The sequence below is a fragment of the Musca autumnalis genome, unplaced genomic scaffold, assembly GCF_047663935.1.
Source record: "Musca autumnalis isolate F117 unplaced genomic scaffold, ASM4766393v1 scaffold_2, whole genome shotgun sequence".
Lineage (NCBI taxonomy): Eukaryota > Metazoa > Arthropoda > Insecta > Diptera > Muscidae > Musca > Musca autumnalis.
Window position 1 is genome coordinate 118,964,907 of NW_027411755.1, and position 71,230 is coordinate 119,036,136.

General features: G+C 34.8%; 3 protein-coding genes across 4 annotated transcripts; 1 reads left to right on the forward strand and 2 right to left on the reverse strand.

Moving 5' to 3' along the window:
• The first annotated feature begins 2,418 nt into the window (after positions 1–2,418).
• On the forward strand, positions 2,419–8,421 carry Pex19 (peroxisomal biogenesis factor 19). The gene is made up of 4 exons (XM_073969096.1): positions 2,419–2,711; positions 2,923–3,031; positions 3,101–3,404; positions 7,659–8,421. Exons 1-4 carry the CDS (start codon positions 2,660–2,662, stop codon positions 8,061–8,063), a joined length of 870 nt encoding a protein of 289 aa, XP_073825197.1. The 5' UTR covers positions 2,419–2,659; the 3' UTR covers positions 8,064–8,421.
• Positions 8,422–14,376: 5,955 nt separating this feature from the next.
• LOC141393056 (probable ribosome production factor 1) lies at positions 14,377–15,803 on the reverse strand. The gene has a single exon (XM_073966003.1). It carries the CDS (start codon positions 15,673–15,675, stop codon positions 14,437–14,439), a length of 1,239 nt encoding a protein of 412 aa, XP_073822104.1. The 5' UTR covers positions 15,676–15,803; the 3' UTR covers positions 14,377–14,436.
• A 5,598-nt stretch (positions 15,804–21,401) lies between these two features.
• Positions 21,402–55,563, reverse strand: Megf8 (multiple EGF like domains 8). Of its 2 annotated transcripts, none has more exons than XM_073969091.1 (6): positions 54,882–55,563; positions 54,589–54,822; positions 53,908–54,090; positions 53,224–53,816; positions 46,911–53,155; positions 21,402–26,971 (listed from the first exon to the last, which is right to left on the reverse strand). In XM_073969091.1, exons 1-6 carry the CDS (start codon positions 55,272–55,274, stop codon positions 25,731–25,733), a joined length of 8,889 nt encoding a protein of 2,962 aa, XP_073825192.1. In that variant the 5' UTR covers positions 55,275–55,563; the 3' UTR covers positions 21,402–25,730. The 2 variants fall into 2 exon arrangements, with proteins under 2 accessions (XP_073825192.1, XP_073825193.1); XM_073969092.1 differs by lacking the exon at positions 21,402–26,971 and adding an exon at positions 45,848–46,842.
• Between the last annotated feature and the right edge of the window lie 15,667 nt (positions 55,564–71,230).

Here is a 71,230-nt window from a genome sequence, read left to right on the forward strand (position 1 = left end):
TACTATTGATATAAGAAAGATTTGAGCCAAATTTTGTTAGCCTACGTCAAGTGGTTCAACAGTTAAAGAGTTTATACCCACTTTTGGGTAAATACTCGAAATCGGGGTACCCGTATAAGGGGGCTACAAGAAAACGTGGACCTGCGTTGACAAATTTTTGCAAGGATATATTATACTCATTGAAGACTCCCTGCGCCAAATTACAGTCAATCAGTGCCTATAATTTCGTTAATTACCGAAATTATAAACTTTTTAATTTTACCGATATTTGTCTGTAACTCAAAAAATGATTTAGAGAATCGCACTACAGTAGGCCTATTCTGTAACTTTTATCGATTGAAAAGTTGTTAAAATAGCTTTTGTTTTTGTAACAACTACAAAACAAACAAATGAAATTGTTGTAAAATAAACATTGAGTAAAGTTGTTAAAAAGTTACTGAATTTAACAACATCACTCATTGTTTATTTTACAACAATTACATTTGTTTGTTTTGTAGTTGTTACAAAAACAAATTTTAACAACTTTTCAATCGATAAAAGTTACAAAATAGGCCTACTGTAGGCCTTGAAATTGTTGTAAAATAAACAATGAGTAAAGTTGTTAAAAAGTTACTGAATAGGGGGCCTGATCTCTTTTTATCGCTTGTGTTTGTCTATAAAGCTAAGTGCTGTTTTACATTTAAGCGATTTGTCTTTCGATTTTTTGTCTCCTCTTTGCTCATCTTCGTAAATTTCACACACAGGGTTGCATTTTTTTGTAACATGGTACCAAGTGTACATTTTGTTAAAAATACTTAATGTAAAAAGAAGCTATTTTATAAAAATATGTTATACAAATTTTAAAATGCTTATAACAAATAATCATTTTATGCTTTAAATGATTTTTTATGCACAAAATTCATTGCAAAACTAAATTTTGTTTCAATTTCTCTTCCTATGTTTTGCAACTCTGCCTAACAAGAATAACCACCACAAAGAGGAGACAAAAAATCGTAAGACAAATCGCTTAAATGTAAAACAGCACTAACACATGCTTTATAGACAAACACAAGCGATAAAATGAGACCAGTAGTGCGATTCTCTAACTCATTTTTTGAGTTACCGACAAATATCGGTAAAATTAAAATGCTTATAATTTCGGTAATTAACGATGTTTTTCAGTAAGTTAGCGACGAATAAAAAGTAGTCGTAGAATTCTACCGATAGCAAGAGTGTTGTCTACTTTTATTTTAATTTTTCTTTCATAATTTTGCGTTTTAATTTTACAGATTTGTGTCGGTAACTCAACAAATGAGTTAGAGAATCGCACTACAGAGACCATTTGGCGAAAATGTTGACATTTTACATTACAACAACTGTTGCTTTGTTGTAGCAATTCGCCGACCTATGTAATTGTACCATGAGTATTTCCTATAAAATGTAAGAAGTATTTGAATTATAAAATTTACCTCAACTGAATCTCAAAATAAACAAAAAAGTAATATTAATACATGGTAGGAAGAAAACTTTGGGATTTTACAATGTTATACTTCATACCTTGGCAACCCTGACCACGAACAACACCTTTTTGCATGGCCCTTGGTCTGTTCCTTTACTTTAAAAAATGGTAACAGTGGCAAAAAATGGTAAAAGCGTTTCTACACGGTATGTTTTTTACATATTTGTGCATGCCAACTGTCACTTTTTACAAATCTGAATTTTGTACACATGGTGTGAACCATACAGAAATTTCAATGCATCAAAGTGCTATGTGCATACAAATGTATATTTTTCGAATAGAACGCGCTCTATTCTCGTCTGTACAACCAAAGGTAAACAGCTGTTTTGTTTGTACGCGATATAAATAAAGAAAACAACAGAAAACGAATGAAAAATAAAATTTTGCCGTGCAGAAGGAATTACAAATGGGCGAAAAAAGTGAAAGTTGCTTTGCATGAATATGTAAAAAACATACCGTGTAGAAACCCCATAAAAGTGGTGAACTGGTCTCATATAAATTGTATGCTTGTTAAAGTAAAGGAACGCTTTGCAGGTTAAAAATGGTAAGAAATGGTAACCTCAGGCAGGTAAAGGAACAGAGCTCCTTACAAGTCCCCCTCCAAAATCAGATGATTTCGTTTTGAGCTGTCAAAATGCATATTTGTCATTTGAATTCGCTGTGATGTATTGAAATGTCAAACAGTACAGAAACAGGTAGACGTATCTCGAAAAAAGAAAACAAATAAACTCAATGTTGTACACGTAAAATGTCAACATTTGTTGTGTTTGTAGGAGTATTTAATTTACAATAACTTATTTTATCAGTTCAAGTTCGATAAGCTGGTATTTTCTGCTTCGTTAAACAAAAATAACTACGGAAACAACTTTTTCTCGGAAAATGTTTTGTATGTATCTACCTGAATTGCTTGAAAAGAAATTCGCCTCAAAAAATTGTTTCGCCTCTGTTTATGAATTTTGGCATTTCAAATCTTTGTTTTTCTTTGAATTCGCTTGCTGGGGAGGGCCATGCCTTTTTGACAATTACGTCGGAATCACGTTGGGTTCATTCATTGCTGGTGCAAGAATCATATCTTTGGAGCGGCGACTGGGAAAGACTTGTTAATTTTTTGTATTTGGAAAATAATTGTTTGAAAACACTTTCCCACAAAAATCACGTGCCATGGCCGATCAACAAAAACCAAATGACAACGAATTGAACGAGTTACTGGATAGTAAGTTTAAAACAACACAACAAGAATGTCGACATAGCCTGTCAGTCCAATAGTCCATTAATAATACTAATAATGATCACATCGCTTACAATACCTGCTGATGATTTTGTTGTGCAGGCTGAATAGAAATAGAATGCGACTGCGGAAAAGATTTCATTAGCAAACGACAGAATTATGAATAAAACTTATGTAATCTCTTTTTAATTTTAAGATGCCCTGCAAGATTTCGTTAAGGATGACAAACAAGCGTCCAATGGCGATGCCTCGAGCGCTGCTCCAGAAGGTGCCGAAGGCAATCCCGATTCAGAGGAGTTCTTTTTGTAAGTGATTTATTGTAATATATGTAGATAGATATGGTAATTGATGTTTGGAATTTGTTGTTATTACAGAGAACAGGCCAAATTATTGGCTGAACGTATGAACACATTATTTGGTGGACCCGATACTCCCACAGGTGATGTTGCACCATTACCCCAAGATCCCGAACAAATTATGGCAGGTTTTAAGAAAATGGCCGAAGCCGCTGCCAAAACGCTACAAGGTGAAAATACTGCCAGCGATGAAGAAGTGGCAAAATATTCCGACAGTATAGCACAAGCTTTGAAAGGATTACAAGAGGGAACCGATAATCTAGCTGCACCCGTCTCGGAAAATGATGTGGCCAATATGTTTGGGGGTTTGAGTCTGGAAGGTGTAAGTACATTATGTTTTTATTAAGTGTTGTTGAACTAGGATTTGCTTGATTTAACTATAGTAGGGTTTGGGGTCCAAGTGTTTGCTGCGAATTATTTACATATTATGCGATACGATGTATTAAATGTTTGGTTTAAAAAAAAAACCTAATTATATATACGATGCGATCTTTGTGATACTTAGGGGTCGATCATCGATAACAATTATCGTTGAGTGGCGTTGCCAGTTGTCAAAATTGATCTACGCATGGCAACTCTCAACTGAAGTTGCGAATCTCAGTTGACGAAGCGGCTGTTTTTCAGCAACCACAAATTTTCAGTTGCAGTGAACATTTTCGAAGAAACAAGAAGTAAAATAGAAGGAAAAATAAACATTTTATTAACAATTATTGATTCTTTGCATCATTAATTAATTTTGTGTATCAATATGGTGGTCCATCGCAATAAGTGAATTTATCGCCTTTGGGGCGGACAGCAGCATATCTTTTGCAAATGAATTTGGTGACAAATACAGTAGGTTCAGTTTAAGGACAAATGACGAGCATCCTCCATCTATAAGCCAACTACACCAGGGAATTTCGTTTTTGAATAAAAATGGTTTTTATTTTGCCTTTTTTCCTCCTCTGTCAACTTCGAAACGATCCAATTTTGGCACAATTTGTCCTCTATCAAGTGGACAACTTCCTTCAATACTTTCGACAATGTACCTATATTGAGCCTTGCAATTGTTGAAATCATTGCCATGGGACTTATGGAAACTTCCCTCCTCCAAGAATCGCAACGCTGCGCACACTTTTAAAAGTGCTGTTGATCTGTAACTTACTTTGAAGTCATCCTTTAACGTTTCCACAACGTAAACTACGGCATCCTTTGGCAATCGAAAATATTTAAGGCGTATTTTGAAATAATTTACTGATTATACAGATCTTTCCACATGATCATCAGCTTACAGTGCAGATGGCAATTCCAATGGATTCGACTTGTCCCTCAAATTTCTTCTAATAGATGCAATGTCCTGTACATTTTCTTCATCATCAAAAAATAATTCCACCGAACTTATCATTTTTTGGGACAGCAAATAAAACTTGACGATCCGAAGATTCAATGGGCAGGTTATATTCCAAACTTGGTTTGTTTTCCAAATTTGCTCGAAAACTCAGCCAAAATATTAAAATATTGTCCAGAATACACAAAAGAGTTATCCAAAGCGCAATTATTTTTAAAATGTTTTTTTTTTTTTTTGGAGAATAGAGGTCACAAGTTTGAAAAAACACGGATCGATAACATGTTTATCGACCACCCAGTTGAGTTGAAATTAATGGTACAACATTTCGTCTCAGTCGCGCAGACAACTGACAACGCAACTCAAGTTTAGTGGCAATACAAGATAGACCCATTAATGTATATGGGTGTACTACACAGGCCTTTCAAATTAATACAATATAACATTAAAAATAATCTCCTATATACAGGAGAAAAGCTTGGCCATGTGAACTACATTTTCCTCAGTTTTCAAATTCATTCTGTGTTGCCGGCCTTCAGGAGTTTTGCCACTTTCTGACAAAAAAAAAAAATAACTCGATTGCATGACCGACTATTTTTTTAAAATGAGGAATTCTTAACGATATATTACGTATGTATGTCTTCTGGGGGTTGAGCTATGGAGGCCTAAATTATTACGAATATAGACAAAAACATGGAATTAAAACAAAAGTATAGCGATTTTTTGGAGCAGCTTGAATGTTTGGACTGGATTCGGATCGATCTGAAATTTTTACCACAGGTAGGGCTTGTAGTGCTGATCACGCCAATATATATATCATAGGAAGTCCATTCTTCCCGAGATGTAGGCTCCGAAAGTTCGAAAAATCCCTTGGTTTTGATATAAGTTTAGTTAAAATCGAATTTTTTTCTTCATATATAGCCGGTCTTTGGCTGGGGATTTAAGACTTTCTTCTATGGACAGGAACAAATCTCGGCTAACGCGAAGAAAATGTTCGTTTAAATAGAAATGTTTTTGTGATCGATCCGAATCCAGTCCAAACTATCAACTTATGTCATTTTTTTGATACACATTGTTGTAGAATTTCAGCTGCATATGTACTACTTTCATTATCTAAAATAATTTTAATAGATTATCTATAATCCAAATCATTTTAATTAAGATAAGATTTCAAAGTTTCCCAATGATAAGCGTAAAATTGTCAAAGAACCTTTAGACGTTAAAGGGCAAGATAATGAAAAGCTTGCATTACGCATTGCGATTTATTAAGGAAACCTATTCTACAATTTTTTTAAAGGCATGCATTTCCTTTTTGCTTTACAAAGTTGAAGTTGAATTGAGAAATGTTAAAAATATATATTTTACTAGCGGACCCGGCGAACTTCGTCTCGCTATTAAGGAATAAAATTTCATACAAAAACTTAATTTTCGATTTTTGCAATTTTCCGACTTTTCCAGAGAGATTTTCCAAAATTTTCTTCCGTAAAGACCTTCTCCTCGAAAATACGAATAACTGACAACAAATTTTACAGAAATCGGCCTAGCCGTTCTCATTTTATGAATTACTATACATTTTTTACACCATTTTTATATATATAGATTACTTAGGGTCTTATTAAAATCGATCTTAATGGGATCGATAATAATAACATATTTAAAATTTCCTAAAATTGTTTGTGATGACCCCCTACATGATAATAAACAAATCAATCATATACATATGTTCATAATTTGATTGATAAGTAAGATTATCTTTGTTTCGAAAAAAGGTATTAGAACATTTTTTTCGAATCGTGTCATCAGTACGAGCCCAATATAGGTGACAACAACCGCTTTCTATAGTTATCAACTGTGTAAAAACAATATGTATTTGCCGCACCGCAAAACGGTATTTTGCTTTGTAAATAGTCAATAAGTTTTTGTTGTAGCATCGGTTATTTCGAATTGTTAACACAAATGTCGTGAAAGCGAGTTTTTTTCATGGTCCCAAGTGCTTGCGGCCAAGGACTTGTGGACCTTGTTCATAATTCTATAGCTTTCATGATTTGATTTTCAGATCTTGGGGATGTATCTTAATGTAACATCTTTCCATAGTGTCAAGCACAAGCCCTAAAAATATCCTTCAGTATGACGATCAAGACAGGTTGTGCTTATTTATAATAAATGTGTAAAAAAACAATTCTTACGTTTTATCGACTAAATTTACCAAAAACTGCCAAAATTTACTGAACAGGGTGGTCCCAAAACATTGACGTATGTTAATAATTTTTGGTACGAATAGCTTCCAAGAGGTCGAAATACCAAATTTCAGCCGTATCGGTCATAAAGTGTTGCTAAAATCCACAAAATATCTAAAATCGGACGGTACTTTTATATGGGGGCTATGACAAAAAATGAACCTATTTTCAAAAAAGGTGATACATACTTGTTTTCTACACTCTGAAACCCTTAAAATGAATTTTAAGGAAATTCGGTTGATAGATGTGGGTATTACCGATCTATTTCAATTGGATACTGCATACAGTCAAAACAGGTATTTATAAAAAAAAACTCCCATCTTAAAACAGAAAAATCCACTTTATTTTAACTGTGGCAAATTTGAGCAAGATTTGACTTCTGAATTTATTAGTACAGACCACCTGCTAGCTTCCAAATTCGATTTGGATATGGACATATTTGGACATTTTTTAAGTTTAAAAATATTTAAGAAATAGTTGTAAAAAATTATTTTCAATATACATATATAAACATTGATTTTACTACGCTAATTTTACAAATTTCTTCGTTCTTTTTTAAATATTATGAAAGTAGTCACTAACAACTTCCCGATTCATAATATCTTTAGTCTCACTTCTGTATATTTATGCAACGACACAACACAACAAAAATTATAAATTTTACAGCACAGTCTGTTTTATATTTATACAAAAAAGTGTAAACTATGGTACTGGAAACTAACGGTATTTACAAAAACTAATTACTTTCGGTTGATTTGAAGTGGTTTTTATTATTCTTCACAAAAACAAGTTAAAATGTTGAAACTTCAAAAAATTAGTTTTGACCAAAAAATGCCTGCTTTGAAACCATAGTGGGTTGAAAAGTACGGATCTTACATAAAAACCTTGGAATACTTATTAACCCATCAGCAACTAACATCTCCATTGGCATTTCAATTTCTTTAGTTATTTTCAACATACCTATTTAAAATTGTATATATTTTAACTATAGTTTCTCCGTTTTTCTTTCTTTTAGGCTGCATCCGATGATGGTAACATGTTTCTGCCTTTTATGGAGGGCATGATGCAATCTCTATTGTCTGCCGAAATTCTATTGCCCAGCATCAAAGAACTTTTGGAGAAATATCCCAAATATTTGGAAGAAAATGCCAGCAAATTGTCGGCCGAAGACAAGGAACGCTACGAGAAACAATTGGAATTGTACAAAGTTATTGAAGGACATTTAGAAAGTGAAAATCCCAATGACTCTGCCAAAGAAAAGCGTGAGAAATTCCGTGTAGTTTTAGACGATATGCGCAAATTGCAGGAATATGGTCAACCACCAGAAGAAATTTTAGCAGAGACTGCTGGTGACTTGCCAGTCCTTGATCCCGCAGCTGCTGGAGCTGCTGCTGGCAATCCCCAATGTCCTATGATGTAGCTAAGTTGCCAACTTGACTCTTATTTATTTCGAAATCAAAATTTGTATTTTATTTAAAATGTGCTTTATTTAAAATATTTGTAGTATTAGTTAACAATTCTTATTATATTTTAGCAGGGTCCTTGGTTTGTTTGTGTTATTTTTTTCTTACTTTTGGCCTTGGATTGAGAAATACTTTTTTAAATTATAATCAATTGTATAATTTATTTCTATGTAGCATAAATAATGCATTACAATGCATTTAAGTCTGTGTATTACAACAACAAAAAAGCGCATGCAATTAATGACTGTTGTGGAAAGGAAAATAATGTTACACATGGATAAATTAATTACAAATAAACTATGTATACTATAAAAATGTATTTTAATTTATAGTATATATAGATGACGTTTTGAGGAGCAAATTTAATACTCTCCCCAGCTAACGGAAAAGGAGAAAGTCTTAATTCCCGGCCGAAGACCCTACTACTTCAAGAAAGCATACAATGTTGAAGAAATTTTTGTTCGAATAGTCGACTTCTGCACCTGTGCATAGGAGAAATCTTGAATCCCCGACCGAAGGCCGGATACTTAAAGAAAACTTACAATTTATAAGAATTTTTTTAGAGAAAGCCTTAAATCTCAGGCCACTTATTTTTTGTAATTAAATTATTATTAGAAAACTAAATTACCTTTTCAAATTATTAACGGCAGTAGAAACACTCTCTATGAGCATTAAAACACTCTATATGAGCATAAGTTGAGTTTAGGTCCGGATCTTAATGATATATATACCACAGATAGTTCTTGTGGCCCTGAGTATAATGATATACATTTTGTCTTGCACAAGTCCATACTTCCCGAGATATGGGCCTCTTAAATTCCGAAAATTCTATTGTTTCAAGGCCGACTACTTAGAATAATTTACATTTTTTTTCTTTTATTTATTTATTTGCTTTGCAATTGAAGCCAATTTTGAGGCCAATTTATATTGTTACGAATGTAACTGATAGGTTTAAGTTAGTTTAGTTTAATTTCCGTTAATTTAAAAATTTGAATTGTAACGTAAAGTTTTATTACGCAGTTACTTTATTTAAGCAACAACAACTACCATGTAGAACTCTCTTCATCATTCTAGTTCTTTACCTTTCATTAATGTGCTTTTATTTCGTTTTGCCATAATCATGTAATTATTGTTTAGTTTGTTACTTCTTTATTTCCTGCATTTATTTGTTGTTGTAATTACGTCATTACTGTGTTTGTCCGCTGTATTGATCTTTCCCCATGTATGTAAGTCTAGTTGTTTGCTTATGGGTACTTTACACGATATGTTTTTTACATATGAGTTGTCACTTCTCCCATACAAAATGTATATGCAAAGTGACAACTCATATGTAAAAAACATATCGTGTAAAGTACCCATTAGTGCGAATGTGCGTCTGTGTGTTCGTTGTAATGATTCGAGGTGCTGCCAGACGTTTTCTAGAGGACTCTCGAACAGGGAGACTTTGGGGTATAAATACAAGGGAACTGGGAATGACGAGTTAGTCGTGTTTTAAGCGTTGAACTGAACAGATCGGTTAAAGAAGTGCTGCGTGCTAACTAGATACAAGCTGTGTGCTTAGTAATTAAAGTCGGTTCCGAATAAGTGTAATAAAGTAAATAAATCATTGTAGAAACGTAATCTAAAACGAACCCTGTTTTATTTGGTACAAATCGTACTTGGGAATAAAACAACGTCTACACGGAGATTAGTTAAATCTAATTCCGTAACAATATAATTACAAAGAATCCACCTAAATATCATAGCTACTCTAAAAACAATTTCATATATATAATTCATCTTAAATCTAGAAATTGGAGATCTAATTATTTTGGTTACAGTTATATTCTTTAATGTTTTATAAAATTCTTCATTACGCGTCATAGCTACTCCAAATTTAAAGCAACAGATTAATAATAAATATATCGTATAAGTTATTATTTAAAAGAAAATTTTGTTCCCATTTCCGAGATTTGCACCTGTCCATTGGAGAAATTGTTAAATCCCCAGCAGGCCGGCTATTTAGAAAAAATATAATTTAAAAGAAAATGTTGTTGCCGTTCTCGAGAATGTCATTGGTATTTGCGGAACTTTGAACGCCCATATATCCGGAAGTATGGACTTGTGTTAGACAAAATGTATATCATTATACTCAGGGCCACCAGGGCTATATGTAGTATATATCATCAAAATCCGGGACCGGGCCCTAAACTCGTCTTGTTCCAATATTTGCAATAAAAACCAATTTTGTTAAACATCACTTCCAAATTTCAAATCGATCACAAAAAGCCTATTTAGTCCACATTGTGCAATGTAAACGTAGCCTTAAGTTAGTCTACGAATAATGCCATGTTCATACCAGCATTTGAATAACGTCGTTCGTTCTCATAATTACGTACACGAATTAACCCGTTCAAACGACATGGTACATCATTCATAGCAACATGATTCATATTTTCATAGTTTTTGTTTACTGATTTTAAAGAAAGTTTCAGCCAAAAGACGAGTAAAGGTAATTGATATGAACTGAAAAAATATTTGTCCTTCTTTCAGATATCTATTTAATATTAAATTATATTTGTTTCATTCATGTTTTCTATTTTTTCTCACAATTTTGGTGTTTTCAGTATATTTTCAAATTTTTCTATTTTAAAAGTTAACGAGAGAGAGAGACCTGCCAAAATAACTTTTTGGTATACAGACTTTCCGACAGGCATTTGATTTTTGTTTCTAAATTTGTACGCGAATTTGAAACGATGGACAAGAAATGTAAATGCAATGAAAGAGAAGACAAAATTTGCTATGAGTTGAATGTATACTAGTCGTTAAACCGTTTACTTTTCATTCATATTCTGCAGTTTTTCTAAAAATGTTTGGGTTTTTAATAAATTTTTAAATTTTGTATTTTTCCTGTCATACTTAATTTATTTCGATAAATTCTCTCATTTGTTAGAGATGGGACATATTTTATCGTCGTTCTGAGAATAATTTAAATTGAACAATGTACACAAATCGTTGTTCGTTCTCAATATTTTGTATGGGAAATGAAGTAATTACATCGTAATTTGGGGTCGAACAACGAATGGAGAGCGAAACACCGTCAGTCTGAACAAGGCATAAGAACACAACTCCGATATCAATGGTCTGTTCCAGTACTGCAAAAATCTACTAATTATTACTATTTTTTCGATAATATAAAGGAAAAATTAGCTTCGTTCCAGTACTTTTTTAATGATAAAAGTGTCAAAAGAGCAATCTGTTGAAAATGAGTCCAACACACACATTTTTCCAAAATGTACGGGAACGGAAAAATGGCAGAAACGTCAAAAAAAAACTGAAACAAATGTCAAAGTCGGCGTGTCAGCCAATCGGAAGCCGGCGAACATCTTGCAAATTTTTGCTCGCTCAAATTTAAGTTTGGTTACTTTTCCAGCAAGAACTTTCTCAGAGAGTAAGGAGTTTTTATTCTCTTCGCTAGAAAATTATAAAAAGTAAACAGGCACCTTCCCAGCAAAAACCAGCAAGCAATCAGCTGCCAAAACAGAACAATTTGTCGGCCAATGAAGGAACCAATGGAAGCAAAAATGTGTATTTTACTAAAAATAAAAAAAGAAAATGGCCCAAGAATGGATTTTTCCACTTTGTTCTACAAAAAAAATAATACAATTGGACTTACTATTTCCGCAAAAAATTGTTTTTTTATTTTCACAAACATAAATCAACGAAAAATTAAAAACAGATGATTGATTGCTTTCAGGAAGAAGAAGAGTTGCAAATATTTGCTAGAAGAAATTTGTCCAGCAAGAATTTGCAAACTCTCAGTGAAAGAACTGTCAAAATGTCTCTCTCGAATTGCTCTTTTGCTGGTTTTTTGTGTTAACAGACGACTTCCAGCAAGAATTGTTACACATTTTAGGGTAACCAGACAGACTTTTTGTCGTGTAAAAAGTTTCTAAAGAGAGAGCCATTCAACGCCATTTTTGTTCAAAGAGAAGTGAACATTTTGCAACTTTTTTGGTGTACGGGAACGCATTTTGGGCAAAAATGTGTAAAAACTTTTTGGTTCCGGAACGAAGCTATTGTTATCGTAGTAAGAAGTAGTAGCTTCTTGCAGGTTTTGGAACACAGCAAAAGTGTTGAACTGGTTCAGTTGCTCATTCAGTGAATCGTCAGCTGTTTTTCATGTTTTTGTTGCGATTGACTCATTTTATTTTGAGCTCATTTTTGGCTGCCATTTGTTTTTGTCCCTTATTTCTTTTGTGGAACGTTTTTATATTTGTTTGATTCACGCAACAAAAATTGAATTTTAACTGCCAATTTTTAATCCGTATTACAAACTAAATTAAGACAAAGTTTATGGACAACTCAGGCGACTCCAACGATAGTTATTTATTCGAATTCGATTGGGCTCAAATTATGTATGCCCTACAGCCTCATCGCCTGCTCTTTATAGATAGAGCGGAATGTTGGCGCGATTTCTATAGAAGCAGGCAAGAAAACATGGAAAAATTTGGTGAATATACTCCGGAACATCTGTGCAGGCGATTCATGAAACGAGTCTTGAAAAATATCAACAATTATGATCTCAATGAGAACGAATCTCGGGTGCTAGAACTCTTAACTTTGCATCCACATTTTACAAGATCGGAAAATGGTTTTCGGAAAGAAAGAAATAGTGAAAAGATTAATTTTTCGGGATATGGTGATTCTGAAGAAACATTAATGGAAGAAGCCAAAAACAATCTAAACGATCACATACTTGTGGCGAATGATGAGACTTTAATATCGCAAACGAAATTCAATTTATCTGATGAAAATGCATCCTTGCTTTCAGTGGTTCTTTCCAATAATGGGGAGTTACCAATGAACAGACGATTGGAGGAGTCACAAATACTTGAAAGATTGCGTGCGACACGTAATTTATTTCAACTTACCGGGAGGTACAAATATGAAAATTCCAACATTAACATCGATGACTTGATACAAAAATTTAAGGTTTTAAATGATTTGAAATTCGTAGTGGAAAAACTCATAACTTCCGCTTGTGAGAATGCTGCTCAGCCATAAACAACTACATATGTATGTATGTACATATTTAAACTTTTATTAAAAATGTATTCAAAACTGATTTACCGTTTAATGGAATGAATGTCCGGAACTGAAAATTGGGAATCTAATTTCAAACTTAGGTATTAGTGTAATTACATGAAAAATATCCTATTGTTCTAATTTTATAATTATTAATTTTATTGTATTGTTTTTGTAATTTTTTATAATTTGTTAATACATATGAATATATATTTTTTAATATGACCCTTTTGACACTTTGTGAATGTCTAGTTTGGTTGGGCTTCTTTCATGTATAAAGTACCATTCAGCTTTGCCGACATAGATATAGGTACCCAACCTGTGTGAATTGAAACTGTAAATTATTGACAGATCATATGCGGGCTACATGACGGATTTTCAAAATTTTGTGGCATTTTTTGGACGTATGAGCTTGTCGACAAAAATTTCGATTCAATGTAAAAAGTTTTGCGGAGAAGGTACCCATGGAATGGATATAGTCCATTCTGAAGTGAGATTCTTGTATTGGGAGTCAGTCCTTTGGATAGATATCGCACCAGTCTTGTCAGTTGGCCACCGTATCATTTAGAGACCCAACCGAATGACAATGGGATTGTTTGATATGGTCAAAACTAGGTACATATTTGGAGCCAAAATACCGGACCTCGCCCACTTTTTTTAAATATGTTATATCTTTTGTCTGCTCTTCTACTTTTAAAAATGGTTACAGTGGCAAAAAATGGTAAAAGTGGTAAACTGCTGCTATCATATAAATTGTATGCTTTTTAAAGTAAGGGAACACTTTGCGGGTAATAAATGGAAAAACTGGAAACCTCAGGCACACAAAGGAACAAGACTCTTGAAAACTGATGCCCACGCCCACGCATTTCAATACATTATTTGCAAAACTATTGAACCTAATTTCATACATTTTCAGATACATACATATTCAAAATGTCATAAATATGAAGTCAAAATTATCCACCAGCGGTTGCCGTGCTGTTCCGGTACATATTAGATTTGGTTTGTGACATCGTGTGTCAAATCAAAAACATTCTCCTTTATATCTCTACAATTTCTTTGTAAATTTCTGAATTCACAGAATATGAGCATTATTCCTTGAAAAAAATATCATAAATTGTCAAAAAAACAAGTATTATTTTTTCAGTTTTTTTTTTTTCAAAATGTTACTAATTCATAAAACAATGTAGTATTTGCATTACATTTTCTATAGAAATAAAATCTTAAATACTAAACCAAGGAATAGGGAAACGCACAGCCATCTTACAAGTGGAAACGACGTCTCGATGCTTCCAAGGCATGTCGTTTATTGGTAATAATCCAAGCATAATCACCGGTCTTACTGTCGAAGGTTCCCTCCTGTAGAGAGCGCAATTTCAGAGTAAAACGTGGACCCAATTCACGCAGCTTTACACGTCTACCATCCTTCGTGAACTCGTAACGATGGTGGCGGAAAAATATATAATCTCGTTGATTGTGGAACGTAACCGAACGACGTCCTCTGAATTCGGGATCGTGATGGAAGAGAGCACCCAACATACGACCCACAGTTAAACCAAGGCGTGTAGTGAAATTGTTTAGGATAACCTCTGGACGATGTTTTGTTATTTCTTTGTGATCACGTTTCATATCTGAGGTAAGTTTAACATTTGATACTTTGAAATGAGCTGTTGGTCCATTGGGTAAATGTATTACTAGCAGGCCATTTGGTTGGCGGCGATCTTCGTTAATGATGACAACGTCTGTATATTCCTCTCGAACGGCTGATTTACAAATGTTTTTAACTGAAGACTTATTACGAATCTTCACCAAAGCATTGGGGAAAATTCTTCCCAACTCCAAGCCAAATTTCCGAGTTTTCGTAACTGGATTATCGGCAAATGTTATTAAGACTTTCGGTTCGTAGGACCGCTCAAAATAGGAACTAAAATCGTCCAACTGCAACTCTTTGCGCAATTCCTCGTTGTCAGAGTCTTCAAGATTTGTCACAGTTGTTTGATCCTTTTCTCTTAAGCTTTCTATGGTATGGCCGGGATTGGCCGGCACGCCGGCTTTACGTCTTGCTCTGCGTTCCTGCATTTTTTTCTTGTGTTTTTCTTTCTTCATTTTACGGAACAGAGCCATTCTTTGTTCTTTATTTCGCATTAAGCTTAGAGGATTAAGAACAGGCATTCTAACTTGAGGTTCATTGTCATCATCATCGTCCTCCTCAACATCGCCTTCGTCATTGTCCTCATCGTTGGAATTTTCAATACTTTCTTCGTTCGACTTTTGTTTTTTCAACTTTTTGGTGGTGGTGGGTTTATCTTCATCCAATTCTTCGCCATCACTATCATCGGAGCTTTCCGTCATAGCTTGAGGAGCATCGTCGTTTCCATCCATCTCTTGGTCATCATCATCTGAATCTGTTTCGACTTCTTCATGCTGCTTACTATTGACTTCATCCATACTTGAATCGCTGTCGCTATCGGGTTGTACAACTTTTTTCTGTTTATTCTTCATGTTTTTACAATCTTTTTATTTAAATATCTCCGAAAATAGTGTTTTTCCAGAAAATAGTTTTGTATTTTTGTTTAGATTTTGGATGTCAATTGCTATGTTGCACGTTTCACGTGTGACAGATGGATTTATAGATCGGGAAATGGGTAGGGATTTATAGATTGACGTTTAATTCGATAATATCAACAATCGGTACACTTTTTACTACGATAACAAATTTTCCTTTATGTTATCGAAAAAGATAGTAAAAAATAAGTTGTGTTCCTTTACTTACCTCAGGATACCATTTTTAACCTGCAAAGCGTTCCTTAACCCCAAAAGGTAGTAAATCTGGCAGCAATTTTTAAGAGAGAGAGAGAACAAAAATGGCTGAACTGATTTTTATACATTTGTTTGACGATTATTTGGCAATGAAGAAAAAAAAACAAAAGTAAACAGGCGAGCGCTGACAACGAAATTAAAAACGGTGAAATAAAAGAAGGAAATTGATTTTTTTTCTTTTTGACATTGTAACCAGTAGTCCGGTTCTGGAGCTCGTAATAGCCCGTTTCCACGGTACGTCGTTCGTTCTCTATTCGTTGTTCGACCCTCAAATACGAATAAATTACTTGATTCCCCATACAAAATTCTGAGAACGAACGACGATTTTTCTACGTTGTTCAAGTAGAAATACTCTCCGAACAACGATAAAATATGTCCCATCTCTAACAAATGAGAGAATTTATCGAAATAAATTAATTATGACAGACAAAATATAAAATTTAAAAATGTTGGGCTTTTTAAGAAAATCTGCAAAAAATTAATGAAAAGTAAACGGTTCAGCGATTAGTATACATTCAAAGCATAGCAAATTTTCTATTCTCCTTCATTGCAGTTACATTTTTTGTCCATTGTTTCAAATTCGCGTACAAATATGGAAACAAAAGTCAAATACCTGCCTGAAAATCTGTATACACAAATTTTGTTCTGACATGTCTCTCTCCCATTCATTTTGAAAATGGAAACATATAAAAAAATACAGAAAATACAAAAATTTTCAAAATTAATGGAAAATATGAAAGAAAAGTGTGCAATCAAATGTAAAATATACATTCGCAGGAAAGGTTAGTGTTTTTCCTGCTCTTTTAATATATGTTACACGTGTTATGTGGTCAGATTCTCATAAAAACGAGGAAGCAAAAAGTTAGGAAAAATAAATTATGTTTCTCTTAATTACGAATGGTGTCGTGGAAACGGGTTAATTCGTATACGTCGTTCGACAGGCGAACAACGTAATTGAAACGCTCGTGTGAACATGACATTAACGAGAGCATTACCGACAATTATCGATATCGAATTTTAATTTGTCGAAAATAAAGTAGCCACTAATGCCTTATTCATATTGACGGTAATTCGCTTTCTATTCGTTGTTCGAGCCCAAATTATGTATTAATTACTTCATTTTCCATACAAAATTCTGAGAGCGAAGAACGATTTTTGTACATTGTTCAATTTAATTTACTCTTCTAACGACGATAAAATATGTCCCATCCCTAACAAATGAGAGTATTTATCGAAAAAAATTAATTATGACAGGCAAAATACAAAATTTAAAAATGTATTAAAAATACGAGCTTTTTTAGAAAAACTGCAAAACATGAATGAAAAGTAAACGGTTCAACGATTAGTATACATTTAAAGCATAGACAATTTTCTATTCTCTTTTATTGCAGTTACATTTTTTGTTCATTGTTTCAAATGCGCGAACAAATCTACAAACAAAAATTAAATACCTGCCTGAAAGTATGTATACCAAAAAGATAGTTTGGCAGGTCTCTCTCGTTAATTTTAAAAATAAAAAAATTGAAAAATGTCTTGAAAATACGAAAACTTTGAGAAAAAACAGCAAACATGAATGAAAAGAATATAATTGAATATTAAATAGATATCTGATGGAAGGACAATTAATTTTCCAGTTCACATCAACTAATATTATGTGTCGTTTGGCTTGAACTTCCTTTAAAATCAACAAAAAAAGTATAAAAATATTAACTATTTTGGTATGAAGCAAGTACCATGTCGTATGAACGGGTTAATTCGAGTACGTAATTATGAGAGCGAACAATGAGATTCAAATTCTGGTATGAACATGGCATAACTCCTGCAGGTTCTGGAACAGACACATTACTACCTGCCCTGTTCCAAAACATGCAAGAATCTACACATTTTTACTACGATAACAATTTTCCCCTTATTTTATCAAAAAAAAAAAAAAAAAAAACAATTGAATTACAACAAAATATGGACTCAAGCTGAAATAAACACAAAGATGAAAAAAAAATATTAAAAATTATTAGATTCATGGAGTGCTGGAACAGGCCAATAAGGGCTCTGTTCCTTTACGTGCAAGAATCTGCTAGCTTTACCACTTTTTACTCGAAAAGCGTTCCTTTACTTCAGACAACATACAATTCATATGGGAGCAGTTTACAACTTTTACCACTTTTGCCGGTTTTACCGTTTTCAAAAGTAATGGAACAGACAAAAGGTTATCGAATAAATATTAAAAATTAAAAATTGCAGTTCTGAAACAGACCAAATTTTTCTAAAAAATAATTTATAATTGCCTGTATGTTTGTTCCAAGATTGTAGAACATATTTTGATTATAATCCATAATTCCTGAGATTTGGGCCTCTGAAGTTCCCTAGAATGTTTGATATTGAAAATGGGCTATATCTGTTCACTTTTTATATAGGCCCCACTGAACGGAACTCTCGATTTTCTGTATTTTTTATGGTTTTAGCAACATTATCCCACACAAATGGCTGGAATTTCATATTTAGTATACATTTACATTGAACGGTACCTTTTGATTTTTGGCATTTTGACGATTTTAGCCACATTAGGCTTATTAACCCAACGAATTTGGGAATCTGCAACATGGATTACGAAACCTCCCCTCAGAAATTTCTCGCTACGGGTCCACATTTTGGTTTTATTGTTAAATAAAATAAATAAAAAATACATTTGATTTTGTCAGCTGGTAAACTGGAACAGAGCTATTTTTGCTGAATCTTAACACAGGTTTTAATTATTTTTTTAATTTTTTGTTTTAAAGATTTTTATATTTATTTCTATCAATTTCCATTTTACATATTGTTGATTATTTTACTACTCTATTTACTTAAATTGTTTTTACTTTCTCTTGTTATCCTGCAATGAACATTTATTAAACCGTAATTAATGTTTAATAGAGAAATTAAAAGAATATCATGGCATTAATAAAACAAAACACAACCATTTGTAAATTTTTAACAATTTATTTTAACAAAAGAATATAAAAACAAAAATTAAAAAATACGAACTTAATATATTTAGATATATACACTAAAAATATACATAATGTTATTGTAAAAAATAAGGACGAAACACCAAATACCTTAAAGAGATTTTCTTGTAAATGAGATTCTTAAGGAAAAGAAATACAGTTTAATATCAATTTACTTATCAGAATTGTTGCTCCCTTAAATAAAATAGATACTGTGAAGAGCAACAACATTATTGAAATGCATCAATCAAATAATTATAAAGAAATGGGGAGGGAGCTGGAAGGGATTATAGATATGTTTAATTTTTTTTGTTTACAACTAAATAGAGATATACATATTTGTGTGTGTGTGATTTTATAAAAAAAAATAATTAACAAAATTTGTGTAAATGCATGTTTTGTAAATCATTTGTTTCAAATTTGCATTTTAATTGCACATTATCACTCAGAATAGAAATTAAAAGTACATAGAAAGAAACTTTTCTCACTATAAGAAAGTTAAATTAAATACAACTTGGCTTCCTAAAATGTGCTAAAAATGTTGACATGTTTTCAATGTAATCCATCATTAGTTAGTCCGATATAAATAACATTGGGGTCAGGCTTGTACTTCAGAATCTTACCCCTACGGAATCTTCTAGTACAGTCCACACAGGAAGCTCAAGGCAAAAGATATCAATAGTTCTGCAAATTTAAGGTGCTTGCACCTTCCAACGAGACCTCAAAGAGGCTTCATTACATATAGAGTTTCTTCTCTGTGGGTCGAGTCATTCATTTCATACCTTTATAACTACTTTGAGATTGTTTTTTCCTGACATTTCATTTTGATAGCAACTGCATGTGCCTAATAACCGCAACACTTTTTTTACTACTGATACATCTTCTGCTCATTTACCTAGGGAATAAATTCAATGAAAAAAAACTCACGGGAAATTTGCGTTCAAAATAACACTCAATATGATAGAAAAAAATTTAAATATATATTTTCCGCCAATACATTTTATCCAGGTATACGAAGTATTCAACGTTTAAAACTTGTTGGCGGTGAGACTTGTTAGAAAGTTGTCCTGAAAATGGATCGTTAGTAAAAGTAAGAAACGCATAATAATATCCTTGCATTTCACTACATGGATGGGTGTTACCATTTAAATCATCCTTTTATCATAATGTTTAAACATTAAGTATCATGATTTTTTAAGCGTAAATTAACTTTGTACAGGCTTCAAAATTCTTTTAAATATGGTGGATGGGTGGGAACCAGTTCGATGCGATTTCGCGGGAATTGAAGTAGCTGAAAAATTGGCAAACCTATGTCTCCTAATCCAAAAATTTAAAAATCACAGAGATTTTCAAGCCTTCTGCAGTCAGTATTAGTTCGAATATAAATGTTCACTTGCGGGAGATTTCTCACTTTCGCTATAAAGTTATTTTTGTAAATTAAAATGTGGAATCATAACTCATGCATAATATTTAAAATTTTAATTTCGAAAATCAAAAATACTTTCCGTTATAATAAGTGGGAAATCTGCCACAAGTAAACATTTTAATTGGGCACTATAACGAGTTGCAACTAAAAGAACCAAGACTTGGTTGAACATGTTCAATGGGAGATAAGGACTATACTAAAAATTATTGGTAATAAATGCAGACTACCGTGTTTTATAAAATTCAATACTATTTTAAATACAAACAAATTCAAAACATTGTTATTTAAAGGTAATATATACAAAAAATCAATTTTGTTTTTTTTTTTAATCACACAACTGATAAAGTAAGTTACAAATTATACAAAATAAAAAAACAAACATTAACTACAAAAAGGTAAACAACTCTAAATGGGCGTTGAATTATTACAAATAAAATCTAAAGGACGGCAAAAAAATTCGAGGAAAGAATTTCAGAATATTCATATATTCGAACATATAAATATTGTACAGTCGAACTTCTCTATAACGTAGCTGTTGAGTATGCATCATTACTACGTTTTAAAGAAAAATTCTTTATAAATAGACCACCTGTGTGACAACTAATTTTTATATGAAGAATTATACGTTCTAGAGATGTTCATTACAGAGAAGTTCGACTGTATATTGTCATGAAAATTTGAGCCATTTGCCCTTTGTAGTTAATAAAGTTTTTCTTTAATAGATAGGTAGATACATAGATATTCTAATGTGTATCCACATACATAAATACACATGCACAAACACCAAACTATTTGCTAAGTTGTTATTGAATATGATTTTTGAGCATGTTGGGTGATTTGTTCATGCGACTCAGTACATATTTTAATTAAAAACCGTAAGGTTTTCATATATATTGTATATACATTGTACAAAAGTTTTGAGTTTTTTTTCTGGATTTTTTTGTTGTTTTTTTATAAAACATTAATTGTTCGATCATGGCTTTTTATATTCTCTCTTTCTAGGTTAAGATATTTTTATTGATTTTATGGTATTAATATTGGATTTTTTGGGGACTTTTAATAGATTATTGTTTGAGTTTCGGTTTTTAATTGTTTAAAAGTTGTATTCTGCAATTATTGATTGATTGATTTTAGTTATGATTTTTGTTTTTCATTGAATTGACGTTATATTTTTTGTAGATAAATATTCTTTCTATTGGGGTTTAGAGATTCCGATACATGGAATAATTCTATATTTATGATTTATAATTGAGTGTGGGATTTATATTCAAGTTTTGAAAATTATAATTGCGGGTGACTTTAATGCAGTGAAGTACTACCGTGCTACTTATGTTAATGTCCTTTAAAATTTTAATGGAAACAACAATTAACGGTTTAATTATGCACCTCAATCATTAGTAATAATGGGAGACAGTACATTGATTAAATCGCGTATGGCCATGGATATATGCAGGGGCGCGGCCCAAGATTCAGTTGAAAGTTTAGTGTAGATCTTACATAAGCCTGTTACGTAGGCACTTGTTCTTGTGTCTGTGACATGTCCCTCGAACACCCTAGAAAATATCACGACCCATCAATGTTTAACGATTCTGTCAATGGACAATGCAAGACTTCGGTCGATAGCAACAAAGAAACAAATAAAAAAACATCTTCCGGTCAACCTATCTAATTTTACGGGACTGCTTGGCTATAAAACCGAAGAGAAAGAATATGAATACTAGCCCTGTCGAAAATACCAATTCAGGGATGGATGAATAGTTTGGTACACAATGAGCTCATGTATTAAATTAGGGATATTGACATTTATTTATTCAATGTTTATTTTTAAATGATTTTGGGGAAAAAGAACAAAAGTAAAATAAGAAAATGAAAAGGAGAGAAAAATCCCAAACATAACGTTTGGAAATGTTATTTCTCCACAGTTCCATGCGATGCCATGATTTCACTGGATCTTTGGCATTGGTTTAAATAGAGTCGTGACAGATCCCATCTTTTTTCTTCAGAATTTAAACGAATTTCATGAATGCTAAGTGGAATTCGTGAAACATCGAATCTTTTCTTCTAATTCGAGAATTTGATTTGCATTCATTTTCGTCTAATGCGAAAATTTGATATATATGTATAATTTGAAACATTTCATAAATTTTCTCGTTTAGAGTTAAGCTTGATGATCGAAATGTTTTTGCAAGTGAAAAAGGAAAGCCAAAGACTCGAACCCACACAGTCACCAAATTATGTGACCTGGTTATGCTGTTAGTTGAGCAGCTCTTCAGACATATCGACTATGGAATGACTTCTCTGTCCTAGAACTTTTGGTTTTTTAAATGCAAATGTGTTTTTTTGTAATTCAAGAATCTCATTTGTAATTTGATTTATTCCATTTGAAATTCGAATTATTCAAAAGCCAGTTATAAAACCATTACAAAAAATTGTTTTCTCATTTTTCTTGTTTCGAATTTAAAATGGAAAAAATTTTGTATTACAAATGAAATAATTTGAATTCCAAATAGAAAATTTTAAATTACAAGTAGAAAAATTCAAATTACAAATAAAATAATTCGAATTCATTTGTAAAGAATTAAAAATGAAATTCTCGAATGAAAATTGGAATAAATCTCAAATTTTATTGTTGTAAAATTAAAATATTTAGGCCGACTGTTTACTGACGATATTAGTCGCCTTTATAGTGAAAGTTTAAATTTCAGGCTAGCACACAGTGTGGGTTTAACCACAGGTTATCTTGTCTTGTCAGAGGTTGTCAGAGGAGAATCAAAGCCTCCTGCAAAGTGGACATCCCCACCTTTAAACCGTGACGACTTCTATGAGATTACCTGGTATAAATTATTCCATCTTTCATTAAAGTTGGAACCGAACCACATTAAGTCGTTACATAGTTCAACAGAATTCGAGGTTATCATCAATTTAACGTCATTGATCTATCGAAATATTGGAAATTTCAAATTTTTGTTACAATTTTTGCTAAAAAAGACATTCGTTAATAGGACCTTAAATGTGATTTGCAGCCGACACCACCTCAACACCCAATGTTTCAAAACTTTATATAAATCTGGAATATAAAGTAGAACTTTTCGCGGAGTTTGATTTGAGAATAAATGCTGAATTTACGTTTTCATTAGTAGTATGTTACGAAACTTTCTAGCTCCTACATACAATTTTTATATCTATATTGTCTGATATACATATGTACAGTCGAACTTCTCTATAACATAGCTGCTGGAGAAAAGAATTACGGCGGTATAGAAAAACTTCGTTTTAAAGTGAATTCAAATGTTGTGAGAATTCAAATTTTTGTTTTATAAAACAATTCGTTATAAAGAATTATAGAGATGTTCATTATAGAGAAGTTTGACTGTATGATCTTTTTGTATATTATAATTATTGCACTTTTGTGACTTAAACTAAACATAAGATACTTGAAAGCAAGGAATGAAACACGATTTTTATAATACCGAAATAGAAAAAATACAAATGGTTTGATGGTTAACAATTAGACATTCCCACTTTCATTAAGTCGACTATTTACTCAGGGCCATCAAGAATATTTCCCTCGGTATTTTCCGCACGGAAAATAATTTTAAAAAAATAAATTCTTTTAAAATCAATATTTTAAAATGTTAAAAACTATTAGGATCGCTTGAAAATGAAATATTATCGGCGAAACGACAAAACATATTCCCTTTTTAGACATAAATATGGAAGAAAAAATTGTGAAATTGGAGAAAGGGAAGAAATTCCGCAAATAAATTTTATTCATGATAAATGAACAGGAAAAGATCCAAATACAGTTTCAAACTATAATTACTACATATTTTAATTAGAAAATTAAAAGATCAGCCAAATTATAAATGTTCACTTTCGGGAGATTTCTCACTTTCACTGTTTCCTTCTATTATAAATGAAAAGGGAGAGGCAAAAAAAAAAAAGAACGACAACATTAAATTTTAGAAATTATAATATGGAATAATAATACACGCACAGTATTCAAGATTTTAATTTTGAAAATCAAATGTACTTTCCGTTATTTTGGCTCTCCCTGTTAATAGGCGACATAGTGAAAGTGATAAATCTGCCACAAGTGTACATGTATAATTAGGCCTGTACAAACTTTTACAAAATGCTGTTTGATAACAAACTTGTTCAATAAAAGAGAACTGAGAAATACTTGCAAGAACTTGCAAATACTTTTCACTTGCGAAGTTATCGAACAGTCCTATCGAGTTGATTAACTCCGTATTTCGGTTACTTCCTTTTAATTTGAAATACGACGAGAAAATCAGAGTGGAAAATTACCCAGCAGTTCGAATTAGCTGTGAAAATAACAGTGTACAAAGCTGGAAATTACTGATGTACCTAAAACTCTACGCAAACAAGCGCCGATGTTTTCAACTAAAAAAAATTACATCGAATCTGTAAAGTCGAAAGTTGAACATTTTTAACTTTGGTAGGAAGAATGTTTGCTTTTGTGGGTGATTGAAGCTACTATTTTTTACTACGATAACATTTTTTCTTTTATGTTATCGGAAAAAATATTAAAAAATAGTAGATTCTTGCAGTTCTGGAACAGACCAAATATATAAACAATTGTTTACTTAGACAAATTTTACACTGTCTTTTTGGGCAATGTGTAGGCCTTTCTTGTAGCATCGTACGTCGAGTTTTAGGTATGGGCGATACAAAACTATCGATTTTTCTTAGTTCTAAAACATAGGGAATATTATTTAAAAGGAACAGCTAAGAAATTCCCAATGATTTGTTTATTTACAATTGAGATTCATTGCGGTATTTTCGGGAAAACAAAAAACTTATCACATTTCACATTAACAATGCTTTGTTGTTACCATCAAACCATTGAAGAACAATACAAAAATGTAAATAACTGCACACTCTGAGATTGGTAAAGTGATCCAAAATATTTGATCAGTGAAAGAAAAATACACATCAAAAAATGTGAAGAAAATTATGCTTAACATCGCTTAATAACGTTGACATAAATTGCTAATCTAATTAAAAAAATACATTTCCATTTAAACACTGGTTAAAGAGAGATACCTAAATATTGTATATCTTAGCCCTAAACAAATAATATTATACAAAAACTGTTTATAATTATTCTATACTTACACTTCTATATATATAAATGTATATATGCATGAAAATTATCATCAATTCACTAGAGATTTAGACTAATGTTGAACGCCATGGTATGTGGTATTCCTGGAAGTTGTTGGTTTTTTCTATAGTATTTGTCTTTTGTAAATTCCATTGTTGTTGTTGTTGTAGATGCTTGTTAATTTGTTATCATTTTACAAATTCAAATTATATACAGGTAATGCATCCGCATCCGCAATTGCACCTTGACGATTTTGCCTGGCTGTACCAGCAGCAACTGGCGGAACTGGTGCTGGGGCAACAACACCAGCAACACCGCCACCACCCCCACTACTTACCGGTGCAGAATTTCCCCTAGGAGGCCGGCTATAGTGACGATTGTTTACTTGATAAAGTCGCGGTGGATATGATATTAATGTTGATCCCAATGCCATGCTTAGAGGGGCTTTATAACGACCTGGCAAACTTACAAACACAGTACCAACTGCTGCTAAATTATCGGCAGTTGGTTCAATGGCTATTAACAACACCTCTGGTAATTGATTGTTGCCACTAGTTGTTTGATGCTGATGTTTTGAACGGGCACCGGTGGCACTGCGAACGATTCGATTGTTTGCTGCGGCCGATGTAGATGATGTTGTAGGATGTGGACTATCCAAATCAAAGGAATTTGCCGCCAGGAACACATATGCAAATGGACGCTTGGCTAAATGCAATAGTTCTACAACATGTTGACGTCGAGCTCTTCGAATATCCGCTGTTTGTTTCACCTTCCATATGACAACACAAACAGCCAAGAACAAAAAGAAACACGAAAAGAAAACCGAAAAGAATACAAACAAATCAATGTGCAATTGATCTTGACGGAAAACAACAGACCCATAGCTGGGTTCTGGGCCGGAGCTAGCACGAAGGGCAATGAAAAATCTTGTGGCACTTAAGTTGTGAGCATGTTGTGGCAAAGTTAGAACCAAACGATTCTTCAAACCAAATAATCTCAATAAAGTGTTGCAATGATTCAGTGTGACATGGGTACTCAAATCCTTGGCATGTTGGTCTTTCACATAAAAGCTATGGCCGCCATGACTTTTGCAATCTTGAATATGCGGCACATAATAACTATTTCGCTTGTCATTCATTACCAATTTGGAAAACGATGTGTTATTGTCATATTTTGGCTGTGCAATATTTAGAGGATGTGAGCGTTTAATTTTCGGACCCCAATTGTAACGATTGTCCAAAAAGATCTCATGATAGCCATTGGTTTCGTTTGTTTCAACGATAAATGAATCATCCTGGGGCGACATATATACATCCAATTCACCCTGTGTGACATCAATAATGACACGTATATCGACATTCATGAAACGTGGCTGAATGACAAAGAACACCGTTTGTCCGGGTTTTAGAGCGGCAGGTTTAGCTTTGCACTCCTCTGAAAGAAAATAATGGAGATAAAAATTAAAAATAAATAAAAAGACAAGTAAGAAAGGGACCAAAATAGGGAGGACCGGCCGACTATATGGTACCCTACTACACGACTCTATCTATCTATATATAAAGTAGAAACAATTTTGTGCGTTTGTTTGTTTGACTCAAAAACCGCTGAACCAATCTTCCGGAAAATTTCAGAGTATATCACTACATGGCCTGAAAGTAACATAGGCTATAAAAAGAGATATAGCATAGAATTGGATGTAACTCCAAAAAAAAAAAAAAAAAATAAATCGGTTTAGATTTGGATTTGATGAACCAAACACCCTATATATACCCGATTTTAAAGAAAGTTGGAATGTGTGACGAATATTGGCCTAGGCAGTATCTATATAAAAAATCAAATGCCGTTCGTTGGTAATGGCATCAGTTGAGAACGGCTGGACCGATTTGGATAATTCTTTTCTTGAAATGTTCGTCATAACCCAATTAGGTTTTCATGCACGCTCTAACGCCCACTTTTTCAAATTTAATATTTTCTACTAAAACTACTGAACTGATTCTCCTGAAATGGTCAGGGAATGTACAGCGAAGGACCCCGGTGAAAATAGGTTACATATTTTGTCGAATTTCGGAAGAAGCGGGGAGCTTCCCCTATACACTATTTAAAAAAAAATGCTATATTTACAACTAGCAAATGTCCGCTACTTCGTATGTGGAAAGGATATAAAAAGCAAATAAACAATATATAATATTTAAGTTGCAAACACTAAAAATTGTGTTGCACTAATACCAATTTTAATCAATATTTATTTTTATTTTAGTACTGTACGTACCCCTTTAGTACTATTTTTTAAAAAGATCATCCGTATCTCACCCTTACACACTAAGAGCGAGATCAACGTTGCACACCAATACTCACCCTAACACCAAAAATACAGATTCCAGCACTGTCCCTTCACCCAAAAACAAATTGAGTGCCATTCAGTACTTTTCTTTTACTTATGGTACTTTTCGTACCCATAAGTACGGCTTTCCGAAACTACCTGAATCCTACACTTATACAGTAATATTAATTCCAAATTTCAGAAATTCCAGCTCTATCCGTTCACACAAATCCAAATTGTACCAATTTTAGTACTTTTCGTACCCATAATTACGAATTTCCAAAAATACCTCAATCCTACACCCCTACAGTAATCTAAATTCAAAACTTCCGGATTCCAGCTCTATCCGTTCACCCAAATCAAAATTTAGCACTGCTCGTACTCATAAATACGAACTTCCAAAACCTTTTTCTTATTTCAACGCCACTTCCAACCTTGATTTCCATATACCTATCGGTCAAATTTCCAAAAAGCCTTTGGTACATCTCTATAAAATTCCATCAGTGACCCCTCGTTAAAAATTTCAGAATTCTAGCACTTCGCGTTTGCCTAATACAATGGATACCATATTTAGTACCCTTTAGTACTTTTCGAACCTTTCTAGGACGAATTTCCAAAAACCCCTTTAGCCAAAAACAAATTGTACCAAATTCTGTACCATTTAGTACTTTTCATAGTATATATTTCCAAATTCATCTATCTGCATGTCTTAACCCCACACACAAACAGTGGCTCTAAGGACAAATTGTAGAATTCCAGCTCTACACCCGATACCAAATTTAGAACGATTTAGTACTTTTCGTATATTTATGGTATGCACGTATTTCCTAAACCGCCTCCATATACCAACGCCACACACCAACACTCACCCTGACTCCAATAAAAAATTGGGTGCCATTTCGTAATTTTCGTATACATATAGTACGTCTTTCGACAACCACATATATCAACCCTACACTGACATTAATACCGAATAATAAAAGTAATATTTATTTCAAATTAGGATTCATTCCACCTCTATCCGTTCATCCAATAATAAATTTTACCAAACTTAGTACCATTAAGTAGTCTTCTTACCCATAAGTACGATTTTCCAAAACTACCTCAATCCTTCACTTCAACAGTGACCGTAATTCCAAATAACATGATTCCAGCGCTATCCGTGCACTCAAATCCAAATTGTACCAAAGGTAGTACCACTTAGTACACTGCCCGTCACTTGAATAGGACACCCTACAAATTTTTTTCCAACCTTAATTTTTTCCGGAATTATGCAAAATATGAAGTGTTGAAGATTTTTTATATTTAGTTTTAAGTGTTTGGAGTAAACTTAGTCATTCATTTGTAATCATATCTGATTTATATAAGAATTATACGACGAAAGGAAAATAAAGTCAAAAATTCATGTAAAAAAATTGCGTCATTTGAATAGGACACCCCCTAAAAACTTGGGTATACATAAAGATTGTAGTAGAATATCGACGCACATTCACTCTATATTAAAAACGAAATAATTTCAGTAATATTCAGTAAAAGTATATCCCTCCAGATTAAGGATACACCCCTATATCCTGCTTTGGCAAGGAATCGCACAATTTCCTTTCATAATCACGTGTAATGCTTAACAATGCTTGCACTATTCCTTTAATAAGTTTATTTTTGGAAGCGTACTGTCTGTCAGAGTCGTAGATTTTACACAGAGTTCTTTCCTATACATTTTAGAGAATATTTACCACTACAAAATATGGCGGTCCCTTCAGGATATCCGAATTTCTTCTGAGAAATGCTAGTATTCGCTGCCCGAAGTGTTTAAAATGGACCAATATCGTGATGAAATTACCACTCCGGACATCCGAAAATGCTTTCCCCTACTGGAAAAGACTTTTTTAGAATTCCTTTGTAAAATATTGTACGCATTTAAGGTGAAAGGAATTGACGCCAAAGTCCTTCATAATTATTAAGGACCCTCCTCATCGAGTAAACAATTGCATAACTATATATCTATTTTTTTAAGTTCATTGAATGGAAGATAACTTTCTTTATTGTTTCTCTAGCGATAAAGGTGCTTTTATCGTGTTGGAACTCTTTACTAATTATGAAGGACTTTGGCGTCAATTCCTTTCACCTTAAATGCGTACAATATTTTACAAAGGAATTCTAAAAAAGTCTTTTCCAGTAGGGGAAAGCATTTTCGGATGTCCGGAGTGGTAATTTCATCACGATATTGGTCCATTTTAAACACTTCGGGCAGCGAATACTAGCATTTCTCAGAAGAAATTCGGATATCCTGAAGGGACCGCCATATTTTGTAGTGGTAAATATTCTCTAAAATGTATAGGAAAGACCTCTGTGTAAAATCTACGACTCTGACAGACGGTACGCTTCCAAAAATAAACTTATTAAAGGAATCGTGCAAGCATTGTTAAGCATTACACGTGATTATGAAAGGAAATTGTGCGATTCCTTGCCAAAGCAGGATATAGGGGTGTATCCTTAATCTGGAGGGATATACTTTTACTAAATATTACTGAAATTATTTCGTTTTTAATATAGAGTGAATGTGCGTCGATATTCTACTACAATCTTTATGTATACCCAAGTTTTTAGGGGGTGTCCTATTCAAATGACGCAATTTTTTTACATGAATTTTTGACTTTATTTTCCTTTCGTCGTATAATTCTTATATAAATCAGATATGAATACAAATGAATGACTAAGTTTACTCCAAACACTTAAAACTAAATATAAAAAATCTTCAACACTTCATATTTTGCATAATTACGGAAAAAATTAAGGTTGGAAAAAAATTTGTAGGGTGTCCTATTCAAGTGACGGGCAGTGTACTTTTCGTACCCACCACTACGAATTTCCAAAACTACCTCAGTCTTACACTCCAACAGTAATCCTAATTTAAAATTTCAGGACTCAAGCGCTATTTCCAAAACTACCTCAGTCTTACACTCCAACAGTAATCCTAATTTAAAATTTCAGGACTCAAGCGCTATCCGTCACCCAAATCCAAATTGTAACACATTTAGTACAATTTAGTACTTTTCATATCCATAAGTACGAATTTCCAAAACTACTTTAGTCCTACACTCCTCCAACAGTAATATCAATTCCAAATTTCATGATTCCAGCTCTATCAATTCATCCAAATTCAAATTGTACCAAATTTAATACCATTTAGTACTCTTCGTGCACGTAAGCACGAATTTCCAAAACCACTCTCATATCTTAATCCTACACTTCAACAGTAATCTTAATTCCAAATTTCAGGTTTCCAGCTCTATACGTTCACCCAAATCCAAATTGTTCCGCCTTAGGGGAGCATAGCTGTGTGCTACCGGGCTCGTCCACAGGTTGTGGACCATAGATATATGGGGCAGCTGCGACTTAAATAAGCAGCCGCGGACAATATAGCGGCTTTGAGAGGAGGGTCTCAGAGGGGACACGGGCCACGCTGTATCACTAGTAAATTCTGAGTGCCAACGATACTCAAAGCGTCGTGGCGAGTCATAGGCGCCAATAAATAACCTATTGTGTCTTTTACATTGATACCGTAAAAGATTGCATTTCACATGACATGCTTGGAGGTCAAGTGAAATGCAAAGCATCGTGGAAAAGGCAGCGTACCTGCCACCAAGCTAGGCTCTTAGAGACTAATCACCTGTAACTGCCGAAATTTAAATGATTCGAGTATTCACAAGGAAAGGTTTAGCTTTGCACTCCTCTGAAAGAAAAGAATGGAGATAAAAATTAAAAATAAATAAAAAGGCAAGTAAGAAAGGGACCAAAATAGGGAGGGCCGACTATATGGTACACTACTACACGACTCTATCTATCTATATAAAGTAGAAAAAAATTTGTACGTTTGTTTGTTTGACCCAAAAACCGCTGAACCAATCTTCCTGAAATTTTCACAGTATATCACTACATGGCCTGAAAGTAACATAGGCTATAAAAATTTCTAAAATTCCGCGTTGATCCGGAGATATAGCATCAGAATTGGATGTAACTCCAAAAAAATATCGGTTTAGATTTGGATTTGATGAACAAAACACCCTATATATAACCGATTTTAAAGAAAGTTGGAATGTGTGACGAAAATTGGCCTAGGTAGTATCTATATAAAAAAATCAAATGTCGTTCGTTGGTAATGGCATCAGTTGAGAACGGCTGGACCGATTTGGATAATTCTTTTCTTGAAATGTTCGTCATAACCCAACTTATGTTTTCATGCACGCTCTTACGCCCACTTTTTTCAGTTTTCAAATTTAATATTTTCTACTAAAACTACTGAACTGATTCTCCTGAAATGGTCAGGGAATGTACAGCGATGGACCCCGTTGAAAATAGGCTACATATTTTGTCGAATTTCGGAAGAAGCGGGGAGCTTCCCCTATACACTATTTTAAAAAAAATGCTATATTTACAACTAGCAAATGTCCGCTACTTCGTATGTGGAAAGGATATAAAAAGCAAATAAACAATATATAATATTTAAGTTGCAAACACTAAAAATTGTGTTGCACTAATACCAATTTTAATCAATATTTATTTTTATTTTAGTACTGTACGTACCCCTTTAGTACTATTTTTTAAAAAGATCATCCGTATCTCACCCTTACACACTAAGAGCGAGATCAACGTTGCACACCAATACTCACCCTAACACCAAAAATACAGATTCCAGCACTGTCCCTTCACCCAAAAACAAATTGAGTGCCATTCAGTACTTTTCTTTTACTTATGGTACTTTTCGTACCCATAAGTACGGCTTTCCGAAACTACCTGAATCCTACACTTATACAGTAATATTAATTCCAAATTTCAGAAATTCCAGCTCTATCCGTTCACACAAATCCAAATTGTACCAATTTTAGTACTTTTCGTACCCATAATTACGAATTTCCAAAAATACCTCAATCCTACACCCCTACAGTAATCTAAATTCAAAACTTCCGGATTCCAGCTCTATCCGTTCACCCAAATCAAAATTTAGCACTGCTCGTACTCATAAATACGAACTTCCAAAACCTTTTTCTTATTTCAACGCCACTTCCAACCTTGATTTCCATATACCTATCGGTCAAATTTCCAAAAAGCCTTTGGTACATCTCTATAAAATTCCATCAGTGACCCCTCGTTAAAAATTTCAGAATTCTAGCACTTCGCGTTTGCCTAATACAATGGATACCATATTTAGTACCCTTTAGTACTTTTCGAACCTTTCTAGGACGAATTTCCAAAAACCCCTTTAGCCAAAAACAAATTGTACCAAATTCTGTACCATTTAGTACTTTTCATAGTATATATTTCCAAATTCATCTATCTGCATGTCTTAACCCCACACACAAACAGTGGCTCTAAGGACAAATTGTAGAATTCCAGCTCTACACCCGATACCAAATTTAGAACGATTTAGTACTTTTCGTATATTTATGGTATGCACGTATTTCCTAAACCGCCTCCATATACCAACGCCACACACCAACACTCACCCTGACTCCAATAAAAAATTGGGTGCCATTTCGTAATTTTCGTATACATATAGTACGTCTTTCGACAACCACATATATCAACCCTACACTGACATTAATACCGAATAATAAAAGTAATATTTATTTCAAATTAGGATTCATTCCACCTCTATCCGTTCATCCAATAATAAATTTTACCAAACTTAGTACCATTAAGTAGTCTTCTTACCCATAAGTACGATTTTCCAAAACTACCTCAATCCTTCACTTCAACAGTGACCGTAATTCCAAATAACATGATTCCAGCGCTATCCGTGCACTCAAATCCAAATTGTACCAAAGGTAGTACCACTTAGTACTTTTCGTACCCACCACTACGAATTTCCAAAACTACCTCAGTCTTACACTCCAACAGTAATCCAAATTTAAAATTTCAGGACTCAAGCGCTATTTCCAAAACTACCTCAGTCTTACACTCCAACAGTAATCCTAATTTAAAATTTCAGGACTCAAGCGCTATCCGTCACCCAAATCCAAATTGTAACACATTTAGTACAATTTAGTACTTTTCATATCCATAAGTACGAATTTCCAAAACTACTTTAGTCCTACACTCCTCCAACAGTAATATCAATTCCAAATTTCATGATTCCAGCTCTATCAATTCATCCAAATTCAAATTGTACCAAATTTAATACCATTTAGTACTCTTCGTGCACGTAAGCACGAATTTCCAAAACCACTCTCATATCTTAATCCTACACTTCAACAGTAATCTTAATTCCAAATTTCAGGTTTCCAGCTCTATACGTTCACCCAAATCCAAATTGTTCCGCCTTAGGGGAGCATAGCTGTGTGCTACCGGGCTCGTCCACAGGTTGTGGACCATAGATATATGGGGCAGCTGCGACTTAAATAAGCAGCCGCGGACAATATAGCGGCTTTGAGAGGAGGGTCTCAGAGGGGACACGGGCCACGCTGTATCACTAGTAAATTCTGAGTGCCAACGATACTCAAAGCGTCGTGGCGAGTCATAGGCGCCAATAAATAACCTATTGTGTCTTTTACATTGATACCGTAAAAGATTGCATTTCACATGACATGCTTGGAGGTCAAGTGAAATGCAAAGCATCGTGGAAAAGGCAGCGTACCTGCCACCAAGCTAGGCTCTTAGAGACTAATCACCTGTAACTGCCGAAATTTAAATGATTCGAGTATTCACAAGGAAAATAAAAGGAAATTACGGAAAAGGACACGATTTGCACAACTTGGCAACTTTGCTCAGCTCAGTGCCGAGTGTGAAAGATTGAAGATCGGTTTGATAGGTTTAAGCGAAGTACGTTGGAATGGTAGTAATGAATTGAGAGATGACAATGGTGGACTGCTTTTATACTCAGGTATGCCAAATGAAGATGACCCACATATACGAGGGGTTGGCATTTACTTAAGGCGGCAATTAGCTCAATCCCTTATTAAGTGGCAGCCCATTTCAGAAAGAATAATAACAGCCAAAATAAGAAATAAAAAGTTTATCATATCAATTGTGCAGTGCTATGCACCTACAGAGGATAGCGACCCTGAGCAGAAACAGGCATTCTACAGCCTTCTAAACCGAACATTCCATGATATACAAAATAACCACAGAACTATATTAATGGGAGATTTTAATGCGCAAATTGGGCCGGACAATACCGATTATGAAAATATTATGGGCAAACATGGGATAGGTGTTTGCAATGACAATGGCGAGCTATTTATAGAAACATGCAGCAACTACGACCTTAAGATAGCAGGATCAGTCTTCCCACACAAAAACTGCCATAAGTACACATGGAAATCACCAGCTGGAAACTTTCACTCGCAAATAGACCATATTTGTATATCCAGAAACTTTTTTAATATTTGCTGCGACGTGAGAAACAGACGAAGGATCGGTTATCGGTTATCGAAACCATGTACGTGTAATTTTGTTCGCTGCTGGCTAAAATCTATTTTTTGTTAGTTTATAAACAAATAAACTTAAATATTTTATGGAAAAACAAATGATCTTATACCTCTGTGATCGAGTTTTATTACAGCTGTCAACAAATCATTGGATTTATTGTTTCATTTAATTAACATCATGGCACCAACTTCTCAAACATTTGTGTGTGGCGCTTGCGGAAAAAACATAACCAAAACATGCGGTAGTGTCAGCTGTTTTGTTTGCCAAAATTATTTTCATCTAAAGGCGTGCTCGCAATTAGCTGATGAAACGTACGATTTTTTAATTAAAAACCCTGGACAAATTCGCTGGAAATGCAATATGTGTTCCCCACTCACTCGTAGTGATGACAGCATTGAGAAATTGTCGAAATCCATTGATGAACTGTCAAAAAAAGTTGATGGTCTGATCGCATCTATTCCTGTTATGGTAAAAACAGAGATAGATAGTAGCTTGGCGGCTATTAAGGATGTAATTTGTCATCAAAAAGTTACATTGGACGAACTCCAAGCTAAGACATTTGCTTATATGGAACGTGTGGACAAAGAGAACTACAAAATTCGCCAACAGCTCAATAGAAATGACATATTAGTCACTGGGTTACCACAGAATGTTAATCCTGTGGATGTGGCGTTTAATATTTGTAAGGCATTGAGAGTAAACATAAGTTTAGATAACATTAATGCTTGTTTATGGCTTGGTAAATATAAAAAAAAAATGCTGATGAAGTTTTGCTCGTCAATTAAGCGTGATGAGATCATGAGATCCTATATGAAGAAAAAGGATCTGAAACTGAATCAAATTGTCCAAACTGATGTGCAGTCGAGAGTATATCTAAATGACAACTTATCTCCGATTGCATTAAAAATTAAGCATGTGTGCCGTTCCTTGGTAAAGAGCAAGAAAATAAAAAGCTTTCAGTTAATTCAGTCTATTCCTGCGGCTAAAGTTTATTTTCAAAATGGAAGCAAACAAATTCTACCATTAGCCCAGCTTGAAGATATGACCGTTGAACTCGATCCATCAACCCCAGTCGCCAACAGACAACGTCACCTAATGCCTGTATTTGGAACTCCGAGAATATGATGAAATTATATGTATGTTTATTGAAAGACCTGTGGACGGGAGGGAGGGTTAGAACATAAGGTAGTTAATTTAACTACCTTATCTTTTGGTCTATTATTTGGTTTTCCACACCTTTTATTTATTTATTAGCCAGTTTTATTTTGTGATTATTCGAATGTTAATGTTAAATGTTATCAATGTTTCTGTATTATTAACGCAAATTTCCTTTTATCTATTCTATTGTAATTATGACTTCGGTTAGACCTATTGGCAATTTTGTCAGTGATGACTCGTTCATAAAAGACTTTTGTTCCTCACAGTGCCCAAATTTTAATATTGGCTATTTCAATGCTCAATCTCTTAAGCCTAGCAGAAATTCTTCAAAATTTTTGGAACTAAAAAATGTTTTATCTAGTGGTCATTTAGATGTAGTTGCCATAACTGAGACCATATGCCTCCAATAAGTCAATTAATATTCCGGGATTTCGTCTTTTCAGGAATGATCGTTGTAGCTGTAGAGGTGGTGGAACTGCTATTTATATATCAGCATCTCTGAAAACACATGTTATATCTTCAATTTCCATGGAAGGTAGATGTGAAGCACTTTTTATTCGAATTTTTAATAATAATTGCAGTCTCGTTGTTGGAGTAGTATATTTGCCACGCGGCAACATTAACGTTCTAGAAGAAACTATCACTGATATTAATACTAGGTTTGGTAAAGTTATCGTCGTCGGCGACTTCAATTACGATATTTCTAATAGTACTAAATATGCTGCTTTTAGATCGTTTCTTACACGTAGTAACCTCTCTGTTCTTCACAACAACATGCCAACACATATAGATTTGCAAAGAAACTCAACTTCTCTCATTGACTTTTCATTGGTGAGTGATAGATCTGATATTTTGCGGAGTAGTCAATTCTACTTTCCAGCTCTGAATTCTATGCATGCCTTTATGTTAGTTCAATATAACTTGGCGTACAGTAATACAATTCAAATAAAAACAATACGGGACTATAATGGTATAAATATGGAGTCCCTCCTTTTTGATCTATATCATTCTGATTTCTCCTCAATTTACAATACAAATAACTCAGATGCCCAGTTACAATGCATAAATAACATCCTCATTTCATTATATGAGAAACACGTACCTGAGAAAACCATTACGATTAACTGCAATTACTCTTCTATTTTGAATCAAGCTCACATTAAATCGGCTATAAGTTATAGAGATCTTGCTCATAAAGCATACGTTGAAAATCCTTCTGATGAGAATAAGAATATTTTTAAGCGATACAGAATCTTAGCTCGCCGTTATATCCGTAATGCAAAAAGATTATATGGTTATAATCTATTTAGTGGTGTGACTGATAGCAAAGTGCTGTGGTCTCGTATAAATTCTACCGGTGCTTTGAACCGTGATAATAGTTACTGTGATATTAATGTTAATACTTTAAACGAATACTTTACTTCTGTGTCATGTATGTCTGCGTCATTTTCCTCCTCTAATTCTATGTCTCCTATGTCTGTGTCATCTTCCTCCTCTAATTCAAATTATTACTTAGATTTTACACACGATCTTTCTCCGCGTTATAATGACTTCTCCTTTAGAAATGTTGACGAATTGGAATTGTGCAATGCTATATTCAAAGTTAAATCTAATGCCACGGGGACAGATTCTCTACCAATTAGATTCATAAAGATTTTATTTCCATTTATCAAGTATCACCTTCTTCATTTTATAAATACTATAATTACTACTTGTCATTTTCCCGTATTTTGGAAACATGCTAGAGTTATTCCTCTTCGCAAGAAAGGAACAACTGGACTCAACTGTCAAGACTATCGTCCAATTTCAATTCTTCCATCGTTATCCAAAGTTGTGGAAATACTTTTAAACAATCAGATGCAAAGTTATTTAGAATCACATCGTCTCATTGATTCTAGTCAAGCTGGTTTCCGAAAACACCACAGCACCACAACATTATTACTGTACTTAATGGATAAAGCTAGAAAACATTTGGACAGTAAACATCCGTGTGTTTTGGCTGCTTTAGACTTAAGCAAGGCTTTTGATTCTGTCAATTATACTATTCTTATTTCCAAGCTATACCGGCAGTTTATCTTTTCTATAACTTCGTGTAATCTAATATCATCATTTCTTAATCGTCGATCACAATTTGTCTCAATTAATGGAATCTCATCGCACAGTTGCAATATCTCTTCTGGAGTTCCGCAGGGTTCTATACTCGGTCCTCTTTTATTCATGTTATATGTGAACGACATAAGGGATTGTGTTCGGAACTCAACTTTAGGCATTTATGCCGACGATATTCAACTTCTCACATCTACACATTTGCAATCATTAAGTGATTGTTTATCCAAACTTGATGAAGATGTTGGTCGCATTTGTACGTGGGCCTCAAATAATAATATTCAGATCAATTTGTCTAAAACTAAGTGTATTCTATTTGGTACTTCTACTGGCTCTTCACATATCACTGTGCAGATAGTATCTCTTGTCTTGGATTTGAAATTGATTTAAAACTGAAATTTGGACATCATATCTCAAATGTTATCTCTAAAGTACATTATTCACTTAAAACGCTGTACTCTTTGGACCTAATATTGCCTATGCATATTAAATATACTTTGGCTCATTCATTATTAATGTCACATATCCTTTATGGACTGGAAATTTACTCAAGTACAAACTCTCCATATTTTAGCAAACTGGTATCTTGTTACCACAGGATACTTAGATTTGTTTATGGTAATCTCAGCCGAATCGATTATCAATCACTCTCTGTCCAATTTATAGGTTGCTCTTTTGAACATTTAGTTAGTGTTAGATGCCTTTGTAACCTCTTCTCTACTATTAAATACGGCAAGCCCTCATATTTGTTAGACACCTACACATTTTTAAATACCACTAGAAATTCTAATATTCTTATCGAACGGTTTAATACTTCATATATGGACCATTCATTTCATAATAGAGTTGTTCGTTTATGGAATTTATTGCCTTCGTCATTAAAATTGTTTTCCATTAGCCCTCACAAGTTTAAAAAGTCTTTACTTTCTTACTATCAAAATATAACGTAGTTCTTTATTGTTTGAGTATTACTGACACTCATTGCATGTAAATGTTAATGTACTTTTAGGGAAATTTGCGTTAACAATTTTTAATAATATTTTTTAATAATTTTTTATGATAAAATCTTCATGTCTTAAGTACATTTTTTTACTGTTTAATTTATTTTTGAATCTCACAATTAAATTGCCTTTATTTGTTAAAAGAATTTTTTAGAATGTAAGAAAATTTATGTGTCATTATAATTTGTAACACTATTAATATGTATCTATCAATTTGTAGCCCTTATAGGGATTTTGATTGATTAATAAATTTGATAATAATAATAAAATAGGCAGTGATCACTACATGTTAGTGGCTGAACTCCGACTTGATATGTGGTTAAAAAAGAAAAGGTGCCAAACACAAAGAAGATATGACGTTGACAAACTTCAAAACGAAGAACTACGAAACACTTTTTCTGAAAAAATCGCCGCAATACATTTCGATGAATATAAATCGCAGAGTCTAAACCAAATGTCCAGCGATTCGAAATGGAGTAACATTCGAGACAACATTCAATACGGAGGCAACACAATACTAATAGAGGCATAAGTAATAGACCGCCTAGCTTGATGGAAGTAAAGAATGCAATACTAGCTCTTACAGCGTGGTTTTGTAAAAAGTTTTTGCCCATTCGTTCGTCGATTTTATGAACGAAGACACAATTTGGTTTTCATAGCGGTTGACGTTTGTATTCGTGTGACAAACAAATGAAAGCTTTTTATTTTCGTAATTTTTTTGGTTTTCGTAAGAAAATTAGACGAACGAATACGTCAAAAATAAACGAATGGAAAAGACCCATCGTTTTGAATGAAAATTAAATAATTTGAGTAATAAATGACACAAAACACACGGAAACTGGAAGGGAATGAAATTTTATTTATTTCCATAGAAGCACACGCGTATATGTACAACCGTTTCTTCATATTATCACAATTTAGGGATACGTAAAATCGATTTCGGTTAATCGATAAATTATTAACCGTAAAATTTCCAAAAGTCGTAGTCGACTATTGACTGTGCGAAAACCGAATAATCGATTATTCTTAGTCGACTTTCGGAAGACGGAGTCAACTATTATTCGTAGTCAATCACTAGTCGTAATCTATTATTATTCGTAGTCGAAGTTGACTATTGGGTGTGCTAAAACCGCTAATTGACCGTACTTTTTTATACATATAACCATCACGGATCGCATCAATGAAAATGCTCCATTATATTCGATTATAATCGGTTTTCGGCGGTTAACGATTAATCGAAAGTCGACTTTTAGAACACTCTCAAATAATCGACTAACCGAAAATCGAGTTTTAAGTTTTTCACGAAAATCGAATAATCGAAAAACCGATTATTGGAATTCACTGCGTATCCCTATCACAATTATTTTTGAACAAATTTGATTACATTTTTTTTCTTATTTTTTGTTTGTCATCTGTTTATCGGGGTTGCCATCAAGAAACACATTTTACGTGCAGATGCCTGTGCAAAATTCATAAAATAAGTATCATGGAAACCCTGAAATATAAAAGCTTTTATGAAATAGACGAAAGCTTTTAGATAAAAACGAATGGTTCGTAAAATTTTACAAAAACCAAATACGTTTTAGTACGAACGGTTCGTGTGACAGGCAAGCAATTTACAAAAACACGCTGTTAAAAATTGTAAACCACCTGGCTGCGATGGTCTGCCAGCTGAATGTTTTAAAGTCAATCCAGAGGCTACTGCAACAATACTTCACAACCTGTTTGAGCCATTCCTACACAATGCACAATGGTCCCAAATCCAAATTTTCTGGCCAAAACTATTTCAACGTCCATTTTGTATTAAAATTAATTATTATTTATAATAAATGTGTACAAACAGCAATTCTTACGTTTTATCGACCAAAATGAACAAAAACTGCCAAAATTTGTTGAACAGGGTGGTCCCGTTGTGTGGGGTCTAAACCAAAACATTGACCTATGTTAACAACTTTTGGTACGAAGGATTCATATCTTCCAAGAGGTCGAAATACCAAATTTCAGCCGAATCGGTCATAAAGTGTCGCTAAAATTCACAAAATATCTAAAATCGGACGCTACTTTTATGTGGGGGCTATGACAAAAAATGGACCTATTTTCGAAAAACTTACACATACATGTTTTCTACACTATGAAACCTTTAAATATGAATTTTAAGAGAAATCGGTTGATAGATGTAGGTATTACCGTTCTATTTCAATTGGATACTACGTACAGTCACAACAGGTATTTACAAAAAATTCTCCCATCTTAAAATAGAAAAATCCACTTTATTTTAACTGTGGCAAATTTGAGCAAGAATTTATTTCTCAATTTATTAGTTCAGACCCCCAGCTATCTTCCGAAATCAATTTGGAGGTGGACAAACTTGGACATTTTTTTAAAAGTTTAACACCCAGTTTATGTATTTCGAAACGAAAATATGTGCGCATGAAAGACACCCAAACTTTAGTTTTTGAAATATTATTTCATTTGCTTTTGCTTCAAAACAAAAAACAAAGTTGTAATACACACTCAAATTTGGTAGTTTTTCTTCCGCATTCGTTTTCTTATCGACATACATAAACAGGCCCTAAATATATTTTAAAAATATTTGTAAAAAATAATTTTTAAATATATATATCGTCGTCATCGGAGGAGCAAAAAACGTTATAAAATTAAAAACTGTTTTATGGAATATTAATCTTATGAAGGCGAGTATATGGGATATTATCGATTATATACGAAGGGAATTTAGTAGTGAAACCAAAACCGCTGAAGTGCTTAGTTTTGAGATCCTCCATTACAACAAAATCGGTAATATTATCCCATTTTCCGAAATGCCATTTCTTGAATAGCATCGTTGTTTTTGAACGTAGAAGCTTGAAATTTTGCCAGAGCATGTATTTTAGCTTTATGTATCAGATTCCACCAAAAAACGAATTTCGATTTTCATGTCGGTTACGTCTTCCGGCATTTATGGTGACGATATATATCTATATATACATATATATAAAAATTGATTTTATTACGCAAATTTTACAAATTTCATCGCCCTTTTTGTAAATATTATGAAAGTACTCATTAACAGCTTCCCGATTCATAATAACTTTGGTCTCACTTCTGTATATTTATGCAGCGACGCAATACAACAAAAATTGTATATTATACAGCACAAAGTCCGTTTTTTTTCCATAAAAAAGTGTCAACTTTGGTACTGCGCCAATCAACGAATACTAACGTTATTTACAAAAACTAATTATTTTCAGATGACCTGAGGTTTTTTTATTATTCTGTGCAAAGAAAGTTAAAATTTCGAAACTTCAAAAATAGGGTTTTGGCCAAAAATTTCCTGATTGAAACCTATGTGCAATGGAAAGAATCCATCATTATAAAACTACCGAAAAAGGGAAATCTAAGTGTATGTGACAACTGGCGTGGAATATCAATAACACCCACCGTCACAAAAATTTTTAATAAGATTATTTTAGATCGAATTGCGGAGCACGTGAATAAACTTATATCTCCAACACAAGCCGGATGCATGCCTCATAGAAGCTGTATAGATCATATCAACACTATCCGTATATTGATTGACCAGTCTGTAGAGTTCAACTCAATACTCTACATAACGTTTGTGGATTTTACAAAAGCTTTTGATGCCCTTAAGAGAGATTTTATATGGAAAGCACTAGAAGGCAGAGGCATACCGAGTAAGATAATTCGACTAATTAAAACGAATTATGGAGGAAGTGTTCGCAGAGTTCTTCATGAGGGAAACTTGACTGATCCATTTAGTACCAAAGTGGTGTAAAACAGGGTTGTGCTTTTTCTCCCCTTTTTTCATTACTGCCCTGGATATAGTTTTCGAAGTAGTTAATGCAAGCAACTCGGAATTCCCTGGGGAATTACAAATAAGCTTTCAGAGCTAATATACGCCGACGACATAGCATTAATTGCGGCCAGACATAGGGATATGCAAACCAAAGTTACGTGTTTAACAAATGAAGCACGTAAAGTTGGACTAAAAGTCAACATAAGCAAAACAAAGAATATGTCCATCAACTCTGCAGTTAACACAAACATATTTTTAGACGATGACACCCTACAAAATATTAGGAAGTCAAATTACGACGGATGGTGGGGCAAGAATACGCAAAGCCATAAATGCTTTCGGAATGCTAAACAATGTATGACGTAATAACAGTCTACGTCTGCACACCAAAATACTGTTAGTTGCGTCAAAACAGTACTATTGTATGGATGCGATACATGGCTTGTGACAAAGGCAACGAGGAGCAAAATGCAAGCGTTTGTGAATAGATGTCTTCGAGCAATTCTCAAAATATGGTGGAATAATACCATAACAAATGATAGATTATGGGAAGTAAAAAAACAAGATGGCATTGAAAAAGACATTCAAATGAGGAAAGAAACGTCCAAATCTATAAACGAACTCAGATTCATAGCCCCAAATTGGGAAGAATGGAAACAATACATCAAAGATCTAGAATAAGAAACATTCAAAACATATATTATATTGATAAATAGCTTAATATATGTATTTTCTTGTGAGTAGGCTAAGTTCAAATTGAATATGCCAACAAAAAAATCCAAATTGTACCAAATGAAGTACCATTTAGTACTTTTCGTACACTCCACCAGTAATCTCAATTCCAAATTTCGAGATTCCAGCTCTATGCGTTCACCCAAATCCCCATAGTACCAAATTTAGTGCCATTTTGTACTTTTCGTACACATAAGTCCGAATTTCTAAAACCACCCTCATATCTCAATCCCACACTTCAACAGTACTCTCAATTCTTAATTTCAGGTTTCCAACTCTATACATTCACCCAAATCCAAATTGTAATAAATTTAGTACCATTTAGTACTTTTCGTACACATGAGTACGAGTTTCTAAAACAATTTCCTTTCATAAACACCACTTCCCAATCTTGATTTCCATACCAAATAGCTAGAATAGCCGTTCAAAATATATAATTGGTACTAAATTTTACAATTTTTAGTACTTTTCGTAGACTTATGGGTCGAATTTCCAAAAACCCCTTGGCATATCTTTCTAACTCTCTATCAGCGACCCCCATTCCAAATTTCAGAATTCCAGATCTTCCCGTTTGCCTAATACAAAGGTTATCATATTTAGTACGTTTTAGTATTTTCCAGTTCGAATTTCCAAAAACCCAGTCTTATCTCACTCCTACACACCAACAGCAACCCACACTCAAAATTGCAAGCTTCTATTATATCTTATTATATATACATATTTGGAGCAAAAATACCGGATTACGCTCACATTTTTAAATATGTTATGTCTCGAAAACAGATACCACGCCCACTCTTTTCAGTAAATTTTTTCAAAACTATTGAACATAATTTCATGAAATTTTCAGAAAATGTTCAGGAATGACCCTTGGTACAAAATGCTATATATTTTTTGAATTTCGGAGGCCTGTTGTTTTAAAATCGCTATTCTTGCTAAACTCATGAATTGCATTGGCTTGCACATTAATTTTCGAGACAACGGTGGTTGCGCCCCCGATCAAATGTTTTTTCTTGGTGTCCCGACCACGGCCAGTTTTTAAGTATGTTATATCTCGAAAACTAGCGAACCGATTTTCACGAAATTTTGTGGAATGTGGAGTGGTACATGTAGGCATGAATTTCGAAGGTGGCACGGTATCTCCCCTATTAAGAAAAACGACATATTTACAAATGTCCTTAAATGGTGAAGTCCAATATATACGTCACAATAAGCGGGAGAATTTGACTTAAACATTTTGTTTAACTTTTATTATTAGATCGCTCTAGGACGATAATAATTCCTAAACAGCATCAATAGGCGAAAAAATCCGAAAAGTCCGTAAGAGAAAAGAAAGGCTGCAGACAAATCTGTTGATAAATTTAAAATCCTCAATGAATAACTCGGTTTGACAATGGACCAGAAGAAAACTCCATAAAAACTTGTCACTAAAACGCAATACGACGGGTCAGCAACGCGGATCCTGGTCTGCTAGTACGTAAACAAACATCAAATCGGATGAAAATAAATATATGGTTGCAATATCTAAATCAAAACCGATTTCATTATAATTTGGCAAACCTATTTTAGTCCAAATTCCATGACATTTTCCAAATTTTATCCAAATAGCAAATTGATATTGAAAATTAAATCGGGCAAACACATATGGGCGCTATATCCAAATCAGATCCGATTCTTACAAAAATAATCTTCGAGAATTTATTTGTCGTGTATACAATAGAATGGACGAGTTAGTAACTCCAGTACAATGTAAACGTTACTATAAAAACAGTAATTTATTGTACAAATTTAAAAATATCACTTTTTAAAAAACAGTGGATGCAGATTTTATAGGCGGACCCCTCTCGATCTGTTTCACGGATGTAGTTCAGTTTAGAGTATATCTTTAAGCTTCTTTATTCCCACTTGTGTTGGATTCTGCTTCGAAACAGAGATTGACTCAACTTGTTTGCTTGTGGCAATAGATTTCGCCAATTCTACTTATTTGCTTGCTTATACAGATTTGCTCAGATAAAGAAGACCTCATTCTCGAATTTGCGTAAATACATCACATCACGTTTATAGTGCTTTGTTTCTCTGACTTCTCTGGTAGATCTGTCTTTAGGGTCAATGACAGCTGTTGGAACCTCCTTGGCATTCTGCCTTTGAAGTTTATTACCGGCATGTGCTGATACAGAGCCAGCTGGAACTTGGCTTGCTACGACTTGAGCATCTGAGCCCATACTCCCATCCTTCGTCTTAGTCTAATCTTCCTAGTACACTTGGTTGGGCTCACCATGGTGTCCAATTCGTCCATGGTGTTCAATTCGTCGTTACTATTTTGTGCACTTGTAGCAAGTACAGATGTGGGTGCCCAAGGCATCCACACCTAAAACAGTCTGATCACAATCGCTTGATCTCGATGACATTTGTAGTCTTAAAAACATTTGCGGCCGGTATTGGGTTTTTTAGGTCCTGGACCTCGTAATTATTTACTTTAGGGGAACAACCCCGATCAATTTTTTGGTCTACGGAAAGTACAAAGTATCCACAGAGTTCAAAGAAAAGAGGATTACTTGTAGAAATGACTCTCTGTTATATGGCGCTTCTCTAAGCACAGCAAACTGAGGGTCCAAGAGAACCCCCAAGGTTAAATAGACATGTTTAGTCAAGTCTCGCAGAGTTTGCCCTCAGACAGTTCTGATTCAACATGTAACAAAAACCCACTTTCCATCCGCCAATCGGTCAAACTCCAAATTACAGCGTTGCACTTTCGATTATAGAAACAACAACAAATACATATGCATATACATATTAAAAAAACTCTCAACAACTCACCAATTGGTTTGGCATCAAAACACATTCTTGACTCCACAGTTATCTGCTTATAACACTGATGACCATCTATGGGATTTCCAGCATATGAATCACGACATTTCGAACACTGAACACTCCAGCATAAATGTGCCGAATTTTTACCGCCACCAGCCGTACATGTAGCATCACTCTCCGTATTATTGCCACAATTACATTTCTCTCCCGTCACTGGATCACAGACATTGCCATGACCGTGACACTGGCATGGGCGACACTCCTTACGATGATCCTCGGAACCGCGAAAATAACCCACTATGCATGTGTCACAACGTTCACCGGCTGTGTTATTGGCACATCGAAGGCATGTCGCATTGCCCAGTGGTCCCTCAGGTAAATTACGCTCCAGTTCTTCGCGAGTCATATTGAAATAGGTTGGTTCAGAATCATGGGCTATACACGAATCGGTGTGTCCATTGCAATACTCATGACAGGGTATACATGCTCTGCCCTCTCGGGGATCACCCACAAATAATGGTTGACATTTTTCACATTGCGGGCCCATCGTATTGTTATGACACTCAATACAATCGTCTAATAGATTTGGTCCTCTACAGTTCGAATGTCCATTGCACAGACATTGTATACTACAGTTGGCACCCACATAACCAAAGTCACATTCGCACATATCGGGGCGCACACAATTACCTCGTACACATCCTTGACTGCAGACCGGTATACAGGTGTCATTTTCGGGACGATATCCTTCACCACATTCACAGTGATAGCCATCGACGGTGTCTATACACTTTTCAGATTCTGGATGACAATGATGATGATCATTTGTACATTCATTTTCAGCCGGACACTTAACATAGTTCCAGGAGACAACATCTGTAGGCTTGAGCATGGAGTCATTACGCAATTGAGCATAGATAAGATCACAAGTGGAAGATGAAGGATATTCCTGCTTGTTTTCAAGTGAACCTTCCGTACATATACCATCGCCATTGTAGCCATCTCTGGCACACCAACCACAGTGAGCATGTTCTAAACAGGTCGAACACTGGGTATACACATTACACGGCTCAGGGCAGTGGTCCGTTTCATTTGCTTCCAACACCAAACCGCATACACCGCCAGCACAGAGCAATGGCTGTGTTTGAGGTGAGAGGCAGGTATTCAACATGGTTGACCATTTACAATCTTTGGGCTGTTCGCTGTCGTCGTTGCTTAAACACGTCGAACAATTTGTATAATGATGGCAGGGCAAAGGACATTGACCGATTATTTTATATTGATTTTGTTCCACTAATTCCTTTGTAATACATTCTATTGTTCCCAATTCATTTTGGGCCCATTCACAATTTTCATTTAGGATACAAGCTTCACAATACAGCGTATGGCATTGAGGCTGAGGACAAAGGTTCAAGAGACCAACACTAACTTCCTTCGAACACCACGTACGACGCTCACAATCTACTCCGGCCGGCACACATCTACCCTTAATGCCACATTCATCACACCACTGGCAGACAGGTGTCGTTTCCACATGTGAAGGCCATGATGCTAAGCAGGCTGAACAGGTGGTGAAACTGGAACAGTTTCTTTTCGACATCCATGCGTCATCGCAGGCAGCCCCATTGTTATACACCAGTGTACCATTTCCATTATTACACACACCACTATGCGTATCGTGCGAATAACAAAATGAAGAAGTAACAAAGTTCGCAGACACAGTACAGAAACTGCAACCCATGTAGTGGCGGCACAAATACTTTCCTGCACTCCATAATTGACAAATATCGTTGGGTAAACTTATCTTGGTCACGTGACTTTGGGCAGCACTACCGTCCCAACCACCGATAACATAAATAGTATTGCTTTCATGATCTATGGATATGTCTTCGGCATATGTGGATATCTGAAGTTGTCCCACCATATTCACATCCTCGGTCAATCGGATCCATTGATTACAGTTATACACATAGGCAATGAGAACATCACTGGCATTGTAAGGGAAATTGCGCCCGCCATATACGATCATATATTGGTCAGTGGTAACCGCTGAATGGAAGTATCGAGCCCTGGGCAAAAGCGACTCCGGTCGATTAAGCTCTTTGAAAGGTGGCAACTCTGTCCATGTCATTTTTTGCAAGTGCAAGGCATATAGTTTGTTTTGTGGCTCTGTGGAGTAACCACCAAAAACATACATAATATGTTTCTCGCTGTGGTACACCGTGGTGTGCCCATAGAGCACTGGCATCCGAACTCCCAATGCCAACAATTGCTCCCACCTAAATGTTTCAAGATTGAATTCCCACAATTCCAATTGTCGGGATTTGTTCAAGGTCATGCCACCGATTAGAATCAATGACTCACGTTCATTATTCCGTGTATATGTGAGCGTGTGGCCAGCAAGAGCGGGTGGCTTTACCCTATGACCTGATAAATCTAGCTCAGACCATCGTTGATTTTGTATAGAAAACTGCCAAAAGTCTGATAATATTTCGGGTTTTGGAGATGCTGTTGTACCAGTAGTTGTTATACCACCATAGATGAATATCGTCTGTCTCTTTACATAGATCTCAGCAGCATGGAAGTACCTGCCCAAAGGCATTTTGTCTTCAGGTGTTGATTCCACAGTAACTTGCATCCAGGTACCGTTTTTAGTGTCGAATTGACGAAAATCGTTGAGCGGTCCATGTGATGGAGAGTAGCCTCCAAACATCCACAGGGAACCTCGTCGATCAGCACATACCGTATGACCAAACCTAGGAATTGTTTTACGTAAATGTTCATAGGATTCCGACAGTAGCATGGTATTAAAGAGTTCCGTAACGGTTATCTGATTCAGTTTGAGAGCAGTACTACAATCCTTTCCACCCCATCCCAGATTACAAATACAACGACCATAGTCTGTGTCACAATAACCTTGCATTCTCTTGGCATTGCAATTGCGAGGGCATATTTCTATTTCACACCTTGGGCCCACATAGCCGGCTGGACAGACACATCTTTGTTGTTCGTCGCATATATGCGGATGTTGACAGGTATTTGCCACGCAATTCTTAACCGTGTACAATGCATTAAATCCGAAATGCTTACGCAAACCACCTCCTTGCTTATAGTAAACAGTTACATGACTCGATCTGGCCTCAATGATGTGTGATGAAGTGTAGGGATTGCAGACCACCGAAATAAGTTGATTCTGCTGAGACACACCTGTCAGATCGGGTAAACTATCGTAAATGTAAACAGCATTTTCATCACAATCCATTGCTAGGGAATTCCACTCGAACTCGACTTGAAGTAACGACTTTTCGGCATTTAGTGTTTTCGGTGCCAAGATCCATAAACATTCTTTTACTTCTAGTTTAGCACCCCATGGCGATTTGTAGGCTTTATAAGAACCAATGCCACTGCGACCCATATTTCGCAGCATTCCACGAGACTCGCACTGATAATAACATTGACCACCATCTCGAGGGTCTCCATAAAAGCCGGGAGAGCATTTGTCGCATTTAACGCCTTCCGTGTTATCTTTACAGTAGCATTCGCCGTTGTTGACATTACAAATGCCCAAATCTTGGTTTCCATGGCCATTACATTCACAAGGTGTACACCCGGCTGCCGAAGTCGCATTCCCATAACTACCTTGTCGGCAGCGTTCACATCTTTCACCTTCTGTCCAAGCTTGACAAGAATCACATTTACCCACACGTTCATTACACGTGGAGTGATTGTGACATCCACAATTTATGGAGCAATCTGCCCCAGTCCAGCCTAATTCACAACGACAAACGTAATCCGGGGCATCGGAACAATAACCGTGTACACAAGTCTCGTAACAAGTTCTTGTGCAGGACTGCCTACCGTCTCCAATAAAGCCTCGTCTACAGTGGCACCTGTACGAGCCATGAGTGTTTGTGCACTTAGCCTCCTTGTGACAGTCATGCAAACCCAAGCCGCACTCATCTACGTCGGGGCATTGGGCATAAGCCCATTCGGCGTCATGTATATAGGAACTGTTCAAAGCCAATGAACAATTTCCAAAGGGTCTACTGAAATCTCCTTGCATGCATTTGCCTTCGATGGGATTGTCACGATCAAAACACCAACCACAACTAAGGGTTTTCAAGCACGTAGTACAGTTGCGATATTGAGAACAGGATTTACATTGCTGCTGCTTTGGTGCTGCCTGATGATGAATGGGTATCAGAGCAGATGATCTTGAACCACCCATAATGCTATTATCGCCTTCAATTTGATGAGAATTCACTGACTGGTCCAGCCATTCTCGACACATTCCGAATTGATACTCGCTCGTATAGACAGCGAAACTGAAGCATGCCGATCTAGCTTCGCACCACACACATCGCCCCCTCTCATTTAAACAATCTTGACAATTGGTACGTAGTCTACATTGAACCGGACATTGGTCAACAGCTCGAACGCTGTTTTCGGATTTTCCTAAGCGGGCACAACGAGCCTCTTCCGCCCACCATTCACACAAACGCGATTCGACACACTCTTCGCATGAAACATAGTTTGAACAATTGGCACAATGGCTGGGCTGATTCACCAAATATTCCCACAGGACATACGAGGAATTTGTCTCCGATACCTTACTAAGGCTACAAGCCTCCGTCTCATTTACGGTTTTGGGCATACATTGCGATTTCAGCGAGCACCAGGCACATGCGTTATCTGTTAAACATTGCAAACAGTTTTTATATTGATTACAATCCTCGCCCGAGTAGTACGGTTCCAGATATTCAAATGTAAATGCATTCAAATTGCCATGGTATATGTGCTGCAATTCCATTTTAGTTTTCTGATACGTATTGTAGATGTTGTTGAGACCAATGCGGCGACGTGCTTGAAAATCAATAAGGAACGGATGTTCGGTACTTGGAATCTCGACATTGCTGCAATAGGATTGATTGGAAGATTGTTTTGTCAATTCCTTCAGAGAATTTAAATCCCGCCCCAGACCAGCCTTCAGCACAGCATTGGAATAACTGGTACACACTTGGATTTCGGTTGGTTCTTCTTCCCATTGTTTTTGTGGACGAACGAAACCCAAGAGTCGAGCCAACATTTCGCCTTCCATTTTTTGTTCATACTGTGTTGTTGGTGTGGGCGAGGAGAAGTCCACCATTGTTGCATTTACGATGGCCACAAAGTCTGGCATTGTTAAGTTTACCGGGTAATGATATTTGATGTACGTTAAACCGGGTCTTCGATCATTTTTGGTACACTGAGATGGTTGACGAATTTCGGTACCCTGTTCACCCCACCAGCCGGGACTGTGTGACGGAGTATCCTCTCCGCAAATACCGTAGTTATCATCACGATGATGACATTTTGCATTTTGTACACACCAAGAGCACTCATTTAAGCCCAGTTTGCTTGCGACGGATAGGTAATTATCGCTGCTGTCTGATGGTCTGGACCATTGAGTGCCGTGAACCAAACAAGAGTGACAATCACCCAATGAGGGACATATTCCTGGACATCTGGATGTTTGTAGATTGCTCGTGCAATTTGCACCAATAGTACGACCATAGCAACTGCTGTCTGCCGAACACCAACCACATTCCGGATTCGATAGGCAGGCTGCGTGTGACGTGTGATAACGACAAGCCATTTCCGGATTATGCCCAAATATACCGTTAGCCCTTAGTACCTGAGGCAGTTCATATGCAAATAAATCAGCATTTACATTTCCATGATATCCGCCAACAATAAGCAATGTATTATTTTTTCTAAGGGCAGCCGCATGGGCGAACACACCCTGTTTCTTGGGGTAGATATTATCCTCGGCCGGTACTTCTTGATTAATCCAAATGTGACAGGATAAATGATACCAATACATTTGATTGTCATAGCATATTTCGTCTTTGTTGTGGCGATGCGTATAACCACCAAATACAATCATATAATTTCCACTAACAGTTGCCGTATGAAAGGCACGTTCACGCGGTATATTTGTATCTCTAAGTGCTGTGCGTGGATATAGTATTTCAGTCCAATGAAATTTATCTAATTGGAAGGCAAAAATGCGATCGGATAGCTTTGAGAAACGAGCCAGACTTGTCATTATGCCACCGAAAACTATTAAGGAATTTGTAGGCTTATAATAGACGGTGGTATGAGCAGCCAGACGAACATCTAATTTTTTGCCACCGCGTGGATGTATAAATTCCCATTCAGATTCCTCATCACTATCTGGTCTGGTAACGGGCCAACGTATGCGATATATGCTAAAAAATTGAATATAGTACGATTTTAAAATGATTTCAATTTACCATTGTGTAGGTAGTGTACTTACTCTGATGAGAACTCGCCAGACTCCAAGCTGCCACCAAATATGTACAAATAGTCCCCGGCATATGTTAAAGTGTGTCTAGCCATAGGCGGTACCTTTAGCTTCGATTGCATTGCCAATTGTTTCCATTTTCCACCACTTTCGCTGCGATTATAAAACCATAAATCATTGAAAAAACTTCCATTCGCTTGTTTTCCGCCGAATATAACAAATCCTCCTGGAACAGTTGTAGCTGCATGACCATAACGACCATGGGGCTTATAATCTGTTACTTCTTCTAAAATATCCTCCAGATATTCGGTCAACTCTTCATCTGTTGAGTTCACGGTAAGCGTTGTTAGAAGTGGCGAACTGCGTACAGTTCGTCTAGTATGCATATCCTTTGAGGGATTAGTTTCAGCTAAAGTGTAAAGAATATTTCGAAAGAAGGAAATGTCACTGTTAAGTCCCCATAGTTTTGCCTCCTCCTCATTTTTATGCTGTAGTACAGCTTTCAAAAGCGTGTGATCAATTTTAGGTTGGTGATAATAGTGTCGCCGATTCTGTAGAGTGATGCCCCATTCGTCAACCCACTGACTAGTTTTGAAGCGATAAATCTATTGGAAAAGAATATTAGAATTTCAATTAAATATGATCATACAAATATGTTCATATCATATCATAAAAATAAGTTATAGCTTTATTTACCTGCAATGTACTTATGACATTGTTCAAATCGTATCCACCAAACACATACAATGAATCTTCTTCTTCGATGTAAACAGCTGTATGAGCAGCGCGAGCGGTCATTCCTTCAGCGTCAGTAGAGAGCCAGCGCCAATTACCGCCAGGAGGATTTTCATGTAAGTCACATAATCTGCCGCTGTAACCCTAAATGGAACAAGTATATATCGTCATGTCTAACAAATTCAAAATTTCAAACAAGTAAGGTTGGTTTTCATTAATACATATTGTATCATACTAAAAAGCTTTTCCATTAATACATCAAAATTTTTTAGGCCAATGGTTTGTATAAAACATATGACATAAGTTGAATGTTTGGACTTGATTCGGATCGATTATGAAAAAATAAATGTCTGATTTAAACTAAAATTTTGTTCGCGTTAGCCGAGATTTGTTCCTGTCCATATGAGAAAGACTTAAACCTTATTAACAATTTCGATTTACACTAAACTTATGCAAAAACCAAGGGATTTTTTGAACTTTCGGAGCCTACATCTCGGGAAGTATGGACTTCCTGCCCATGCTATATATGTATATTGGGGTGATCAGCACTGCAAGATCGATCCGAATCCAGTCCAAACATTCAACCTGCTCCTATATTGGGAACAGACAAATCACTGCTAAAAGTTTTTTAATACCACTTACATTCTCACAATGACACACTCCTTTTATGCATTTCCCTCTTCCTTGTGCCTCACCACATTTATTTGGACATATTTCATCTTCGCAATCCGGACCAACCCATTCACCATGGCAAACACATTGATGACCTACACACTTGCCATGGCTATGACAATTATTTAAACAATTTGATATGTAGTAAGAAGCCCGAAAACCATCCAGAACATAATTCGTATCACTGTACATCAAAATAAGCATCTGGAATTATACATACAAATTATTAAATCAATAACTCAAAAAAAAAAGACGATACATACACTTCCACTGCGTGCCACCAGCCTTTGGGGTTGTGTGCGACCACTAAAACTTCCCAAAAGAGTTGAATTGAAGGAATCACCATCGTAAACGTAAATGTAATCATACGAACACTCAGTACCCATTGTATGAAATGTCAGTGTAATGAATTGACTATCATTGCGAGCCTTGATAAGCCATTCGCAATGAGAATCTTGTGTGTAATTGAATCCTGCCGGCCCATCACTTATTTCGCCGTATTCCATTGTCAAGACTTTTCTACTTCGGTCACAGGGGACAGGGGGGGCATGATACTGTTGCTGCGGACCGCTTGCGGACACTAAGGCAGTACGTTCGAGCGCCGCTGTGATTGTAAACAGCGCGAATATGCATTTTATTGTTTGAATTTCACACATTTATATCAGACGGACAGTGTTTTTGTGAATTATAGGTTTGTAGAAACTACTTTTTTATAAAAATGCAAACAAGTTATACATTTTTTTACTTCGTTGACATCGCTTGTTTTTCTCTTTTTTCTAGGTGTTCCCGGCACTTCTCCTGTCAAACTTTATAGGGTATGTTTTCGTAAAAAACTCTTATAAAATGTTTAGCTCAAACTGTACTTATTTTCAAAACATTTGCATTATTTTTTATTATTTATTATTTTAATACGAACACTGATTATGGAAAACAAGAGTTTGTGTCGTTTAGGGATACGCAGGTCGACTATCGATTAATAAATCGATTTGTCGATTTCTTGTAAAGTGTAAAATTCCGAATCGATTTTTGGCTAGAGAAAAAATCAGTTTTCGTACGTCTGTGTTTAGACACACAAATTTCTCGGGAAAGTAAATTGAGTTTTTTTATATATAACCGGATTTAACAAACCCCCACTGGGTTTTAAATGTCAGTTCCATTATATATACGTCAAACAAATCCTCATAAAGAAGGTTAACCCTGCAAAAGGCTATAATATAAACATGGCCTAAAAACTGAATTTACTTTCCCGAGAAATTTGTGTGTCTAAACCACTAGATTGAATACCGTAAAGTCCGGTCCATGGTAGAATAAAGTAAAGGTAGGCCACAGCTAACAGCTTATTACAATTTTTTTCTTTTTAAGGCCTAATCTGTCAAAAGCAGGGTCGACATTTTGTACTGTTTTTGACATTATGCAATCATAAAGGTAGATGCATCGCTGAGTAGTTCCAACAAAAAAACTTCTGCTGTAACACTTTATCTTAAAATTGAAAACAAGGACAAAAAATGTGTATTCGCGTGGCAAAATAAAATTGTTGATTTTTTTAGCAAAACTTACGAATGAACGATTTATCAAATATTTGGTGTGTTCCAGAACTGCAAGAATCTACTAATTTTTACTATTTTCTCCGATAACATAAAGGCAAAAATGTTATCGTAGTAAAAAATAGTAGCTTCTTGCAGGTTCTGGAACAGAGCAATTGATATTAATTTCAATTTGTTCCAAAAGTACGGGAATGTAAAAATTAAAATTTTTGTAAAAATTCTGCTGACATTTATCTCCAAATCGGATGCCAGCAATCACGATGTCAGATTAGCCAAACTTGTCCAGTAGAAAATAAGTGATTGACATTTTTTCACTGTCATAAGTTTGGGAAGAACTTTTGCTATTTTTGGAACACTTTTCCAACAAGAATATTCTGGAGCCTACCTAAAGAAATGTTTTTACACTATATGGCACTTTTAACATATAAAAAGTGAAGCTCTAAGTTCCATATGTTTTTATAATACGGGATAGCTATGCTGGTACATCTACCATTATTATTGTACCATGCCATTTGACGTTTTAAGCCATGGCTCAGTGATTTTCATACCTGGCCTACCTCTACTTTATTGTACCATGGTCCGGCCGGTAGAGCTGGCAAATCATCGATATTTCCAACATTAGTGCTCAGTTCCAGAACCTGCAAGAAGCTACTAATTTTTACTACGATAACAGTTTTTCCTTTATGTTATCGAAAAAAATTGAAAAAATTAGTAGATTCTTGCAGTGGAACAGACCATAGATATTTTCGATATAATGTTTTAAAATATCGATTGCTATCGATATTATCGTTAAGTTGTCATTGCCATTAATTTGGAGATGAAAATGGCGGAAATGTCAATGATTTTCTTGAAATTATGGAAAAGTAGTTCACTGAAATGTAAAGGAGAATAAACAACTGATTTTATTTTATAAAAAATGTAAAAAAATACATTTTATTTTACCGAAAAATATGTACGTGTGACTACGAACTTACTTTCTTACACACACATAACCGAAAAGCAGCGAAATTTCTATTTATTTCAATGGATTTTAGGTTAGGGGTTTTTATTCCGATAATATCGATAGGCAAAACTATCTATCGATATTGAATTTTTTAAATAATAATCGATATTATCGATAGTACCATCGATTTTTTGCCAGCTCTACCGGCCGGTCCCATGGCAAAATAATTAAAGGTGGTCGCATCTCAAAAATTTATGTAAATGCAACTCTGTTTATATGTACTTTACCGTGTCAAATACAAAGCAAAACAAAAATTATCACTCTTCTCGTGAACGTCGTAGCGTAAACTACTAAACCGCACAGAGAGCAAACCGTGAAAAAAAATCGAACAAAAATCCTAACCAAAAACCTTTGGAATAAATAAATTAGTGCCTTCGTTTCGTTAATCAATAAAACTTATCATCTTTTTGTGACAAATCAAAAGATCAAACATCGCACAAGTTGCAAACAGTGTTTTTAATTGAATTAAATCAAAGAAATAGAAGCTGTGCTAATTTTTTCCTTGCCCGACTAATGCTAAGTTTACGTTTACGAAATCCACTCGATTTCATCTGTCAAATCCATAGGTTAAACGCCAAATGAAATCCAATGGATTTCAGATAAGATTTCATTTGACGTTTGAGCTATGGAATTGACAGATGAAATCGAGTGGATTTCGTAAATGTAAACATAGCATAAGGGGGGTGTTAAGCCAAACAGCATTTATTTTGGAAATCAAACTTTAATCAAAAGTCTGTGGAGTTTGATACCATTTAATTAATTTAAGGAAAACATACATCAATTTCCTGGTGATTATCGGAGTATTAAAGTGATTTTTTAAACAACGCCAAACAAGAGCTTACGTGACTCCCAAGGGATCCCGTTACTTTCTTTTTGGCAAGTAGAGAGACGCCTAGTCTCTAATCAAAATGAATGGGGGAGACAATTTTCCCCCTCCCTGATAGGTTTGCGAACAGAAAGGAGAAAAACATTATTGATGTCAATATGAGCGAGAGAAAAGATAGAAGCAGAAGTAGAAGTTCCACAAGGAATAGTGACAGTGGAAAAAAGCAAAAGATAGACGACGAAAACAACAACATGGCAATGAACGAGGATCATGATGTCCGTCATATAAGCCCTTGCAACAAACATACCACAAATATGGACGAAGGAGCTTCTTCCAATGCTAGCAATCAAGGTAACGTAAACTTTAATAACACTTATGACGAGGACCATAAGGGTCCTTTTATTGCATATGTTGACAAAAAAGTGATTGAGGGTGATAAGAGTGGCATTAATTGTATTCATCTTACCAGATTATTAAAAACGCTTAAAGTAGAGGGTGTTCTAGAGGTCTTTAAAATAGGCTTTGGCCGTGCCAAAGTGGTCTTTAAGAGCGGCCTTTCGGCCAATCTAGTTTTGAAGAATGATGAATTGTTAAATCAAGGTTATACACCGAAAATATTCCCTCAATTTGTCTCCAAAATAGGCATTATTTTTGGTGTACCACAGAAATATCTGAAGAAGAATTACTCCAGGCCATTGACGCTGAGGTTCCAATCCTAAAAATCGTACGTATGACAAGAATGAACCAAAACTCACTCGTTCCTACTACAAGAGTTAAAATTTTCTTTAAGGGCGTCAATTTGCCTCAATCGGTAAAACTTTATGATTTTATGAAAACTGATGTCAAGCATTTCATCTCGTTTGGGCAATGCTATAATTGCTTTAGATATAATCATTTTTCGCAATATTGCAAACAAAAAGTTCCAGCTTGCAAGACTTGCTTCCTGGCCCACAAACAAACCGAGGACTGCGAACCAGATCCTAGGAGTACGAATTGTCAGGGTGATCACAACAACTTACTACAAAAATGCCTCAACTTCACAATTTGAAAAACTTTCCCAAATGGAAAAATACCTTGGATCTTTGGTCCAAAAAGTAGATGAACTTAAAGAAAAATGTGGAAAAAAACTCGAACAAGATGAAATGGAGTCGTTATTCAATATTAAACAAAAAATGCTTACTGAAATGTTAAACCTCGACGTACAAATGATTAATACAGGTAATATACCGTCAAACTTCAATAAAAATCCCATCAATTTTGATGAGGACCTCTAAGATCTAATTAACATTTATATTTAAATCAAATCTTTATACATCTTTTAAATTATCTCTTTTTACTCTCTAATATGATTAAAATCCTTCAATACAACATACAAAGCTTGAACAAAAAATGCAATAAAGATCTAATAGAACTATTTATGGAGAAGAAAAACATAGGCATAGCTCTCTTCTCCGAATCTTGGATACGCGACACCTCCGAAACTTGGATACGCGAACCAACATATGTAATTACAATTTCGTTTCGAAAAATAGAGATGACGGTTACGGTGGCGTTGGTATTTATATCAAGCGCAACATCAAATACCGCATCATCAACTTCAATACCAACTTTGAAATCATTGGGATCTCAACACTAAACCTAAAGAAAAACTTACAGCCTGTTTCTGTATGTCGAAAGAAGAATGTGTGCGAATGAAACACGCCCGAACTTTAGTTTTCGAATTAATTTTACCTTTGCTCTAGCTTCAAAACAAACAAAAAAATTGAAAAACACACAAGAGTTTGGACGTGTTTCATTCGCACACATTCTTCTTTCGACATACAGAAACTGGCTGTTAAACCTTTTTGTTGTCTATATACCCCCAAACACAAATCAAAATTTCTACAAAGAAATTGTGTCTAACCTCTTCAAAGCAGCTTCCAAACTTAAGAACCCTACCTTTATTGCGGGAGACTTTAACGCCAAATCGACGTCGTGGGGCAACCCTATTACTGATTTTCAGGGAGAAGCAGTATATAATCATGCTATCAACTTCAACTTTAAATGATCAACTCAGGAGTGCCAACATTCACAACTAGCAATTCTAGCTCAGCAATTGATTTATCTTTTGTAAATAGCGATTCTCTTCATACCAGCTGGTCGGTAACTAACCTTAAGATCACAAACAGCAATCATCTTCCCATTATTGTCGAACTACATGGTGACTTTTTACCTCCCAGAAACGGTAAAATGATTTGCAAAAAAAGAGTTTTACAACAACTCGCCAACGCACAAATAGGCAACAATTTGCAAGAGGCTGAAAAAACCTTTCACAAGGCTCTAGATAATAACACCATCACAGTTGATCACCGGAACACCCAAGGCTTGGTGGAACGACAGAATTCAGGACCTCTACAATCAAAGAAATTCTTTAAGAGCTGAGTTCAACAGGACTGGCGATTTTGAAACGGGATTGAAGGCAGGAGCCATGGAAAGGAAGCTTTACAAGCAAATCGAAATACTAAAAAGGAGGAATTTTAATAATCATCTTCATTAGTTGTCGGAAGCAAAAAATCCTAAGGCCATGTGGAACATGCTGAAAAATACAAAAAAGTACAGGCAAGATAAATCCCCCAACAACTCTTGGGATGAGGATCAAAAAGAAGATTTTCTCGGTTTTGTAACTCAATCCTCTTTGGTGGGTGAAAACCCCACCCCCGTTTCTTTTGGCAACATAATCCAAGACAAACCGCATCTTGACAGAAGAGAAATGATCAATTTCATCAAAAACAGGAATCTTGAATCCGCCGCTGGTATGGATAAAATTTCCTACAGTATGATTGCTAGTTTGAGCGATGTAGAAAGACACAACTACCTGGACATACTTGATTCTACCTGGATGCAAGGCAATTTCCCTGAGCAGTGGAGACACATTAGAATTGCTCCTGTTCCCAAAAAAGGAAAGGACCCCTCAGATATTAAAAGCTTCAGACCCATTGCACTACTTTGTACCTCACAAAAAATCGTGGAAGGCGCTCTAAAGAAACTAATTTGTGAAGCAATTGAGGAAAATCAAATCATCCCTAGGAGGTATTATGCTTTTTGCAAGGATAAATCCACTACCATGTGCATCAATGACGTGTTAAATTCAGTGGAGGCTCAAAAGAACAAAGGCAACTTCGTAGTCGGTGCAGTCATAGATATCGAGAAAGCCTTTGATAACACCGACATCGGGCTGTTGGCTTTATCTCTCTTTAAATCAGGCGTGAATGGCCACGTTATTAAATGGATGGCAGCAAAAGCATTCAAATCAAGAACAGACTCCCTCAAGGCAGCGGGCTAAGCCCCATATTATTCAACATTTATACCAACAGCCTACATTCAATTTCATCTGATAAATGCAAAAGGTGCACTTCGAGGGCGTTACAAATGAGGTAAACAGGAACTGTTCTTTTCTTAGAATCTTTAGAATCCTCTTCATTTCTACAGAGCTTTCGCGAGGCCAAAAATTGAATACGGTGCGGCTTCTCTCTCCAACCTCACAAAGGGATCGGAACAAAAACTTAAAGTATGCATACAAAACACCTTAAGGAAATCTCTTGGGCTTATAAAATCAACCCCAGTGCCAATTATTTATAATTTAGCAGCTGAACTACCACCACGTCAGAGGTTCCAACTCGCTACGGCTAAGGAACTAGCGAAATGTGCTGCTTTTGGGCTGCCAGGAGCTGAACTGATGATTCAAAATCCCTCCCTTAATACCAGCTATTCGATGATTTGGCAGAAATTTATTTACATCTTAAATAACAGGCACAACCAAACTATTTAGCCTCGTCTCTAACAATATTGTTGAATTCGATGACTTTTTTATGAACTCAGTCTCCAAAAAGTCCAACGCAAGCAAGGAAATGATTCTTCAGTTGGCTGCTGAAAAACATAACTCTCTTCAGGAGAAGGGGTACCAAATCTTCTACACCGACGGCTCAGTTTCAGACGACACAACAGGTGCAGCCTTTCACCACTTCAACACCAATTCCACATTTTCGTTCTACGTCAATAAAAAGTTCTATTCGATGTCAGCAGAGGTGTTAGCTTTTCTTAAAGTAGCCGAGAACTCAGAAGGAAAAAACTTCGATCGCATCGCTATCCTCACAGCCTCAGTGGCATTCAGGCAGTTGCCAGCGGTGATAAAAAAACTACCTCATTGATAGATTCATAAACAAGGTGAATAGTCTCTCAATTATTTTTGAACTTCACTACATTCCAGGGCATTCTAATATTAGTCATAATGATATTGCAGATCGTGCAGCAAAAAACGCTTGTTGGATCTACCATGGACTCTTAACGACGCCATTAATGCCATGGCCAAATCTTTGTGGTCGGATTGGACAGAAGAGTACAAGGTACTTGCAACAAATGGTAATTCTCATTTTTATAAGATAATTCAAAGCACCTCTAGAACACCCTGGTATAAGGCATCCGCTTTGGATTCCTTATCGCAAAAAATGTTAAATAGAATTTTAAGTGGTCACTGCTTTTGCAACAGTACCTTAGCTAGAATGAACGTATCACCCTCACACTTGTGCGACATATGCGATGTTGAAGACACAGCAGCTCACGCCATTTTTAGCTGCAGCAAGTACAACAATGCTAGAAGAAGCTTCCAGAGTCTTTACAACTTCTCCACGTTAGAAGATTTTATACACCTCAAGGGCTTCGACGGACTAAATGAATTAGCAGAATTTTGCAAAAAGGCGGCTATTGATTTATAATTCACATTACTATCCATATCAACTGGTCTCAAAACTTATTGGTCCCAACCCATCTTTATTCGGAACTTTCCGATTCTTCAAAATTTTAAAACATGCATATGTAAATTATCATGAAAACTTCCATATTCAATTCATATAACAACATTCTGGTACCTGTCAAAACACATCATTCATTATCATCATACTATCAACATCCATACAATAACACATCGATCGCTACACTTATTTACTCATCACAATCATCCTATTAACACCATTTCTAAGTCACCCATCATCCTTAACATACATCTGCAAACAAAGTTTGCACAATTGGTGATGGCTTTTAACACCCCCCACAGCAAGGGAGTGGGCCAAGGAGGCTTACACTCTTAAGTTAATAAGGAAAAAAAAATTATGTGACATTTAATAACAAAAACAAAATATTGTTTATTTGTTTTTGAAATCCCGACAATAAAAATTGTTAATCCAACCATTAAAAAATGAGAACAAAATATATTTGCTCACTATTTGGAGAAAGCTTGTGCATGCGTGTGACCCTCCAAATGCATTTGTGATTTGATATTGGAATATCCTTTACGATGTCTACCATGCCTGTGCATGTATGTTGATGCCTGCTTCGATGATGAAATCATTAAAACAGTGATCCTCGTTCATAGGACTAATTTGCAGAGCATTAGCAATAATCCAGAACAGAATAAACAGATCCAGTTTTGCGGTTTAAACCGGAACTTAAGACTGGTCAAAACATGTACACAAGGTCTTGCAATGTTGGTTATGACTTGCCGCTGGTCTCAAGATTCCATGTTTTTTTCATCATAGCTCCGCCGTTTTATATTGACTAATAATTTAAAAATATATGTACATATGTAGATTAAATGAAAAATCTAAATCAATAGTTTTTTAATGTTTTATTGACACAAAATAATAAAAGAAGTGTGTTTTCGAGCTTGAGGCCTTTGTTGTTGTATTTATTTAATTTCCAATATTTCGAAATTCTGCAAATTTCATCCTCGGGGAAATGTTATACAATTAAAATAAACAAAGTACAACTTATTAACTATATCACAGTGATTCCTAATGCTAACAGGTAAATAAATAAACACAGAAAAAAGATCGCTTACGTGTAAATACTAAAAAATAATAAAAACTTAAAAAACTACTGTAGCGTTCCTACTCCGTCAAGTTTCATTATTGCACTGATTAGTATTCATTTTTGCATGATCTCTTCCCCCGTGTGAGTTGCCTGTAGCAATAGGCTGTGTTGTCCGTGTCTGTTTTGTGGTTTATTCTCGTTGTTGTTGGGAGGCTGTTTATGTGGAGCATCTCTAGCGTTAGTCTCTTATTGTAATTATTCTCCGTTTGTAATAATCTCACATCATCGATATTAGGTGTATGATTGTGTAGTTTACAGTGTTCGGGCAATGCAGTCTTTTGTGTTACGTTTATGTTTCTTAATTTTATGTCCGATTTATGTGCTGACATCCTGGTTTTTAATTTATTTTTTGTCGTACCGACATATAGTTTTCCGCAGTTTTCTTCACTGTTACCACCACATTCAATTTGGTAAATCGCGTTGTGTTTTTCCATTTTAGGTATTTTACTTTTTAGTTTGCTAAATAATATTGATTTTGTTGTTTTGCAAGAACTGTGAGCTATGGTGTATTTGTTTTTGTCATATATGTCAGATTTTTCCAATCGTTCTGAAATATTTGGCAAATATATCAGGGATTTGTAAATTTTCTTTGTTTCCTCGTTTTTCGTTGTCCGTTTTGTTGGCTTGTATTCACTTATTAATGAGTTTATTATGTGCTTTGGAAAATTGTTACTGCTAAGAATATTTTTTATTTGTTTGTTTGTTTTCAACATGAAATTGTTCTTCACTTATATTAAGTACTCGATGTATTAGGTTTCTTGCTGTGTTGATAATTGTTCGTTTTGTATGTTTCGAGTAGTAATTTATTAACCTTCCAGAGGCGGTAGGTTTTTGGTACCAGTTTAACAGGATTTTGTTGTTATTTCTTATTACCAGTGTGTCTAGGTATGGGATCTTTCCTTCGTTTTCTTCTTCCAGAGAAAATAGTTCTGTTGATGGAGAATTTATTGACGAACAAATCGGTCTAAGTGGGTATCCATCTTTGTGTATCTTGGGTAATCCATATATTTTCATTTTTCAATCTTTTTCTTTCCATTGCTGATATAAATTTTTGTTTAAATAGTTCTTCTACGATTTCATTATTTTTCTTTTGCAAATATTGGAAATTAAATAAATACAACAACAAAGGCCTCAAGCTCGAAAACACACTTCTTTTATTAACAATAAAAAGGTCGAATAAACTAAAACACCCATTGTAATAACGGAGAGCCCGCCGTAATTAATAACAACAAAATGATCTACAATAAAATCAAAACGAATCAAAAAGTACGACACAACATTAACAATCATAAGAACATACGAATCAAAATTACGAAAATAAAAACATCCATCACATTTCTTATTCGCTGCCGCAAAACTGGGATAATACTGAATTTCATAAAAAATTCAATAAAGAATGTATATAAAATATTCAAGTCACAATTCAACGACCACCACATTCAAACTAATTTAAAATCATGTATAGAACAATTTGAAGGTAAATTATTTAATCTAATAATAAAACAAAAACACGAAGAATTAAAAAATAACGAAAACATTCTAAAAGACATAGAAAATACATTAAACAGTTTTCTTTCACAAGATGAAAGACATAAACTAGAGTTTAATGAAAATTTAATAATAACAGGAGCACAGAAACGACACGACGAACGACATAAAAATAAATTCAAAAAACTACAACAACAACTAACTAAAGAACTTGACTTAAAGCACAATGAGAATTGGTTCGTTAACAAAACCAATATAAAATTCCCAGAAGATGTAACTTGGTTACTCTCATTAGGAGACAAACTGCGTACCCGTAAGAAGAGCAGAATTTCCTTTATTTAAATACATTGCTGATGCTGAAGATTTGATACAAACCAATACTGACAAAGAACAACAAGAAATGGCAAGAACGAAACTTACAACAATGATAGAAACTCACACGAATAAGATGAGAGAGAGCGCTAGAGATAAGTTCATAGCTGGCACAGTGGAACGAACTCGTAAATTCCTTAAACATAACCAGGACGTAATAATACTTAATGCCGACAAAGGGAACGTTACTGTGGCTATGCATAAGAATGATTATCAAGAGAGAATGTCAAACATATTAACAGATATCATGACATATCAACGGATCAACAAAGATCCCACGACGAATTTGCAAAAGAAAAATAATGAAATCGTAGAAGCACTATTTAAACAAAAATTTATATCGCAATGGAAAGAAAAACATTGAAAACTGACCCAAGATACACAAAGATGGATACCCACTTAGACCGATTTGTTCGTCAATAAATTCCTCATCAACAGAACTGTGCAAATATATTGTAAACATTTTGAAAAACTTGACGAAAAAACTCTCTCTATAATATAAAAGATGCTGTGCAATTTAGGGATAAGATTAAAAACTTGACGATTAATGACGACGAAAAGATGGTTTTCTTCGATGTAGTCTCACTCATGGTTTAATAAGAAAGGTTAGCCAAAGCTTTATGTCAATTTAAATTTTTTCATTCGAGTATTCCTGAAACTTCAAAACAATATACACAAACTGTGTATGTGTGTGTGGTGTTTGAATAAAATGCCAAACAATTTTAAAAACAATCAAATTCAATGATTTTTAAAATTATTTTTGGAACATTTGTATGGAAATAATTCGTCAGGTTATCATTGAAACAAACATTTTATCATATCCACAACTTGATTATGGGGAGAAACATTGGTCCTTCATTCATTTTTCGCGATTTTTATAAAATGCTCAAAATTGGTGTTGTAAACAAACCCACTTGTTGCTTAATTTTGAAGTTTTAGGAATTCAAGAAAAACAAGGGTTCTATAGATTTTTTTCATTTAAATCTACCTCTTTACTTATACCATGGTCTCACTATTTCCAAGCATACCAGTAAATTTAGGATTAAAGATAATTGAAGACAGGTGGGAAAAAATTCAACGATATACGGATATACCTAAGTCAATGTTCCTAAACATAGTTAAATTTTGCATAAAAGAAAATAGATACTTCAAGTATCAGGATAAAGTATATAAACAAAAAGTGGGATTACCAATGGGTTCACCGGCATCCCCAATAATTGCTGACCTTGTTATGGAAACCCTACTCGATGATTGTCTAAGTAAACTGCCCCATAAACCAAAAATCTTGACAAAATACGTAGACGACTTATTTGCTATAATCGAGAAAGATTCCATAGACGAAACCTTAACGATATTGAATAGTCTGCACAGAACTATAAAATTTACTCTGGAAGAAGAAAACGAAGGAAAGATCCCATACCTAGACACACTGGTAATAAGAAATAACAACAAAATCCTGTTAAAGTGGTACCAAAAACCTACCGCCTCTGGAAGGTTAATAAATTACTACTCGAAACATACAAAACGAACAATTATCAACACAGCAAGAAACCTAATACATCGAGTACTTAATATAAGTGAAGAACAATTTCATGTTGAAAACAAACAAATAAAAAATATTCTTAGCAGTAACAATTTTCCAAAGCACATAATAAACTCATTAATAAGTGAATACAAGCCAACAAAACGGACAACGAAAAACGAGGAAACAAAGAAAATTTACAAATCCCTGATATATTTGCAAATATTTCAGAACGACTGGAAAAATCTGACATATATGACAAAAACAAACAGCTCACAGTTCTTGAAAAACAACAAAATCAATATTATTTAGCAAACTAAAAAGTAAAATACCTAAAATGGAAAAACACAACGTGATTTACCAATTTGAATGTGGTGGTAACAGTGAAGAAAACTGCGGAAAACTATATGTCGGTACGACAAAAAATAAATTAAAAACCAGGATGTCAGCACATAAATCGGACATAAAATTAAGAAACATAAACGTAACACAAAAGACTGCATTGCCCGAACACTGTAAACTACACAATCATACACCTAATATCGATGATGTGAGATTATTACAAACGGAGAATAATTACAATAAGAGACTAACGCTAGAGATGCTCCACATAAACAGCCTCCCAACAACAACGAGAATAAACCACAAAACAGACACGGACAACACAGCCTATTGCTACAGGCAACTCACACGGGGGAAGAGATCATGCAAAAATGAATACTAATCAGTGCAATAATGAAACTTGACGGAGTAGGAACGCTACAGTAGTTTTTTAAGTTTTTATTATTTTTTAGTATTTACACGTAAGCGATCTTTTTTCTGTGTTTATTTATTTACCTGTTAGCATTAGGAATCACTGTGATATAGTTAATAAGTTGTACTTTGTTTATTTTAATTGTAGAACATTTCCCTGAGGATGAAATTCACAGAATTTCGAAATATTGGAAATTAAATAAATACAACAACAAAGGCCTCAAGCTCGAAAACACACTTCTTTTATTAACAATAAAAAGGTCGAATAAACTAAAACACCCATTGAAACAAAATAAAGTTGAAATTTATCCTGTCCTAAGGTACCTCTGCTTTTGGAGCAAGAAACTGTTCACCGCTGTTACTGGCAAGTCGTTATTCACCCGGACGTTAGCTCAGCCTTTGGGGCCGTAGTTCTTGCTGGTGAACGAACTTCTTAACAGAGTGGACAAAAAAAACCATTTTCTATTGCCAGGTTGGATAATAATAGCTGTGTTCCTTTACTTACCTGAGGTTACCATTTTTAACCTGCAAAGCGTTCCTTAAACCCGAAAAGTGGCAAAACTGGAAGCAATTTTTAAGAGAGTGAGAGTGGAGAGAGAGCGAAAATGGCTTTCTCTTCTACCACAGGCTACCAGCAAAATTTCTGCAGGTAAAAAATGGCAGAACTGATTTTTCGACTTTTGTTTGACGATTATTTCACAATGAAAAAGAAAATGGACGCAAAACAGAAGAAAAAGTCTAACGCTGATAAAAATAAATTAAAAACTGTGAAATAAAAGACGAAAATTGATTTTTTATGTTTCTTTTCGACATTGCTGCCAGACCTACCATTTTTCCGTTCCTTTACTTTTCTGGTAAAAATGTTCATGAGAGAGCAATTTTGACACTTTTCTCTTTTACCACCCTTATGTTTGGTTTACATTCGGCGTCGTTTCGTGATTTCGAAGGCGTTTCGTGATTTCGCGCGGAATCAAGCTAAATTTATCATGATTTCGCATACAAAAATGAAATCATCTCATTTCGTGATTTCAGCGAAATCAACATCGAAATCACAGTACACATGATATACAACCCTGGTTTTGCCTAAAAAAGTACCAAAAGTTGCAACACTTTTCACGTATCATAATAAATAAGGTAGATGGTCAATTGCTGCAACAAAAAAATCTTAGTATAAAAATTTGTAAATAAAACAATGTGGCAAAATTATTAAATTATTTTGTTACAATCATGGCAGAACTACCAGGTAGTGGTATCACACCAGCTGATCGAATATGAAAAGTCAAATCCTTTTATTATATATAAAGAAAGTTTTGACATAACATATTCAAAATTTTACGATGCCACTACCTGGGTAATTGTTCCATTGTTACAATGCTATTTTTTATTGTGTTCCCGTACCTTTTTAATGGCAATGTTAGAAAAAAGAGCGAATTGTCAAAAATTGCTTCCTCATACAAATTTCTTAAAAAATTCGGGAACGGAAAAATGACGGAAATTGCAGAAACTCCTGCATAAATGTCAAAATCAACGTATCAGCTATCATATTAGATGCCAATGAAAATACTTGCTGCTAGTTTCTACTAGGCCAAAATTGTATGGCAGAAAACAGGAGAAGAAGGTGTTATTCGGCGCTATTTTTGTTTAAAGAGAAGTGCAAGTCTTGCTAGATTTCGGAGTACGGGAACGCATTTTTAGCACTAAACGGGAAAACTACTGAATAAGAACAAGAATAATGTATTTGGAAACATAATGAACACGAATAATCCCATTTATTGGTTCTGAGCACAACTTTTATCTATCAAAATTTATTATTATGAAGTATCAACGATAAAATCATTTTTTATTTTTCATTTGTTAGAATTAATACAATATATAGATAATTTTAGGATAATTTTCCAAATAAAGTTGTAAAGTTCTATATATTTATATTTTTGATGATTAATTCAATTTACAACAACTTGTGAAAATTCATGTTCGATCAGCTGCGCATATGCATCTACCTTGATCATTGTGATATGTTTGAAATCAACAAAAAATTAGTGTGAACACCGGGGTGTATTTCAGGATTTCGTGAAATCCAGTGGATTTTGGAGCGCTAGTGTAAACTTGGCATTACCATTAAAAAAGTAAAGGAACAAAGCTAATACAAAAAGGTTATGGCGACAATGTCGTGTATGAAAGCATGATTAGTTTCATGGCGCTGGTTAGTTGTTAATAGCGCCGGAGAAATCCCACCCCACCATGGTATTCTCATTCTCCGAATCATATTGGAATACCCCTAATTTATACCACCTGTAGTGCGATTCTCTAACTCATTTTTTGAGTTACCGACAAATGCCGGTAAAATTAAAATGCTTATAATTTCGGTAATTAACGATAAAATTCGGTAAGTTAGCTACCAATAAGAAGTAGTCGTAAAGTTCTACCTATAGCAACAGTGTTGTCAACTGTTATTTGTATTTTACATTCATAATTTTGCGATTTAATGTTACCGATTTTTGTCGGTAACTCAAAAAATGAGTTAGAGAATCGCACTACTGTTCTCGTCTAAGTTTTCTTACCTTCTATTAATTTAATTTGCCATTATAAAACTCACAAAATTTCAATATACATTACAATAGGTTTTATTTATGTCCAATTTACATTAGCAACTTTTTCGACATTTGGAGCTGTTTCGTCATTTATTTGCTAAAACAGGCAACATTTTGCGTCATTTACCATACAAAAATAAATGACGATAGCTGCGTCATTTATTCTAAACAACGCACGAAAACACCATACTATTATACGCAACCCTACTTTTTCGTCATAAACTACCAAAAAATGCAACTGTTTTATGATGTCTTTGTTTGTTTGTGTGTGTTGTAGAAAAACAAAAATACTCAAACGACGACAAAAGTGTAAATAAATGGTTAAAAAACTTGCAAAAGATATATTTTTTAATTTTTTTTTAATTAAGTCAAGTTATTCGATACACATTTGTGTTGTGAAATTCCTATTTCTCTGAATAAATATATTGTGTGCGTGTGTTTGTGTTATTGTATAAGTGTGTATGTACGATTGTGTGCGTAAACAAATGACGCAAAAAACAGATGTAAATACACTTCATTTGATTCTAGGATTTCGTAAAACGAAATCATTTAATGTGCATATGTAAATTGGTGAGGTGAGTATTTGTAAGGTAAGTAGTCGTAATGTAC

Bases quoted from the DNA above. Each gene is read 5' to 3' on its own strand.
- Pex19 (XM_073969096.1), top strand. From the start codon at position 2,660: ATGGCCGATCAACAAAAACCAAATGACAACGAATTGAACGAGTTACTG. The intron at 2,712-2,922 runs GTAAGTTTAAAA...TTTAATTTTAAG, and splicing joins ATTGAACGAGTTACTGGATA to ATGCCCTGCAAGATTTCGTT. The intron at 3,032-3,100 runs GTAAGTGATTTA...TTGTTATTACAG, and splicing joins GATTCAGAGGAGTTCTTTTT to AGAACAGGCCAAATTATTGG.
- LOC141393056 (XM_073966003.1), bottom strand. From the start codon at position 15,675: ATGAAGAATAAACAGAAAAAAGTTGTACAACCCGATAGCGACAGCGAT.
- Megf8 (XM_073969091.1), bottom strand. From the start codon at position 55,274: ATGTGTGAAATTCAAACAATAAAATGCATATTCGCGCTGTTTACAATC. The intron at 54,091-54,588 runs GTAAGTGGTATT...TGTTCCATTTAG, and splicing joins GAGTGTGTCATTGTGAGAAT to GGTTACAGCGGCAGATTATG. The intron at 53,156-53,223 runs GTAAGTACACTA...TCAATTTTTTAG, and splicing joins TCTGGCGAGTTCTCATCAGA to CATATATCGCATACGTTGGC.